Below are 72,089 nucleotides of genomic sequence, written 5' to 3'. Positions count from 1 at the left end.
TACTACAACATGTACTAGTATTACTACAACACATACTAGTATTACTACACCACGTACTAGTATTACTACAACACGTACTAGTATTACTACACCACGTACTAGTATTACTACAACATGTACTAGTATTACTACAACACATACTAGTATTACTACAACACGTCCTAGTATTACTACACCACGTACTAGTATTACTACAACACATACTAGTATTACTACACCACGTACTAGTATTACTACAACATGTACTAGTATTACTACAGCACATACTAGTATTACTACAGCACATACTAGTATTATTACAACACGTACTAGTATTACTACAACACGTACTAGTATTACTACAACACATACTAGTATTACTACACCACGTACTAGTATTACTACAACATGTACTAGTATTACTACAGCACGTACTAGTATTACTACAACATGTACTAGTATTACTACAGCACATACTAGTATTACTACAACATGTACTAGTATTACTACAACATGTACTAGTATTACTACAACACATACTAGTATTACTACACCACGTACTAGTATTACTACAACATGTACTAGTATTACTACAACACATACTAGTATTACTACAACATGTACTAGTATTATTACAACACGTACTAGTATTACTACAACATGTACTAGTATTACTACAACACATACTAGTATTACTACAACATGTACTAGTATTATTACAACACGTACTAGTATTACTACACCACGTACTAGTATTACTACAACATGTACTAGTATTACTACAACATGTACTAGTATTACTACAACATGTACTAGTATTACTACAACACATACTAGTATTACTACAACATGTACTAGTATTATTACAACACGTACTAGTATTACTACAACAAGTACACATAATAGTATTACTACACCACGTACTAGTATTACTACAACACATACTTGTATTACTACACCATGTACTAGTATTACTACAACACGTACTAGTATTACTACAAGACACACTAGTATTACAACACTTACTAGTATTATTACAACACGTACTAGTATTACTACACCACGTACTAGTATTACTACACCACGTACTAGTATTACTACAACACGTACTAGCATAACTACACCACGTACTAGTATTACTACAACACGTACTAGTATTACTACAACATGTACTAGTATTACTACAACACGTACATACTAGTATTACTACACCACGTACTAGTATTACTACAACACGTACAAGTATTACTACACCACGTACTAGTATTACTACAACATGTACTAGTATTACTACAACACATACTAGTATTACTACAACATGTACTAGTATTACTACAACACATACTAGTATTACTACAACATGTACTAGTATTACTACAACACATACTAGTATTACTACACCACATACTAGTATTACTACAACACGTACTAGTATTACTACACCACGTACTAGTATTACTACAACATGTACTAGTATTACTACAACACATACTAGTATTACTACACCACGTACTAGTATTACTACAACACGTACTAGTATTACTACAACACGTACTAGTATTACTACAACACGTACTAGTATTACTACAACACGTACTAATATTACTACAACACATACTGGTATTACTACAACATGTACTAGTATTACTACACCACATACTAGTATTAATACACCACATACTAGTATTACTACAACACGTACTAGTATTACTACACCACGTACTAGTATTACTACACCATGTACTAGTATTACTACAACACATACTAGTATTACTACACCACGTACTAGTATTACTACAACACATACTAGTATTACTACAACACGTACTAGTATTACTGCAACACATACTAGTATTACTACAACATGTACTAGTATTACTACAACACATACTAGTATTACTACAACACGTCCTAGTATTACTACACCACGTACTAGTATTACTACAACACATACTAGTATTACTACACCACGTACTAGTATTACTACAACATGTACTAGTATTACTACAGCACATACTAGTATTACTGCAACATGTACTAGTATTATTACAACACGTACTAGTATTACTACAACACGTACTAGTATTACTACAACACATACTAGTATTACTACACCACGTACTAGTATTACTACAACACGTACTAGTAGCACTACAACACGTACTAGTATTACTACAACACGTACTAGTATTACTACACCACATACTGGTATTACTACAACACGTACTAGTATTACTACAACACGTACTAGTATTACTACAACACGTACTAGTATTACTACAACACGTACTAGTATTACTACAACACATACTGGTATTACTACAACACGTACTAGTATTACTACAACACGTACTAGTATTACTACAACACGTACTAGTATTACTACAACACATACTGGTATTACTACAACACGTACTAGTATTACTACAACACGTACTAGTAGCACTACAACACGTACTAGTATTACTACAACACGTACTAGTATTACTACACCACATACTGGTATTACTACAACACGTACTAGTATTACTACAACACGTACTAGTATTACTACAACACGTACTAGTATTACTACAACACGTACTAGTATTACTACAACACGTACTAGTATTACTACAACACGTACTAGTATTACTGCAACACGTACTAGTATTACTACAACACATACTAGTATTACTACACCACGTACTAGTATTACTACAACACGTACTAGTATTACTACACCACATACTGGTATTACTACAACATGTACTAGTATTACTACACCACATACTAGTATTACTACAACAAGTACTAGTATTACTACACCACATACTAGTATTACTACACCACATACTGGTATTACTACAACACGTACTAGTATTACTACAACACGTACTAGTATTACTACAACACATACTGGTATTACTACAACACGTACTAGTATTACTACAACATGTACTAGTATTACTACAACAAGTACTAGTATTACTACAACATGTACTAGTATTACTACACCACGTACTAGTATTACTACACCACATACTAGTATTACTACAACAAGTACTAGTATTACTACACCACGTACTAGTATTACTACACCACATACTGGTATTACTACAACACGTACTAGTATTACTACAACACGTACTAGTATTACTACACCACATACTGGTATTACTACAACACGTACTAGTATTACTACAACACGTACTAGTATTACTACAACACATACTGGTATTACTACAACACATACTAGTATTACTACAACATGTACTAGTATTACTACAACAAGTACTAGTATTACTACAACATGTACTAGTATTACTACACCACATACTGGTATTACTACAACACGTACTAGTATTACTACAACACATACTAGTATTACTACAACAAGTACTAGTATTACTACACCACGTACTAGTATTACTACAACACGTACTAGTATTACTACAACACATACTAGTAGTACGACAACACGTACTAGTATTACTACAACACGTACTAGTATTACTACACCACATACTAGTATTACTACAACACATACTAGTAGTACGACAACACGTACTAGTATTACTACAACACGTACTAGTATTACTACACCACGTACTAGTATTACTACAACACGTACTAGTATTACTACAACACATACTAGCAGTACTACAACACGTACTAGTAGCACTACAACACGTACTAGTATTACTACACCACGTACTAGTATTACTACAACAAGTACTAGTATTACTACACCACGTACTAGTAGTACTACAACACGTACTAGTATTACTACAACACATACTAGTATTACTACAACACGTACTAGTATTACTACAACACGTACTAGTATTACTACAACACGTACTAGTATTACTACAGCACATACTAGTATTACTACAACACGTACTAGTATTACTACAACACGTACTAGTATTACTACAACACGTACTAGTATTACTACAACACGTACTAGTATTACTACAACAAGTACTAGTATTACTACACCACGTACTAGTGGTACTACAACACGTACTAGTATTACTACAACACGTACTAGTATTACTACAACACATACTAGTATTACTACAACACATACTAGTATTACTACAACACGTACTAGTATTTCTACACCATGTACTAGCGTAACTACAACACGTACTAGTATTACTACACCACGTACTAGTATTACTACAACACGTACTAGTATTACTACAACACGTACTGGCATTACTACACCACATACTAGTATTATTACACCACGTACTAGTATTACTACACCACGTACTAGTATTACTACACCACGTACTAGTATTACTACAACACGTACTAGTATTACTAAAACACATACTAGTATTACTACAACATGTACTAGTATTACTACAACACGTACTAGTATTACTACAACACGTATTAGTATTACTACAACACGTACTAGTATTACTACAACACGTACTAGTATTACTACAACACATACTGGTAATACTACAACATGTACTAGTATTATTACAACACGTACTAGTATTACTACAACACATACTAGTATTACTACACCACATACTAGTATTACTACAACATGTACTAGTATTACTACAACACGTACTAGTATTACTACAACACATACTAGTATTACTACACCACGTACTAGTATTACTACACCACATACTAGTATTACTACAACACATACTAGTATTACTACAACACGTACTAGTATTACTACAACACATACTAGTATTACTACAACATGTACTAGTATTACTACAACACATACTAGTAGCACTACAACACGTACTAGTATTACTACAACACATACTAGTATTACTACACCACGTACTAGTATTACTACAACACGTACTAGTATTACTACAACACGTACTAGTATTACTACAACACGTACTAGTATTACTACAACATGTACTAGTATTACTACAACACATACTAGTATTACTACAACATGTACTAGTATTATTACAACACGTACTAGTATTACTACAACAAGTACACATAATAGTATTACTACACCACGTACTAGTATTACTACAACACATACTTGTATTACTACACCATGTACTAGTATTACTACAACACGTACTAGTATTACTACAAGACACACTAGTATTACAACACTTACTAGTATTATTACAACACGTACTAGTATTACTACACCACGTACTAGTATTACTACACCACGTACTAGTATTACTACAACACGTACTAGCATAACTACACCACGTACTAGTATTACTACAACACGTACTAGTATTACTACAACATGTACTAGTATTACTACAACACGTACATACTAGTATTACTACACCACGTACTAGTATTACTACAACACGTACAAGTATTACTACACCACGTACTAGTATTACTACAACATGTACTAGTATTACTACAACACATACTAGTATTACTACAACATGTACTAGTATTACTACAACACATACTAGTATTACTACAACACGTACTAGTATTACTACACCACGTACTAGTATTACTACAACATGTACTAGTATTACTACAACACATACTAGTATTACTACACCACGTACTAGTATTACTACAACACGTACTAGTATTACTACAACACGTACTAGTATTACTACAACACGTACTAGTATTACTACAACACGTACTAATATTACTACAACACATACTGGTATTACTACAACATGTACTAGTATTACTACACCACATACTAGTATTAATACACCACATACTAGTATTACTACAACACGTACTAGTATTACTACACCACGTACTAGTATTACTACACCATGTACTAGTATTACTACAACACATACTAGTATTACTACACCACGTACTAGTATTACTACAACACATACTAGTATTACTACAACACGTACTAGTATTACTGCAACACATACTAGTATTACTACAACATGTACTAGTATTATTACAACACGTACTAGTATTACTACAACACATACTAGTATTACTACACCACATACTAGTATTACTACAACACGTACTAGTATTACTACAACACGTACTAGTATTACTACAACACATACTAGTATTACTACACCACGTACTAGTATTACTACACCACATACTAGTATTACTACAACACATACTAGTATTACTACAACACGTACTAGTATTACTACAACACGTACTAGTATTACTACAACATGTACTAGTATTACTACAACACATACTAGTAGCACTACAACACGTACTAGTATTACTACAACACATACTAGTATTACTACACCACGTACTAGTATTACTACAACACGTACTAGTATTACTACAACACGTACTAGTATTACTACAACACGTACTAGTATTACTACAACACGTACTAATATTACTACAACACATACTGGTATTACTACAACATGTACTAGTATTACTACACCACATACTAGTATTAATACACCACATACTAGTATTACTACAACACGTACTAGTATTACTACACCACGTACTAGTATTACTACACCATGTACTAGTATTACTACAACACATACTAGTATTACTACACCACGTACTAGTATTACTACAACACATACTAGTATTACTACAACACGTACTAGTATTACTACAACACATACTAGTATTACTACACCACATACTAGTATTACTACAACACATACTAGTATTACTACAACACGTACTAGTATTACTACAACACGTACTAGTATTACTACAACATGTACTAGTATTACTACAACACATACTAGTAGCACTACAACACGTACTAGTATTACTACAACACATACTAGTATTACTACACCACGTACTAGTATTACTACAACACGTACTAGTATTACTACAACACGTACTAGTATTACTACAACACGTACTAGTATTACTACACCACGTACTAGTATTACTAAAACATGTACTAGTATTACTACAACACATACTAGTATTACTACACAATGTACTAGTATTACTACAACACGTACTAGTATTACTACAACACATACTAGTATTACTACACCACGTACTAGTATTACTACAACACGTACTAGTAGCACTACAACACGTACTAGTATTACTACAACACGTACTAGTATTACTACACCACATACTAGTATTACTACAACAAGTACTAGTATTACTACACCACGTACTAGTAGTACGACAACACGTACTAGTATTACTACAACACGTACTAGTATTACTACACCACGTACTAGTATTACTACAACACGTACTAGTATTACTACAACACATACTAGCAGTACTACAACACGTACTAGTAGCACTACAACACGTACTAGTATTACTACACCACGTACTAGTATTACTACAACAAGTACTAGTATTACTACACCACGTACTAGTAGTACTACAACACGTACTAGTATTACTACAACACATACTAGTATTACTACAACACGTACTAGTATTACTACAACACGTACTAGTATTACTACAACACGTACTAGTATTACTACAGCACATACTAGTATTACTACAACACGTACTAGTATTACTACAACACGTACTAGTATTACTACAACATGTACTAGTATTACTACAACACGTACTAGTATTACTACAACACGTACTAGTATTACTACACCACGTACTAGTATTACTACAACACGTACTAGTATTACTACAACAAGTACTAGTATTACTACACCACGTACTAGTGGTACTACAACACGTACTAGTATTACTACAACACGTACTAGTATTACTACAACACATACTAGTATTACTACAACACATACTAGTATTACTACAACACGTACTAGTATTTCTACACCATGTACTAGCGTAACTACAACACGTACTAGTATTACTACACCACGTACTAGTATTACTACAACACGTACTAGTATTACTACAACACGTACTGGCATTACTACACCACATACTAGTATTATTACACCACGTACTAGTATTACTACACCACGTACTAGTATTACTACACCACGTACTAGTATTACTACAACACGTACTAGTATTACTACAACACATACTAGTATTACTACAACATGTACTAGTATTACTACAACACGTACTAGTATTACTACAACACATATTAGTATTACTACAACACGTACTAGTATTACTACAACACGTACTAGTATTACTACAACACATACTGGTAATACTACAACATGTACTAGTATTATTACAACACGTACTAGTATTACTACAACACATACTAGTATTACTACACCACGTACTAGTATTACTACAACACGTACTAGTATTACTACAACACGTACTAGTATTACTACAACACATACTAGTATTACTACACCACGTACTAGTATTACTACACCACATACTAGTATTACTACAACACATACTAGTATTACTACAACACGTACTAGTATTACTACAACACATACTAGTATTACTACAACATGTACTAGTATTACTACAACACATACTAGTAGCACTACAACACGTACTAGTATTACTACAACACATACTAGTATTACTACACCACGTACTAGTATTACTACAACACGTACTAGTATTACTACAACACGTACTAGTATTACTACAACACGTACTAGTATTACTACAACACGTACTAATATTACTACAACACATACTGGTATTACTACAACATGTACTAGTATTACTACACCACATACTAGTATTAATACACCACATACTAGTATTACTACAACACGTACTAGTATTACTACACCACGTACTAGTATTACTACACCATGTACTAGTATTACTACAACACATACTAGTATTACTACACCACGTACTAGTATTACTACAACACATACTAGTATTACTACAACACGTACTAGTATTACTACAACACATACTAGTATTACTACAACACGTACTAGTATTACTACAACACATACTAGTATTACTACAACACATATTAGTATTAATACACCACGTACTGGTATTACTACAACACGTACTAGTATTACTACAGAAGAAGATTTTGATTTTCACAGATACGTTTAATGCGACTACACAAAATTTACAAATTACATTAAAATTACATCATTTGCAAAGAAGAAGAAGAACAACAACAACAATGCTAAGCTTACATATCACCGATACATAAGTTGTATATAACATAAAATATCACTTTGGATTGGATATATATTACAGGGAGTGATGTGTATGAGGTGAGAGTCACCTGAGAGGCAGTAGTTTTTGTGAGTTGATATTTTTGATCACATATAGTCCAGCCATTGCCAGAAGTGGGGGAGGGTTGACAATTTCAGTGCAAGGCCTAGGGGAGGCACAATCTGTCTTACGCGCTTAACTTCTGAAAAACACTGCCTTGTAGTTTGTGTATAGTCGCATATTCAAAGATACTCACCCTTTCCAACAAGTGAGTGTTCACCACCGTGGTGTGTATAACAGTTTGCAGTTGAGTCATATATTATTTCACAGTGTTTGCCAGCTTCTTCGCAAACTATAAACCAAAGATTGAACAAATTAGACATGACGTCATATTATACACCCTTTCACCACGTGACGTTTGAAAGTGAACTACGTTGTACCTACGTATTACTACTGATATGTTCATCGATAAAACGTATACTGTAATTAGTTCTTGTGTAACACGACCAATTCAGGGTAGCTTTCGGCTTCACCGCTAGGTGGCGCACTATCACGTCATCGCCACTACTATCAGATTATTACTATGGTTAATGTATGTTTAAACACTTCTTATTTGTAATCACAGACAATATATTGTATTCCTCTTGCAATAAATGTGACCACTTTCAAGAGTGAAAGCAAATCGACGTTTACTAAAAAAGATACCATATATCAGACTGACCTTTACGAACCAGGTCAAAGGAGAATCCAACCATTTCACCATCGTCGTTGCTGAAGGGAAATATATTGTATCATGTATTCTATTGGCTACTGTAATAGATATGATGTTAAGTCACTCTTTGAAAGTAAGACGGTAGTTTACACACAGAACACCATAGCTAAAAGAACACATTGGTTAGTTTGTTGTTGTTAAATGGGATTGCTTACTTGCTGATAAATTTAATTTAATTTATTATAATTAGTAATGGTCTGAAGCACAGATTTTCAGAAACCATTCAAATTTGCAGTGCCTAAGCTTAAACACACACACACACACACACACACACACACACACACACATACATGCATACATACATACATACATACATACATACATACATACATACATACATACATACATACATACATATACACACATACATACATATATACATACATACATACATACATACATACATACATACATGCATACATACATACATACACACATATACATACATACACACACACAGATATACATACATACATACATACATACATACATACATACATACATACATACATACATACATGACATGTATAAAATCAGCATACATTATCCTTACACATATTCCAAGGCACAATCACAGAATAAGCTCACTGCAAAAGTATAGACTCTTGCATCTACCACTCGCTTCTCTAGTTCATCTACAATTTTTCTTCCCATTTTCTCTCCGAGTAAACGAAATAATACCAGTGAACGCAGAAGTTGATTTGGTTGATGTTGGGACGCCATCAACGATGGTACAAATGGAGGCACCCTGTCTTGCTGGTCGTACTACAAGAATTCGAAGAGAGTACAAACTGAGACTTTCTGTCTTACTGGTCGTAGTTTAAATCATGATATTACCAATCTTACACTGTTTTCAAAAGAAATGTTAAAATGGAACGCACATTAAGCTGGAGGTAAATGTAAAACATGTCATTATATAAAATGATCTACTCTGATCAAAATAAGTAAAAACATACAAATATTCACTTGCAACGTAACAAAAAGTGTAAAGTAATGGTGAAACAATAAAATGACGAAATGGTAAGTACCAAAAATTTCACAATTAACCTTTTTCGCTTATTCATAAGATGTTGCTATAGCTAATGTTTCACCTTTAAATGTAATCAATAATCTCGTCTGCCACAGTTTATACAGACAACTAACTTTATATTTACCAGGCGACGCATCATCATGGCGCGCATCATTGGTAGAGGAACGTGTTGTGACATCATAGCGCGTGCAATGGGACCTGGGCCACCAATGGGACCATTGTGAGCTGCAGCACCACCACCACCACCACCACCACCAAAGAGATTTCTCAGCAACATCATACGCAATAATTTATCTTCTAGTTGGTGATCTTCTGCAAGAGGACCTCCAAGTCCATGTTGCTCCTCGGAAGATGAAACAATGTCTTCTTCAGAAGAGTCCTTGGTGGCAATTGCCCCTATAACATAAATATATGGCGCTTAATTCACGCCAAAAGTCGAACTCGTCAATTGACAAGTCAGGGTCGTCAAATGATAAGTCAGGACCGCCAATTGACAAGTCAGGGTCGTCAAATGATAAGTCAGGACCGTCAATTGACAAGTCAGGACCGTCAAATGACAAGTCAGGACCGTCAATTGACAAGTCAGGACCGTCAATTGACAAGTCAGGACCGTCAAATTATAAGTCAGGACCGTCAAATTATTAGTCAGGACCGTCAATTGACAAGTCAGGGTCGTCAAATGATAAGTCAGGACCGTCAATTCACAAGTCAGGGTCGTCAAATGATAAGTCAGGACCGTCAAATTATTAGTCAGGACCATCAATTGACAAGTCAGGGTCGTCAAATGATAAGTCAGGACCGTCAATTCACAAGTCAGGGTCGTCAAATGATAAGTCAGGACCGTCAATTGACAAGTCAGGAACGTCAAGTGATAAGTCAGGGTCGTCAAATGATAAGTCAGGACCTTCAATTGACAAGTCAGGACCGTCAAATGATTAGTCAGGACTGTCAATTGACAAGTCAGGACCGTCAAATGATTAGTCAGGACTGTCAATTGACAAGTCAGGACCGTCAAATGATAAGTCAGGACCGTCAATTGACAAGTCAGGAACGTCAAGTGATAAGTCAGGGTCGTCAAATGATATATCAGGACCGTCAATTGACAAGTCAGGGTCGTCAAATGATAAGTCAGGACCTTCAATTGACAAGTCAGGACCGTCAAATGATTAGTCAGGACCGTCAAATGATAAGCCAGGACCGTCAATTGACAAGTAAGGAACGTCAAGTGATAAGTCAGGGTCGTCAAATGATAAGCCAGGACCGTCAATTGACAAGTCAGGGTCGTCAAATGATAAGTCAGGTCCGTCAAATGACAAGTCAGGGTCGTCAAATGATAAGTCAGGACCTTCAATTGACAAGTCAGGACCGTCAAATGATTAGTCAGGACCGTCAAATGATAAGTCAGGACCGCGTACCGTCAAGTGATAAGTCAGGGTCGTCAAATGATAAGTCAGGACCGTCATTTGACAAGTCAGGACCGTCAAATGATAAGTCAAGACCGTCAAATGATAAGTCAAGACCGTCAAATTATAAGTCAGGGTCGTCAAAAATGATAAGTCAGGGTCGTCAAATGATAAGTCAGGTCCGTCAATTGACAAGTCAGGGTCGTCAAATGATAAGTCAGGACCTTCAATTGACAAGTCAGGCCCGTCAATTGACAAGTCAGGACCGTCAATTGACAAGTCAGGACCGTCAAATGATAAGTCAGGACCGTCAATTGACAAGTCAGGAACGTCAAGTGATAAGTCAGGGTCGTCAAATGATAAGTCAGGACCGTCAATTGACAAGTCAGGGTCGTCGAATGATAAGTCAGGACCGTCAAATTATTAGTCAGGACCGTCAATTGACAAGTCAGGGTCGTCAAATGATAAGTCAAGACCGTCAATTCACAAGTCAGGGTCGTCAAATGATAAGTCAGGACCGTCAATTGACAAGTCAGGAGCGTCAAGTGATAAGTCAGGACCTTCAATTGACAAGCCAGGACCGTCAAATGATTAGTCAGGACCGTCAATTGACAAGTCAGGACCGTCAAATGATAAGTCAGGACCGTCAAATTATTAGTCAGGACCTTCAATTGACAAGTCAGGACCGTCAAATGATTAGTCAGGACCGTCAAATGACAAGTCAGGACCGTCAAATGATAAGTCAGGACCGTCAATTGACAAGTCAGGAACGTCAAGTGATAAGTCAGGGTCGTCAAATGATATATCAGGACCGTCAATTGACAAGTCAGGGTCGTCAAATGATAAGTCAGGACCTTCAATTGACAAGTCAGGACCGTCAAATGATTAGTCAGGACCGTCAAATGATAAGTCAGGACCGTCAATTGACAAGTAAGGAACGTCAAGTGATAAGTCAGGGTCGTCAAATGATAAGCCAGGACCGTCAATTGACAAGTCAGGGTCGTCAAATGATAAGTCAGGTCCGTCAAATGACAAGTCAGGGTAGTCAAATGATTAGTCTATCAGCTAACCCTCGGATGTTCTTCCGATAAAATACGACACACAGCCGAACAACGCTATCGAGGATGGAACATCCGAGGTCTAGCGAATGTCATCAGGATATAAATAACTGCCAATCAGAGAACCGTATTAGCGACAAGCACAAACAGAGGACAATAGCTAAATTTTCATGCATATTCATCTTAAGGAGGGGCTTGTATAAATAACCACCAATGCATTAACCGAAATGTGTGAATGACAACGTCTACACACTCATCAAACTCACAATTACCATAAACCGATAAGCCATAGTAATGACGTAAATGTGTTTGCATGCAGAGATTCCCCGAGGTCATAGGTTATTGAATATATTAAAGTATATATATGCATATATGGCCCAACCCACCGCTTATCGTAATCTCAATGGAATGTCCGGTCTGAAAATGACATTCGCTAGACTGTTCGGGCAGGCCCTCACATGCGAACTTCGTTCGCTTATAGTTATGGCATCGAAAGAAAGCCCGAACGTCTAGCAGCAAGACTATCAAATGATAAGTCAGGTCCGTCAAATGACAAGTCAGGTCCGTCAAATGACAAGTCAGGTCCGTCAAATGACAAGTCAGGTCCATCAAATGACAAGTCAGGTCCGTCAAATGACAAGTCAGGTACATCAAATGTCAATCTCCTCAATTGATAAGTCAATGTCCTCAATTGAAAAGTCAATGTCCTCATTTAATGTATAGAAATGCACGAATGATAGTCATCTCCTGATGATGAATCAATCTGTACTACTACCAAACTTGTGTCCATAGTTGAAGGTCTTGGTACCCCTTAGCGACCGGTCAGTTTCTCCAACCTGAGGTGGAGGTGGGGGGGGGGTGGGGGTGGAGGGGGGGTGGATTTTGCAATCGGGCTAACAAAAAGTTACTAACCCCCTATCTGTAAAACCGAAAACAGGCTGACCCCCATCACTTAATTCTAAAACATGATGACCCCCACATATATATCATATTTACATGACAGGCATTGTTTTGATCGCAACTCAATGTGGACTGCTTGACTGTCTTGCAAGTACTTTGTAAGATCCCGGGATAGCACTATATTCAAAAAGGAGTTTAATAGCGTCTTGTCTTGACAGTGAAAGATGGGGGAAAAGCTTGAGAAGGGAATATGTACACCTCCCATGGGGGGGGGGGGTCCCTAGGGAGTCTTCCCATAGAAGCTCTGCAGGTTTTTTTTTTTACACTTAAAAGCCAATTTTGAGACTACTAGTATTCAGAGACAATAATTTCCAAGCTACACAAGAGAGCACCAACCTCTTGTGGTGGTGGTGGTGGTGGTGGTGGTGGTGGCGGTGGTGGTGATCCTAGGGGTCCCCTCTAGAAGCTCTGGAGGTTTTTACTATTAAAAGTCAATTTTGAGACTATTCAGACCCTTTCAGGCAATAATTTCCAAGCTTTACAAGACAGCACCAACATGTAAAAAGCAACTACATAGGATTGAAATATTAAAAAAATAAAGTTTAATAGCATCTTGACAGTAAGATAGAGGTAGGGGAAGAGCTTGAGACTGGGATATGTCCAACTCTTGTTCGGGGTCCAAGGGGTCTCCCCTAGAAGGCCACTCTTAAAGCCATTTTTAGGCTATTCAGACCTTATCTGGCAATAATCTCCAAGCTTTACAAGACAGCACCATCAAATATCAGAAACTCTTCTTTATAACTTGCATAGGGTTGAAATATGTTCATAAAAAGTTAAATGGCATCATTGTAGTAAAGGTCAGCACATCTAATGGTAGTATCATTGGTAGGGGAGATTTGGCGTTTTAATGCAATTTTTAGACTATCTTGGCAAACATTTCACATCTTTAAAAGACAATATCATCTCAAATTAGCATATAATACCATTATGGCAGTAAAAGGGTTGGTGCATCTGATTGTTGGTCGAATGCACAAGTGACCTATGGGGGGGGGGGGGTGAGTGAGTCCTAGGCAGATCTGGTTTTTGTTTCTATTAAGGCAATTTTCAGGTTATTCATAGCTTTTGAGGTAATATTTCCAAGCTTCGAAAAGCTAAAGTAAATGTAAGTTTTTAAATGAGATTCCCATGCCACATAAAAATGCGCCCGTAACATTGGTATAGGGGCATTAATATTGCATGTATAGTAAAGTCACTGGTATGTTCAAAAGAGAACATTAGGTGGTCATACCTAGAGTATAACAGAAACTGGAATGTAGTGTCGATAACATGTAGTGTCCAAAATAGAAAGTGTATTAATCCCTTTTGACAAGTTCATACTGAAGAGTAGAACAATTTAGAGTATATGTATGGTTATGGTTGAACTCCTATGTGAAGTAATATTAAGGAATTCATGTAAGAAACAGGGACAAGAACAAATATTTACATGTACCACAGTTCAGACAAGGCTATATGCCATTGTAGGAAAGGGTTTTTTTCTTCCATCACAATCTAAAACACAATGACCCCCCCCCCCATCCACAATTTTCAAAACAGCATGACACCCATACTGCCAAATTCAAATACAGGGTGCCCCCCCACCAATCCATCGGAACCCCCCCCCCCCACCACCACCACCGAAGAAACTGACCAGTCCCTTAGGATGGTTGATCGTCAACCCAACTACGTCTAGTAAGCTGGTTAAAACAGAGGAAGTGGTTCCGCACGACGAATATTAAATTTTTGATTGGGCGATCGAGATGTGTTTTTGTTTTACTTATTTGTGTGTTGTTCTGTTTGGCTGATGATGTAATGATAGCCATGGCGATATGAAGACGGATCTTTAAATCTTTCAAATTTGACAACGGCGATCCTTTGTTGCTAAACACAAAGGAATAACACCCTGAGTTAGATTCAGAGACAAAATATATTCATGACAAATGATGGAAGAAAATACGAACTACATGATTTTATCTCAAAAATAAACCAAATGCATTCACATTCAAATTTTAGTTCGAATGTTCATAGCATGAAATTAACTTTAATACGATGAAGTGATACGGTAGTATTGCCCTACGTCGTCCCTGGGTAAAATGTATAAATTCTTGTTTCGACCGAGATTGACAGACGCAACATCTGCTCGAACATGTGTCGCCGAAATGGAGTGTTCCATTAAAGTTTGTTTGTTTATTAACCAATTTTCCCTGTTCCGTCGCGAAATCAGACTTCTCTTTCAAGAATTTACAATATTGACACCATACTCTGTAAATACTGCCATCTATTAGGTACTTGCTGTCTTCACTGGTATGGATGTTTATCCACGTAAATTGTTCAAGCCATCATGCCATTTACATCAATAAAAAATAAATTTTTTCCGGACTGTGACGATGGATTTTTTCAAGCCACCACATTTGAAAAGTCGCCTGTTGTCTTGTTGCGATTAGTGGGTTGTTCATTATTTCCACCACTTGTACCTGGCTTACTAGCTGGACAAAAGAAATAAATTTTATATCGTTTACTCATAATGGAACTGGTGGTTTTCCACTGTGTAGGTACTCAGTCAAACTGTCATAATTTGTGGAGAGACGTTGAACTAAAATCTTTAAAATCACCAATGTCAGGGGCAAACGGGAGTAGCCAATGAAAACCAGCAAATTGTGTCGAAATCGAAGGCTTCCCTCTGATTGTTATCTAAAGGAAGTGTCAATCAAAACTAACGTCAACAATTTTGTCTGTCTTTATATGTTTTGATACATTGGAGTCCAGAATATGTTAGTTAGGATATTTCGTCTACACTGCGACACATAGATAACTTGCAAGTGCGACCTTCAAAATTACCGGTAAAATGGCGGTAAATTTGAAATTTCACCATTTATATACCAGTTAATTTAGTATGTCACCTGCTGAATGCCGATATTTATAGAATTCACCGGCATTGGCACATTTTTCATCGGCAACTTCCTAGGCTAAGATTTTCAATTTTGAAATAATGACGAGATCGTATAAAGTTATGTAGGCGAATATTCCATGGTCCAGCATGATTGCCTGCAGATGCGATCTTACGGCCAACCACAACATGTAATAAGGGGTGGACCATTTGATATCCTGGGGGGGGGGGCTTGGAAGATTTCGGGGAAAAAAAGATGTCAAATGGATTTGCTTAGAAAAAAAATCCGGATATGAGTGGGTGATGGAAAAAAAAGATGGACCACTGCTGCTAGAAAAAAATTCTTGGCAGGGAAATGATGCACAGGTTCGAGTATACTGTTCAACCTGCTCGTACCTCTCAAACCAGAACACTTGTCAAATCATGACAAACAGTTTCAAACACATGTCAGGGACCAATACAGTTTCGTTAGCCTGTGGTATATATATATATATATATATATATATATATATATATATATATATATATATATATATATATATATATATATATATATATATATATATATATATATTTGTTCTTGTCTCTGTTTCTTTCATAAATGGTTTAAATATTACTTCATGTAAGGGTTCAAACATAACTATACATAAAATTATACATATAATACATGTATTACCTAGCTACCACACTAGTTACAGAACATGCCATTGTAAGTGTTTGGCTGTTTCACAATCAGTGCTTCACTTATCTTGCACTTTGGGGCAAAAGTGAACTTGAAGGTTTTGTAATGGTAATTTTCATACTATTGGATAGTTTATAAAAGAACTTAATCTAAATTGTTCTAGTCTCTTCAGTATGAATTTGTAAGAAATACTTCCTATTTCAGACACTACATGTATCGACACCACAACTCAAATTCAAGTTTCTATTGTACACTAGGTATGACCTCCTAAAGTGCTCTCACACATCAGTATCTTTACTATACATGCAATATCAATGCCCCTATACCAATGTTACAGGCCCACTTTTATAACATGGAAAACGTATTTAAAAAGTTATATTTACTTTAGCTTTTCGATGCTTGGCAATATATATCTCAGAGGCTATGAATAACCTAAAAATTGCACAAATAGAAACAAAAAACTGCAGATCTGGCGGGGGGAACCCCTTGGACTCCATCACCCCAGAGGCCACTCATTCGTTAAACCAACAATAAGATTCACCAAAATTGGTAAAAAAAACTTGAAAAGCTTCTAGGGGAGACCCCCTAGGACCCCCCCCCGTAAGAGGTAGACATGTCCAAGCCTCAAATCAAAGTTCTTCCCTCCACCTCTTACTGTCAAGATGCTATGAAACTTTATTTCAAAAATGTTTCAACCATGTGTAGTTGCTTTTTACAATTGTTAGCGTTGACTTGTAAAGCTTGCAAATTATTGTCTGAAAGTGTCTGTGAATAGCCTGAAAATTGGCTTTAAGAGTAAAAATCCTCCAGGGCTTCTAGGGGACACCCCTAGAACCTCCCCCCCATAAGAGGCAGACATGTTCCAGTTTCAAATCAAATTCTTTCCTCCACCTCTCACTGTCAAGATGCTATGGAACTTTATTTCAAAAATGTTTCAACCTTATGTAGTTGCTTTTTACATGTTGCAAATTATTGTCTGAAAGTGTCTGTGAATAGCCTAAACATTGCCTTTAGAAGTAAACACCTCCAGGGCTTCTAGGGGAGACCCCCTAGAACCCCGCGTAAGAGGTAGACATGTTCCAGTCTCAAATCAAAGTTCTTTCCTCCACCTCCTAGTGTCAAGATGCTATGAAACTTTATTTCAAAAATGTTTCAACCTCACGTAGTTGTTTTTTACGTGTTAGAGCTGTCTTGTAAAGCTTGCAAATTATTGTCTGAAAGTGTCTGTGAATAGCCTAAACATTGCCTTTAGAAGTAAAAATCCTCCAGGGCTTCTAGAGGGAGACCCCTAGAACCCCCCCCCCCCATTCACACACACTCACACAAGAGGTGGACATATCCCAATCTCAAAGCTCATCCCTCTACAGCTTACTGTCAGATGCTATGAAACTTTATTCACGGGGGGTCAGTGACTTCTTGTTGGCCCAATGGAAAAAAAACACTGACACCCCCCATCCCCCCAAGCTGGAGAAACTGATCGGTCTATCTGAATGTCTGAGCTCACCAATCAAGTTTCCGATTTGTATTTTCAGTGTGTCATCATACTATGGCATAAAAACTGTCAATGATGTTTATTTAATGAAAATCAAACATGTATGAAATATGTAGTTTTCAAAATAAAACCTGTGTGTGATAGAACAGCATCTTTTCACTCTCTGCATACGTATTACCCTGTGCCAAAACCAAACAGAAAATTGTGGCAACAGATGTAGGTGTTCAACATTGACGTAAAAAAAATCCGGATATCTCAAAGAAGCAAAGAAAAAAAAGTTGCCAGCATAGGCGAAGGAGAGAAAAAATAATTCTCAGGCAAGCAGGTGGGGAAAAAAATAACGACTCTCCACCAATCTTCCAAGCCCTCCCCAGGATATCAAATGGTCTACCCCTAATGTGAAGCTTGTATAGAATGTTGTAACATAGCTCTCACGGTAGGAGTGTTTAAGGCCAGGAAAAAAAATTGTTTCTGGTCAGTGTGCATCACTTAATTACCCCGCCGCTTCGATTTTTTCTCGTTTGTCCAGCCAATGCAGACTGCAGATCCAAGGGAAAACACAAAATAACTCTCAATTGCTCCTTCAGCGAAGACAACTGCAGAACTGATCATGAACAAGTAAAAGAAACTTCGCATCGTCACACCACTTTAGACAACGTTTTCTGACCTGAAACAACAACAACTTTCTTTTTTGTGGTCTAGACGTCTAATTAATAATAATAATAATAATAATAAAGGCGATTTGTAATGCGCCGAGCTCGAGCTCTAGGCGCAGAGGACAGAAGCAGAAAGAAAGCAAGTAATGATGACAAAGTGATTTACTGCTTGAAGAGATAAGATTTAAGTGTTGAGTGAAAAGATAATAAGGAGTTAGAGAAATGGAGGCTGGATGGGAGTTTGTTCCAAGCCAAGTGGCTGGACCGTTGAATGAGAATGATCTTTCACCAAAGCGTTTTGTGATTGTAACACGGGTTACTCTAAGACGACGAGTATCAGAAAAGGACCTGAGATTTCTTGAGGGGCGATATTGGTTAAGAAGTTCACTAAGGTATTTAGGTCTGGAACCAGTAATCGAATTATAACAGATTGTTGAAAGTTTGTAATGTATGCGAGATGTGATTGGTAGCCAGTGAAGTTGCATCAGGTGGGGTTCTGCAGGATCCGTTCTCTTAGCTTTGCATACGAGCCTAGCTGCAGCATTCTGTGCTCTTTGCAACATGTCAATTAAGTACTTAGGACAGCCCGATAGAGTCGAGCTGCAATAGTCTAAACGGGAAAGGACAAGTTAACAAATAAGAGTTTGTGTGGCTTTAAGAGTGAGTAAGTGGCGAATCGAACTGATCCACCTGAGCTGAATATAGATTGTTGTTTGAGTAGAGTTTTAAGTGGAGTTCCACAAGGGTCCGTGTTAGGTCCCGTACTGTTCCTCATCTATATAAATGACATTGAGGAAAATATTATTAGCAAAGTTCTTAAGTTTGCAGATGATACAAAGTTAATTCGCAAACTTGTATCTGAAGACGATGCGGAAGTGCTACAGAAAGACTTGGAAATCTTAATTGATTGGTCTAGTGACTGGCAAATGCTATTCAACGTGAGCAAGTGTAAGGTCATGCATGTGGGTTACAATAATCCCAACTATCCGTACACCATGAATGGTAGTAGATTGTCATCTGTAGAGTCTGAAACAGATCTAGGGGTTTTGATTCACAACTCACTGAAACCGAAACTGCATATCGCAGGGAAGGTAAATAAAGCAAATCGAGTACTTGGTATGGTAAAAAGAACATTCACCTGCAAATCGAAGGATATTCTATTGCCCCTCTATAAATCGCTAGTTCGTCCACACCTTGACTATGCTTCCCCAGTGTGGTCCCCTCATGCGAATAGGGATATTGTGTTTTTGGAAAAAGTGCAGCGTCGGTTCACCAGGATGATTCCGCAGCTTGGTGGATTGAATTATGAGGACAGGTTACGCGTATTGAAACTGACAACTTTAGAAACCAGACGGATCAGAGCAGATTTGCTGGAAGTGTATAAACTTTTCCATGGGCATACTCTCGTTGATCCAGTTGTGTTTTTCAACGTATCTACTTCGACAACAAGAGGACACAGTTTGAAATTATTTAAGGACAGATCCAGATTGGATATTCGTAAATATTTTTTCAGTCAACGTGTCGTAGACATTTGGAACAGTTTACCAGAAAGGGTTATTGCTAATTCATCAGTTAATCATTTTAAAGCGTGTATTGATAACCACCTCAGAACAGTAAGGGGTCTTTAAAAGCCTCAATGGCTTCCTACCCCACGTAAATTCACGGTAAATTCACGGTAAAATTCTACACACATTATGAATGTACATGTAGTGACATATTTAAATGACAATCGAGTGTAACACCTGGGTTTTTAACATGGTGAACAAACTCTATGTCAGAATTTCCGACACACAAATGAGTAGGGAGAGGTTGGATGGATGATTTGGGGGACACAACTATCACTGCTTCAGTTTTACTGTCATTTAGCTGGAGTTTATTGCGAGTCATCCAGGTTTTGATATCCGAAACACAGTTTTGCACGAAATCAATTACAGACTGGATTTGTATAGTTGATTGTCGTCAGCAAAAGCATGATGCTCAACTGAGTGCATCCTAACTATATCAAAGAGGGGTTCAGTATACATAACAAACAATGCAGGTCCGAGTACAGAGCCCTGAGGGACACCAAACGAGAGTGACGCTGGGTCTGATTTCAAACCTTTGACGACGACAATTTGGGTCCGGCCAGATAGATATGATTTGAACCAGGACAGGGTTGAATCAGTGATAACTGTGTTTTCACTCTGACAACTGCCCAGTGTAGACAGGAGTATGTGCTGTACCGACTGTTCTCTAGCTAGTTTATGTATCTTTAATTCGATCTATTTATCAATTAATTAATTAATTAATTAATTAATTAATTAATTGATTGATTGATTGATTGATTGATTAATTTGATTGATTGATTGATTGATTATAATTAATTAATCTATCTATCTATCTATCTATCTATCTATCTATCTATCTATCTATCTATCTATCTATCTATCTATCTATCTATCTATCTATCTATCTATCTATCTATCGTTTGTTCGAACTTGCTTGAAAATTAGACAATACAATCGGAACGTAACTCTAGCCATGATGGCGCCATATGATACTGGTCTAGAAAAATGATATTGAGTAACGCGTCCTAATGTAGGAGACATGTCTTAAGGTTCATAAAGTTAGACATTCAAGTTCAATCTCGCTCTTCTTAGGGATATGTTAGCTAGGGTATATAAAGTGAGATTTAGACGACGTTCGTGGTTGATTTGCTGTATGACGCCCTGGTCGCGGACACTTGAAGTCGTGATGCTTGAAGATCCATGCAATGCTGGCGTGCTGCAGAACTGTTCAACCCGATACTGTAACTTAGGTATGAATTAGGTTTCTAGTAACTTTAATATATCTAGATGTATCAAGGTGCTTTCTCATTAGGCATTAAATTCATGATCAACGGAACCTCAAACGCTGACCAAGTGTGAGATTATCCAGTGTGTGCCAACTTACGATTCTGTGTACCTCGAGCTGCCAAGTTGAGTGCTTCCCCCTATCACGAGCTATACCCCGAGAACGTCTATTCCCCCGACGACAACTTAGAACTTTTACACCTGCATCGGACGACATCTCAAGTTTATAGAGCTATAACTCACAGCGTAGACGTGGTCTGATGTACAATGGGGCGAGGCATTGTGTGGGGAAACAAATATGTTGGAACACCTACTGCTTTTTGTTGTCGTAGCCGGCCTCACCATTGTAAGGAACGTACCTTCACTAGTACAAGGGGAAAGGGCCGATGTGGAGTGGCAAATCAAGCCCGAATCAACCTGATTCCGTTCCCTAAAAAAGTACCCCTTTCTCTACACAAAGGTTAGAATGCTGAGTTAGACGTTAAAATGGACAGTGGTCTGGTGGGGACTCGATCCCATCACTGTCATCTCATTGATAGTTTTAAAGGCATACTTATTTACCACTACTACAACCACAGTGAATTTGTGAGAAGGCGCTGCATTGATTGATTCCCATATTTGGAAAGTTATTGGTAAAACTGAAGGCCAGAAATCCCACAGTACTGGATGGGGCGCACTATTACCACTTTCTGGACCTAGGTCAACATCAGTATTCCCCCTTCACAGTATTCCCAATATCTTACCACTGATTTTCCTCCTTCACTCATGTGAAACCCACTCCTCTCCTCACACCACACCACAACACAAGTCACAACTGATTCACGGTATAGCTGTCAAACTGATTCACGGTATAGCTGTCAAACTGATTCACGGTATAGCTGTCAAACTGATTCACGGTATAGCTGTCAAACTGATTCACGGTATAGCTGTCAAACTGATTCACGGTATAGCTGTCAAACTGATTCACGGTATAGCTGTCAAACTGATTCACGGTATAGCTGTCAAACTGATTCACGGTATAGCTGTCAAACTGATATGTTCTGATACCGGGACACCAGTACGGTGGCATACATGATAAAATTGTACATATAATGTAAAGTTAGATAAATTAAATGCAATCATAGAAAAATATTATCATTCCCTTGTCCCATTTTCTAAAATATGCCCCTTCCCTGAGAACATACTTGTAAAATATGACATCTCTGATTCTCCTGAACCCTCCCTCCCCCTCTCTCCTCCTTGCAATTACCGAAATCTCCCTAAGCTATTGTTTGATGAGGTTTGGGTCTGTAACAATATGTTAGTCTACAGAGTGGTTCGACTGGGTACTAAAGAACTATGTACCCTTGACGTCAACGAAACAGTTGTATAACGCTTTTGGTGTACATTGTGTTAATTTGTTTGGGATTATTTATTGATTCATTTTTCGGCTTTATATTTGTTTTGTTTTGCTGATTTGAATCATCTTAGTTATTAACAATGTTGATGTGTAAATATATATCTTATACTACTTACCTAATATAGTTATTAAATATATATCTTATACTACTTACCTAATATAGTTATTAAATATATATCTTATACTACTTACCTAATATAGTTGCAGAGAGGCAAACAACGAAGAAACATGGCAGCTTGTTCATTACGACTATATAAAGGAAGGGGATAAACTATAACGTGAATGTCCGAATGAAGATGTTAAACAGCTCTTAACAGGTACGTCAGTGCTGGTTATGATTCAGGTCAGGCTGTGCTTGAATTTAAAAAGGTGTGTTTCAGATAAATTTACATAGATACATTTTGCTGACGTAGGAGTGGTATGTACACACATTGATTAAGGACATATATAAGTTAGGGTATGTACGTGCATGTATGCGTACATACATCAATGCAAACAGCCAGCCAGACAGACAGACAGCCAGCCAGACAGACAGACAGACAGACAGACAGACAGACAGACAGACAGACAGACAGACAGACAGACAGACAGACAGACAGACAGACAGACAGACAGACAGAGATGGATGGAAGTAAGATAAATCGCTATTAATCTTGGGGGTGAATACTTATTTCTGTATGCAAATTGGAGTGGCCATTGTTTTAAAGTATGGGAAATGTGTATAAAAGAGTTGATTGACGTTGGAACACCGACATTCTGATATCAGCTTGTTCACACAGCAACACACAGCATATCTGGGCATATTCTTGCCTGTTCAAATACTCAGGGACGGTGGATGAGTTGACGACAGGTGTATACTTTGATTTGTCAAAGTGTGTTGCACTCAAATGTAGAATATATAAATTAATTGTAGAACAGGGAGGAATGATATGTCTTTGAGATGTCAGGTTTGATTTATTGCGAGACAATGATATCGTCAGTCATTCTGTGATCACTGTTATACGGTATTGGTGACTTGTGACGTCGTTTATTGTGGTGTGATGATGAATAGATCAGTGCATTATTATAGAGTACAGTGTACTGCGATATTGTAGAATTGTGTGTAGTGCCGTGGGATTCGATTGTGGTGTCATTCGATTGTGATGTGATGTGATGTGATGTGATGTGACGTGACGTGACGTGACGTGACGTGACGTGATGTCATGTCATGTCATGTGGTGTCTGTGTCGTGCGTGCATCAATTTGTGATGCTATGTTTAGGGAACAATGAAATTTACCGAAATTTTTCGAAAAGTTTTCAAAAGTTGAAGAACTGTGAAAAGGACATCGCACTTTACCTCCAGATAAGCCAAATTGGACACAATTCAAAGATTTTATCTCCCCGCAGACCTGATAACAAGTCAGACATGTACACGTAGCTGTACCGATAACTTAGCTGACATAAATAGTTCGCTATTAGTCCAAACTAATTGTGAATTATTTTAATATATCTCTTAATAACTGACGGAATCTGTTTAATACAACTTACAACTGAATACTAGTACAAAACACAATCTGGTAACACAGTCAGGTGAATCATCTTAAAATAGAACCATGCTTAGTATAATTTGAAATGGTGTTTTTCATCAGTAATCAAGATTTACTCAAATCTGATGACAATACGGTAACGAGATAGATCGTGACTTTTATACCATTGTGTTGTCGTTCATAAAGATAAGGAGTCCAATGGTGTGGACCTCTGAACAGGTCTATGAACCCCACCATACCGACACAACTATTAAACAAAGAGGGCCATTTCAAGGCGAGACAGCTCAATCAGACTTCTAACGTTTTGTCTTTTCTATAATGAAGTTTGGATTAAATCTTCGATAACTCCCAAAGAATAATCAATGTAACCAGACGAAAAAAACCCACAGGCACTCGAATCAATCTGTATGCTGTGCACAAACCCATACGATTAAAAGTCATAAATGCGAGCTAGGACAAAGAAGTCGAACGAAAAAGAAATATGTTGGCAGTGTAGTTTGTCATAAAAACCTCATAAATTCAATATCCTGTTTATCAAACAAATATTTTGAAGCGATGATGTCCTTGGCCTTATCGTTAGCCAATTTCATCAAGTCAATAACCTTGAACTTATTGGTGGTCATAAAATGTGTATGTATGTATGTATGTATGTATGTATGTATGTATGTATGTATGTATGTATGTATGTATGTATGTATGTCTGTCTGTCTGTCTGTCTGTCTGTCTGTCTGTCTGTCTGTCTGTGCATGTGTGCGTGCGTACGTACGTACGTACGTATGTATGTATGTACATTTCTGTATCTCGCCGATTTTTCCTTTGAAAAAGAATATTTATTCGAAACGTCGGATTTTATTTATTTATACGGGCTGATTTATAAGTTCCATATGCATTTCTATGTATGTATGTATGTATGTGTGTGTGTGTGTGTGTGTGTGTGTGTGTGTGTGCGTGCGTGCGTGCGTGCGTGCGTGCGTGCATGCATGCATGCATGCATGCATGCATGCATGTATGTATGTATGTATGTATGTATGTATGTATGTATGTATGTGCATGCATGCCAGTCTGTCTGTCTGTCTGTCTGTCTGTCTGTCTGTCCGTTTTATGTTCACCTGTGATGTGATGAGATATGATGTTACGTGACGTGAAATGATGTCATGTGGTGTGGTGTGGTGTGGTGTGGTGTGGTGTGGTATGGTGTGATGTCATGTGGTATGGTGTGGTGTGGTGTGGTGTGGTGTGGTGTGGTGTGGTATGGTGTGGTGTGGTGTGGTGTGGTGTGGTGTGGTATGGTGTGATGTCATGTGGTGTGGTGTGGTGTGGTGTGGTGTGGTATGGTGTGATGTCATGTGGTGTGGTATGGTGTGGTATGGTGTGGTGTGGTGTGGTGTGGTGTGGTGTGATGTGATGGGGTGTGGTGTGGTGTAGTGTGGTGTGGTGTGGTGTGGTGTGATATGATATGATATATGATATGATATGATATGATATGATATGATATGATATGATATGATATATGATATGATATGATATGATATGATATGATATGATATGATATATGATATGATATATGATATGATATGATATGATATATGATGTGAGGTAATGTAGTGTAAATGCTATATAATTTCGTGTGACGTACACATAAGTTGACAAGATGTGATTTAATGCGATGTAGTGTGAAGTTGTATACTATGACGTGGTGCCAAAGTATCCCTTACATTTCCGACATACATATTGTTGGCACAATGTACAGATCGTATCAATCAGACCGGATGACGGGTCAGATTTAGTTAAGAGTCTTTCAGATAACATCACCTCACAACGGTACAATTGTTTAAATCTATCCACAATGACTGAACTAGCTTTGCCCTGAACTGATTACACTTGACGAAAAGTAGCACCTATTTTGCTCATTGTCTATGCTTTACTTCCAGCCTCTTATATCAGTTAGTCATATCATACTTGGAGTTCAAAAACAAGTTCCAAAAAAAATTACAAATGAACTGGAAACATATGACCTAAATGTTTATCACATAGTTCCTCCAATAAGCAAAAAAGGGTTAACTTTTAAATTTTCTTCGTGATTATAAAATGTTCTTTTAGCCATAAATAGCATGGTATGAACACATATTCAATGATTACATCTGTAATAATTATTTCGTTGTAACATATACTGCACAAATGTAATTTCCCTCTATTAAACTTGAAACTATCCCCTTTCATATCTAACCATGTATATGGATGACACGACTCTACAGCCACATTTCAACATATAAACCATGCCATTGTCTGGTAGGTCTACTTTAATGAAGCAGTCAGTGACGGGTGAATAATGGCCCCTGGAAATGGTCGGTGTCCGGCGTAAAGAGAATGCCTAATCAGCGGTGGGGGTGGGGTGGGGGTGGGGTGGGGTGGGGCGGGGGAGGCGGTGACTGATCTGTATATTCACTAAATTTGATTACAACACACGATTCGTTGAAGTCACCTAATAAGACATTTTCGTCAACGAGAACGGTCTGGGGTCGATAGAACGTTCTCAGTAACATACCAACAGCTACATCGCAATTTGAATTGATGAAAACATCTTTAAAAAACAATGCTAATATTCATTTTCACCCTGGTATGTCCTTGATACTACCGGGAGACACAACCTTGAACTCGACAGGGTACTTATAATCTTGGCACCATTTTCATGGCATCATACTTTCTTGGCATCATATCATTATAAAATACTGTATTCATTTACAGAGTAAGACTCGGGAATGTGTTTACATCAATCTCAACAAAACGCATACATATTTTCGAAAATTATAATTCCATCATGGGTATTTTTTCACTATTTGACCGGTCATTTGACGTTCGACATAAATTTATGCACTATTGTCTCAATGTCTTATCTTTGACCAATAAACGTTGTTATCTCATGTCTCGTATGACATCCGGTCTGTGACAACCCTGTAAATTCACCTTCCAAACGCCTTTCGCACCATTCGCTCGACATCCACTCACCGATAAGCATGGATCACCTTAAACAACTCTTTCTCCTCAGCCTTCTGGTTGTAGGTAAGGCTACATTTATTTTACCATATATATAGAAATAGTTCAAGTCGTTGACGTCGACGTAACCAAATCATTATTATAAAGTTATTTCTTTGCTTTGTATCATCATTTAAATTTAAATGAAAAAATACAGAACTTAAGAAAAAATTATTGTCTTTAAAAGAAAAAATTAGACTCGATTTGGTTAAAGGGGATTAGATACAGTATACAGTATGAATGTTTTAACGCAGAATGAAATATCCATTTCACATGCTTGCGCTACTCGAAACCTTAGACCAGAGACAAGTTTTAGGGAAAAATTCGGCCTTTTCATCAGACTACATAACAATTCATCAACCATTGCGAGTAAGAAGAAAACAATGTTTTATTCTGGTAAATGGGTTAAACAATTTAAAACGGTCTGCAATGTTTTATTCTGGTAAATGGGTTAAACAATTTAAAACGGTCTGCAATGTTTTATTCTGGTAAATGGGTTAAACAAGACACTCTAAAACTGTTCTTCCAATCTGTAATGGCTGCACATCTGATCTGAGACCATTGGAAAACAATGGAAAGCCTGAACTAGACACTCACACATAAAAAAATAAATACAATAAGAAAAAAATCTACCTACCCCACCTATTCTAAAATTGAGCGTAACACAATTTTTTAAATTAGGCCTTACAGTGTAAATACTTACAAACTAAACATCACATCTCAATAAGACTACAACGAATTATGCATTGCAATTTATGTTGCGATAATATGTTACAGAGATACCTATTGAGTTGATCAACCCATCGTTATTTTAGCACGTTTACAACCGCAGATGGAATACATAGGTTTTCGTTCCTGAGTTTAGCTATCTCGAAATCAAAACTAATCCGACTGCTTTCCGAAGTATGGCTTTGACATTTTGCAACGATCGAAAAACCGACTATACATCGTAGATAGAATACATGTAAAGTATTGTTGTCTCTTTTCTCTCTTTCTGTGAAATACATACATACATACATACATACATACATACATACATACATACATACATACGTACGTACATACATACGTATATACATACATACATACATACATACATACATACATACATACATACATACATACATACGTACATACATACATACGTACGTACGTACGTACATACATACATACATACATACGTGCACACACATACATACATACATACATACATACATACATACATACATACGTACGTACGTACGTACATACATACATACATACATACATACATACATACATACATACGTACGTACGTACGTACATACATACATACATACGTATATACATACGTACGTACGTACGTACATACATACATACATACATACATACATACATACATACGTACGTACGTACGTACGTACGTACGTACGTAAGTACGTACATACATACATACATACATACATACATACATACATACATACATACATACATACAAGTTGGTGTACAATGAAACAGTAATACTATCCACTAATAAGATAACACTAATATGAGAACCTAGGAGTGAAACCCTGGCCTTTAACTGATAAGATAACACTAATGTGAGAACCTGGGATTGAAAGCCTGGCCTTTAACTGATAAGATAACACTAATGTGAGAACCTGGGATTGAAACCCTGGCCTTTAACTGATAAGATAACACGAATGTGAGAACCTAGGATTGAAACCCTGGCCTTTAAGATTGATCATTGTAAGTTAATTTAGAGTTACTCCATAACTAGTGCCTGTAAGTTAGACGGTAGACGGTAGATGAGAAATGTGTATGGTTAGACGAGTCTTTACTGAAGTTTCAAAGTCTACCTTATAGCACATGCTGACAATGCAATATGCAAATCAAGAATTAGATAAAAAAAAAAGTCGTAGTTACATTCCCTTCAACAAGTGTGATGACCCTCAAGATATTATCTCATTTTATTTCAAATGATCTACCCTGCCATGACTGGTCGGTACGAAACACAGGTACAGGCCAGGTACAGGCCAGGCCATGTATCGACTGAATGTTTGTTTTGGGGATTCAAATTCAGATCCATTCAGATCTTGTTTGGGTGTTTCAGAGTATTTAACATAATGTGAACATTATGTTAAATATTCGAGGACTTACATTGTTGAATTAGCATTTATAAAAGAGAAGGTGGAATTATATATTGCAAATGATAAAAGATAACGGATCTTTGGATCCAAAAGTGAATGTGAAACCAAAAAATATTCAGGCTTTTCCTGACCTGGCCTGGCCAGGCCTGTACCTGTGTTTTGTACCAACCGTGCCCTGACACGTTGTCAATGACCTACCCTACCCTGACACATTGGAAATGACCTACCCTACCCTGACACGTTGTAAATGACCTACCCTGCCCTGACACATTGTAAATGACCTACCCTACCCTGACACGTTGTCAATGACCTACCCTGCCCTGACACATTGGAAATGACCTACCCTACCCTGACACATTGTAAATGACCTACCCTACCCTGACACATTGTAAATGACCTACCCTACCCTGACACGTTGTAAATGACCTACCCTACCCTGACAAATTGTAAATGACCTACCCTACCCTGACAAATTGTAAATGACCTACTCTACCCTGACAAATTGTAAATGACCTACCCTACCCTGACACGTTGTAAATGACCTACCCTACCCTGACACATTGTAAATGACCTACCCTACCCTGACAAATTGTAAATGACCTACCCTACCCTGACAAATTGTAAATGACCTACCCTACCCTGACAAATTGTAAATGACCTACCCTACCCTGACACGTTGTTGTATTTGAAATGACCTACCCTATAACAGAAAATGCCACTAGTTCGAGATTTAGTGTTTTAAAGGACTTAATCCCACTGCTGCCACCATGTTGAAAGCTATAAAAGGTAAATGCAAACCCAATGATGGAAATCCACAATTACAAAGCATAGAATGTACCCATCACTTGACCTGCTTTTTTGCACCAATCTTCATTGACTTTTGATGCAATGTATATCTTAGTCTCATTTACCCAGACTTTTGCCATTGACGGCACCACCTCTGCTGGTGTGAACTCCTGAATGGTAAGAGTACAGATTTATCATAAGGCTAACTTTGAAATATTCTTATTATTAATATTACACACAATGTTTCATTTGTTAAATTCTAACGACTATTACTGTACATGATATATCTATGGGAAGCCGTTCAGGCCAAAAGTCTTTTTTCATTTTAGCTATAGTATTTTATATTTTTCGTACTTACAAACTAATTTTAACCGTTTATGTACTTTGATTCCATGGTTACATTATTTTAATTGAAATAAGTTTTCATTTATTTGAGAATATTGTTTTATTTTTCGTCAAACCAGAATTTTTTAAAGGATTATATGTAATTGAAAGTCAAAATATATTTTTTGTTAAAGTTATTTTATTTTATTTTTTTAATTTAAAAAAAAAATTTCCACCTTTTATTTTTTGTCTCAACTTTTTTTTTTGCCGAGTCTGCTGACAGCGCCGTTCACGAGTACGTCGTGCTCGTACCCGGTGCCTGTCACGAGCACGTCGTGCTCGTACCCGGTGCCTGTCATGAGTACGTCGTGCTCGTGACGGATGACGGAGGACATTAATTTTCATGATGTTTTTATAAATATTTTGCAAACTGCCAAAGGTTTATCCTCTGAGTTGGGGTTACAGATTTCCAGTCAACTGCTTTATTTATCTTCGGGGATGATGCACTTGGACTAATATCTCCAAGACATTTTGTTCTTGAAAGAGCAGTTGTCATTTCATTTAGCTAAGCCAAATTCATACATACTTGTACTAAACATATTGCAATGATATATTTCAGTTGTGCAAATCATCCTGTGTTATCAATAAATACTGAAACTGCACAAAATGCGACTACTTTCCAAGATGAGTCTTTTTTGTTTTTCAACATTCTAATAGTGCCTGCAGTTGGCAAAACAATTTTACCTCCCTTATTAAAAGGGGGATGTCTCTCTGTGTGTCTGTCATGCGTCCGTCTGTGTGTGTGTGTGTGTGTGTGTGTGTGTGTATGTGTGTGTGTGTTACCATTTTCTTAATAATGGCTGGCTCAATTATAATGAAATTTAGCACATATAATGTATGGGGTAATGGCTAGACCTGAGAAGTTTTTGAGCAAGATCTGTTCATGTTAATTGGGGAAATTTGCATATCAATGAAATCAACTAAATAAGCAATATCTTAAGACTGCATGCTTCAATTTCAATATAATTTAGTATATTCATTAAACATAACAACATACATTTGTCCTATAACATTTGTTGATGTACCTTACAGCGTTAATGAATAATTTGCATAATTAATTATTTTTTGTAATTAGGCTGTATCTTAAGAATGCATATTTCAAATTCAATATAACGCTTGTCCAAAAAAAGCCTGTTACCATAGTGTTTTTTTAGTTTAATGAAGTATTTGCATAATTAGTGATTCCCTTACGGGAGGCACTCAGTTTAAATCTGGTTACTCTTGAATGCACACAGTACGTACAAGAACAAGTATGAAATCTATGTGAAAACTGATTCCTAAAACTGGAGACACTAATTATGTAGTGATTTTGAAAACAAAGATAACTGATGGCGAATTGCTGACAAAGAATAACCTTACAACAATTGAAAATCTACACCAAATATATTGACGGATTCACATCTTTGAATCTGAATTTGAATCCCCCCCCCAAAAAAAAATATTCAGTCGATACCTGACCTGACCTGACCTAATCTGGCCTGTACCTGCGTTTTATACTGACTGTTTTAACTTAAGAGAGATGTCGTTCGAGCTGTTCGGAGTATCTATAGATGTTTTCAACAGAATGTGAACATATTCAAGAACTAACATTATTGAATTAGAATTGAAACGGAAGATGAAATTTACCATGGATCCGAATGTGAATGTGATTGTGAATCAAAAAAAATATTCGGTCGATACCTGGCCTGCAAACTGTTCCTGCAAACACTTCACACCTGACAATTAATTCAGTACATGTCAGCATGATCAGCAGCGATTTGACGTAGTATGATATTTTGTCTAATTTTGCATTTTTGGGGAAGTTTGGCATCGCACTGCTGCCACATCGACGGTTAGGCTAGGGTTAGGTACGTGTACCGTTATAATGAGTCAAAGTAAAATGTGACCCTCCCCTTGGCCTTATCTCATTTCGAAAATATGGTCTTCCCCAAAGAACCGATTTGTAAAAAGTTGCGCCTCCCCCCTCCTAATTCCCTGGCCCTCTCCCTTGTAATTGCCCACAAGTGATGCAATACTGTTCAGGGTGTACGATATTACGAGTAAGTTAGACAGTCATAAATTGGACCAAAGTCACCTGTAAATCAGTAACAAAACATCAGTAACATTAACAGTAGACTGCAAGATACGCCGTCTTCTCTCCCGAGGCGACAGGGGTTGATCGATGTGTTAGGAAGCTCCGTCACAGCGTACCTTACACAGACTACATTAACAGTACGAGTTACTTTCGGAGTCACTTGAGATGAAAGCACCCCTATACACCTAGCAATCGAGGTTTGAATTTAAACAGATTGATAATTAGCCATGATTGTACATTTTATTTTTCAGGTACTCTTTGCATGGGCTCATCTGATGAAAGTGACATTTCCTCTTCTGAAGAGGAGCGCATCGTGAAGGGCCCACTGAGTTTCCTGTTTTCAGGAGGTGCTTTAGAAGATAAACCATTACTGAAAATGATGTTGATGAGAAATATGTTCGGTGGCAGCGGACATGCTGGACCTTTGGGTGGTGGACCCCTCGCAAGTGCTTTGACATCTGGACATGCACCCGCGCCCATGTTGCGTGCAATGATGATGAACCGCATGGTAAGTGCACAAATAGTAAATACAGTAAAATTGGACAGCGCCATGGTTCACAACATCTATTGTTAGTATCTGATCTCCGCATCTAGCTGGCAGATCATGTAACTATACTCGAATCACTCTCATATCTCCTCTTGTACACGGGATCACTTGTGTTATCAGGAAATTGTGGTCTGTCATCCGTAACACTATTGTGAAAGATGCTTTATAAGTGCGTATTTTTATTATCTATTAGTGTGACGCTAATTCTTTTTTTCTGTTTCTCATTACCCAACCGGCCGAATTTTCAGCTCTGACATAAAAAAATGCGCCCGCTTCTAATATTTTGCGGAACAGCGCCCTCTCTAACGTCGTTTAGAGTTTCACAATGCTTGTTAAAAAACAAAGCATTTCTTCCATGACGGAAGTTATTTAAGTAGGGGGCTTGAGAATATGCCAGTGGTGTAGAGAAGCTGTGAAACGGCTGGTTACCAGGAATTCTATAAAAAAGAAGACAGAGAGGAGGAAACGGAGAGGCAGAGAAACATAAAGAAGATTAATTTTGTCATTACAAATATAAACAACGTCACACTCCTGCTGACAAGCTGGCACTGTATGTACACACACGTCACCAAAGGAACCGTGCAGGCAGACTTAATTTCTTGCTATCATCAATTTGTATTTGTAAAATCTGACCATGAGCCTGCAATGTGATGACATTGAATAGCTTCTTTGTTCCAAGGACGTTGTGTATGGCCTGTGCATCATTTCTTATCTATCTAAATTGATCTTGAGGAACACAAAATGACACGCAGTCTTTCGGAAACCCTTCGATATTTCTGCTGTAACTTTTTTTTAAACGACCAACCGGACCATAGTTACCATGGAAAAGTAATGAGAAACAAACAAAAAATCTCTGTTCATGTTAATGTACAGTGACTGTTATGGTTATATGACTAAAAATATCGATGGAGTTCTATGTAATACAGTGCATGAAAGAAAGTTGGAATTATTATTATTATTATTATTATTATTATTATTATTATTATTATTATTACAAGTGAAGGGGTTTAAATATTATATAATAATGAAAAATGTTGGGAGGACTTTAGAGGAATATCACTTATGGTTGGTGTGCATAAGTAGGAGGTGTAAAGGTTGACGTTTTACACCCACAACTAATTGTTCAACATTTCCCATTCAAGCTTCAAGTCGTAACGATTGGGAGCTTGGTACTTGCCATGTATATGAATAAAAGTATAACAATATTGTTTTATTTATGACTAAATTGGCACTAGCACTGCGGCCCAGCGAAGATCTCAATTGTCTAGTATTCCCCGAAGCATTTAGGCATTAATATTTGATTGACAGCTACGGTAGCGGTAGCGATGACTCAGATTATCACAAAACCCCTTTGGTCTCTACTTACGATTTTTCAGACAGATTGGTATGCATTTGAAAAAGTTGAACATGAGCTGAGCGAAGTTTAGTTGTCATAAAATAATGTCGCAAAGTTTAGTGAAAAGAATATCGATTTCAAGTTTTTCTGATATGAGCGCCGTAGTACTGTACTGACTGTGGTGAGTGTCCGTGGAACACATATCGCTGACCTGTTGATAGCATTATTTGCTGACGGGTATTAAACTAAAATATACGGAATAACTCGAAACTCTCGATTTTATTTGCCACACAGCTTTCATGAAGACTGATTTTTGTGAAAGCAAATGCTAGGTCAGTCTGTATGTATTACGTGTAATTTACTTACAGAAGTTAGAGGTCTGTATTTATGTAGGTGTACATGGTAAAATGTGCCGGTTTACACATTACAATGGTTTTCTTAATGACATAGTCAGCGATAGCACATTATTTTCCAGAAAAGAATTTAAAAAATGACACATCTAAAACCAAGAGATTTTTTACAAAACCCCTTTGGTCTCTATTTATGAATTTTCAGACCGATTGGTGCGCATTTGAAAAAGTTGAACGTGAGCAAAGTTCAGTTGTCATAAAAGAACACGGCCATTGTTTTTCTATGGGAAATATGACATAGTATTCGGAAGTAAATGTCAAATTCGCACTCCTACAATCGCTTGATTTAATTTGTACCTTCCGTAAGGAAGTTTATAATATACCGATGAAGTCTGTGTATCTGTGCGTGTGTGTGTGTGTGTGTGTGTGTGTGTGTGTGTGTGTGTGTGTGTGTGTCACATGATTTCCGAAAAAACAAAATTTCATGGACATGTTCCATAGGGTAATGGCTAGAACTGATTAGGTTTTGGTAATAAGCCGATGAATATTAATGACCAATTTGAGTAATTAATCGATCGAACGAGTATAAAGTTGGCATCAGATTCAGATTCAGATTCAGATTCAGGTAGCGTTATCTTATGAACGTTATATTGAGCGTCAGATGGCCTCAGGTCCGAATCTGAGAAAGACTCTGTTTTCAGGGGTTTCGTGCCAACCATATTTTGTGTTTCCCTTGGATCTGCGCTCTGCATTGGCTGCACAAACATGAGAAAAAAGAAGACCAAGGCAGGGTATTTAAGTGATTCAAACTCACCAGAAAACAATTTTTTTCTTGGCCTTAAAATAGGTTTACAATGAGCGCGGAGTTCACAAACAGGTGAAATATTTATCATCGTTTCAATTTCGTCAAATATGGACTTATCGTTTTCAAATTTCACACAGTAATGCGCAGATGAATAAAGGGAAATCGTGTCTTTTTAGATTTTCGATTAGAAGTTTAGGAAGTATTATATTGACTTCAAACCGTCTCCTTTTTACCGCGTTCTTTTCCGATTTCTCTCGATAACAAACTACCGCTGTTTGTTGCAAGGCTTGTACATAATCATTTATCTAGCTCTGTATCTCAGGATATAAATACACTCTCACATATTTATCAAGTGTAATAATCTATAATTTATACCCAAATGTGTGTGGTCAAAATATGGAAATTAGACCAAGCCTAGTCTAGCCTACGTAGAAAATTTCGCGACAATGTATCAATAATGGTGACTTATACATTGACCTCTATATAATTAGTGACAGTGAGGGCGCGCCACTCAACAAAATCTTGAGAATGTGTAAACTCGTGGTGGGACAGAAGGAAGTTCAACACCCACGTGCCATATCCCGGGTATGTAGGGGATCACAAAAGCCGAGTGAAGTCGAGGATGGCAAGCTTTCCTGTGCTGAGAATAGGAGGCATGGCGGGCATTTGAACAACAATTTTGACAACCAACTTTCATTGGCACTTGACGAATCACAGATATCATATAGAGCTAAATTGCTTGCATAAATCCTTACAGAAGGCATTCAGTTTAAATCTGGTGTTTTATCTCCGTGTTACTTGCCATACAATTTTGAGATTTTAAGTAATTTGAATCTCTTCTAAAATCGTATGGTTTTGATTTGAATTGATCGCAATCGAAAATGCGATGTCATTGTGCTGGCATGCCATAAAGCAATCTGATTAAAATCCTTGGCGATCACTCCGAACAAAACAAACGTCACAACACGATGAATAGAGGTAAATAAGGACATCTAGCCGCTTTCACCACATCGGATTTTAATCAGATTGGCCATAAAGTTGACTTGACCTGTGTCATAACTTCTGCTACTGTAAACCGTTGTAAGAATATTGTTTCATTTATTACAAATTGTACATTCATGAATAGCCAATAACATGTAATAATATGTTAATCCGAATGCAAAATGTCAAATTTTGGAAAAATCATCCACATATTATGGTGATTTTGGTTACCATGGCAACGGATGTTAATAAAATGACCCCATTTTTCGAACTCGGCATACAAAATTACCCCAGGTAGGGTGGTTAATATTCAAATAAACTCGATTATTATAAAAATTATTATTATTTAATATTATTTAATTATTTAATTATTTAATTATTATTATTATTATTATTATTATTATTATTATTATTATTATTATTATTATTATTATTATTATTATTATTATTATTACAAGTGAAGGGGTTTAAAAATTATATAATGATAACGCTTTGTCTGAGAGATGTCATGAGCCACAACCGGGGAACTCCTAAATTGGTCAGGGAACCCAGTTACATTTACATGCTTACTATTGGCCTTCAAAACGTTCAATGCAGCGATAAAGGTTATTATTGTGATGACCAAGTATAGTGTGTATATTTTTAGTGTTTTGTGTTTTTTGGTTCATTGTGCACGATAGAAATAGAAAGAGGTGAAATTCACATAAAATCATAAGTGCTAATTAGGATTGGGGTAGGAAACGTGGCCAAGGCATGGTACTAACCACAGTCTAACCATGGTCTAACGTATGCCTACTAACGCACATGTTGACACCTGTATTACATGTAAACAGACGTGTAGTTCTCAACTGTAATGTACGATGAAGCAAACTGAATCTTTACAACAAAAATAACGACGTCACAAAGAGATACAAAACAACATGTTTTAGGTCAAATACATGTATCGGCCATGGATATATGTTATGCAATTCCCTAGAAAGTAGACGTAAATAACCGTTCCCCACATCATCTCAGTTCTTGCTCGCGATTCAGACACTGTTAAAGTTCTGTGGATTCAGTGTATTTAGGTAACCATTTATCAAAGGTAACCAGTGCTTATTTTTCATAGAAATACTCCTCAAATTGATGTCATAAAAATCTCAGACATGTCACCAGCACAACATGCTGTTAACAGGTGCCGATCAGCAGACACTCCAAAAAAAAACACTGCATAACATTCGCCTATGAAATGTCGGAAACAAATATTTGCAATGTCCCTTGCTGTTTTAAGTCATCGATGATTTTAGCTACTTTGTTTAAATTAATGATGATTAATTCCTCGTCGTCGCAAAGTTATGTAAACAATAAGCTGGTGAGTTGGTTTCTATCATTGTCCATCTCACTGTACTTGTATGTGATGTGTGTACTGCATGTACACACACGAAAATGCAAAAGCTACATTGTATTACATTCTAGTGACGTCATTCGTCTCACGCGCACACAGTGTAACAGTCGCCATATATATCGCACCCAACGCCTCGCAAGCCTCATGATTGAGAATTTCTGGATAATTTATCAATATTCCTGTAACAATGGATGCTACCGTGATGCCACATGTCCCCAATGACATGAATGATATCAGTGTCTATTATCGCCTGAATTTGGGACCCAGAAATACATACATATACGCATGTATGCACATCAAGTTGTCACTATACTACAATGTCAGTTGGAGAGCAGCAGACGATCTTCGTAACTTTGTCGGATTTTAAAATTCTATCCATATACGAACGATATACAGTATCAAGTCACCTATGTCAACTTGTACCCAAATGCAGAATTGCATAAGTTTGATACAGATAATTTCAAAAATCATGAAACCTTGTTACAACAGATGTCACCAACCCATACATTCCGACAGCAATGATGTTTTTTCCTAAATTTTAATTTTTAAAAGTGTTTTATGTCTAATTTTTCAAAAATCCACACAATATGGTTATTTTGGTTACCATGGCAACTAATTTTCATTCAATGACCACTTTTTTGAACTCAGCACGACAAAGTACCCTTTGTATTATGGTCAATGGGCAAATAAAAAGATATTTATCAGATTTATAATGTTATTTGTGAGATGTATGTGTATATAACGAAGACATAATTTTCGCCTCTACCATACGTTTTCTTTGAAACAGCGATCCAAATTTATACAATTTATGTTACACCAGGTAGCACTAACTCGTACATGCCAAAAAGAAGGAAATTTCTTACTAAATTTGATTATTTTTCAATATATCAAATTTTAGAAAAATGATTAACATATTATGGCGATTTTGGTTACCATGGCAACATATGACCATAAAATGGCTCCCTTTTTTGAACTCAGCATAACGAAGTACCCTAGGTAGGGTGGTTAATTTTTAAATAAACGCGATTATTATTAAAATTATGATTACTAAATATTTATTTAATTACCTTCCGTAAGGGAAGGTTATATATTAGGGATGAAAAGTGCGCGCATGTGTCTGTCTGTCTATGTGACGCTGTGTATGTGTGTCTGTGTCATCGTTTTCTCAAACAGAGCTACCTCAAGTGAAATGAAATTTAATGCACATATTCTTTAGGGAAGGGTTAGAACTAATTAGGTGTTTGTAAACATTTCATGAATATAAATGAATAATTTGCATAATTAATGGTATTCAGTAATTAGGCTACATCTTAAGAACGCACACTTCAAATTTAATATAATTTGGTACATACATTGATGACAACGAAGTGCATGTGTCATATAAAATTTGATGATATAACTTGTAGTTTAGTGACATGGGCTGTCAATGCTGCTTATCAGAGGAAAATTGAAGCATTTGAGATGTGGTGTTGGAGGAAGCTTCTTTGCATCCCGTGGACAGCCAAAAGGACCAATACAAGTGTCCTGCTTGAAATTGGAGAAAAAACCAACCTCATCGATGCAGTTACGAGACAAAAATTGAAGTATTTTGGTCACATTGCAAGGCGTGTTGGAGACAATCTGGAGAAACTCATTATGTTTGGTAAAGTGGAGGGAAAAAGAAGCAGAGGTAGGCAGGAACTTCGCGGACAGATGGAATTGTGACTCTTACAGGAAGATCAATTTATAGCTGCTACACCAAGGCTCAAAATCGCCACGAATGGAGAAGCTTCATCACAGAGGTCACGAATACTCAGATATGAGTAGAACGATGACGACAAGTTTAACGACTCATTTGTATAATTAGTCATTTTCAGTATTATGGCTATAGATTAAAAATGCACGCTTCAAATTGAATATAATTTGATACATACATGATACCAGGATGCACAAGTCTCTTAAAGCTTATTGATGTAACTCTTAGTTTTAACGAGGCATTTGCATAATTAATGATTTTCAGTAGTTAGGCTCTATCTTAAGAATACATACTTCAACAAATTCAATATTATTTGGTACATACTTACAGACATAACTAATCGCACATGTTCTGGAAAGCCTGGGGATGCATACTTCTAAAAGGTTAACCTAGTGGGAATATATTTTGAGTCTGTTTATGAGTTGTGCATTGTACATCATTAACTCACTAGGCCTTAGCATGATCCGATTAGAACTAAATCAGCTGTATAGTATTAAATTTGTGTCAATCACTACTTTAGAATTGTTCTTATTTTCTAACTTGGTTGTGAATACATCTATGAAATAACGCATCGTCTCTTTAATTTGTTTTTCTGAGCCAATCACTCAAGGGCATAACAAATGTCGTAAAAATATTGATTTAATTTTTTGATAACTTCTGAATAAAACTACGCCAGCTTTACACACTTTCCAATGGCAAAACAGTGAATACTTGAAGATATGAACTACCAATTCATCCTATAGACACCATTTCTTTTTTATTATTTTCTGCCACATCGTAGCAAGCTGCTGGTCAAGGTTCACCCAATCTTATGCGTGCACTTGTATTGTTCCGTCTGATGGGAGAAAGAATGGGAAAGAAATTCATCGAAGCAGCAACCCAGGCCAGACATGAAGACACCGTTCACGTCTTCCAGACATCCCTTGCTTGTGATTGTGCCTTGGAATATGTGTAAGTGCTGCATTGTGGGTTATGTCATCAAATGTGTTGAAATAATATCGTCAATATATGTAAGCACAGCTAGTTATTCTGGTCTTGTGGGTTATAATTATGCCCTCAGATAAGTTGAAATAATCAACAATGCAAGGATCATATCTTGATCGAAAGTGTGCAAGGAAGTTAAGAATGTATCAGCCAGTCTCTTACCTAAATACTAGTGGATAAGAAGAGTTCAGGACACCAGGGACAAAGTAAAGAATCTTGCTTTAGTCATTTAATTATCATTTACCATGTGTGTTTTTTTTAAATAAAGTTTTGCTCTTTTCTTCTCAGAGATGAACATGGTGATATGAAAGGATTTGCTATCGACCTTGTACATGAAAGTACGTAGTTGTTCTACTTTTAATCAACACTAGGGCACTGCTCAAGGGGTGATCAGTATGTATGTATGTATGTATGTATGTATGTATGTATGTATGTATGTATGTATGTTATATATGTATGTATGTATGTATGTATGTATGTATGTATGTATGTATGTGTGTGTGTATGTATGTATGTATGTAATATGTATGTGTGTGTGTGTATGTATGTATGTATGTATGTATGTATGTGTGTGTGTGTATGTATGTATGTATGTATGTATGTATGTATGTATGTATGTATGTATGTATGCATGTGTGTATTTGTTTGTTTGTTTGTGTGTGTGTGTATGTATGTATGTATGTATGTATGTATGTATGTATGTGTGTGTATGTATGTGTGTGTGTGTGTGTGTGTGTGTGTGTGTGTACACATGTGTGTATGTGTATGTATGTATATCGTGGAATACATTCAATAATTGTATTTCTGTTGTCTTCAATTCAGTCTGTGAAGAAGCCGGAAAGCAATGCAAAGTAATCTACGATTTATCCAGTAACTGCTACACCCATCACGTTGGTGAACATTCCAGAGCTGGACCTGGTAAGTCTATTGGACACTGATCCACAGGTTACTTAATGGCCATCTGAGTCACTTAATGCCCCACTGAGTTACTTAATGGCCCACTGAGTTACTAAATAGCCTACCAGGTTACTTAATGTTCCAAAGAGTTACTTAATGGACCACCGAGTTACTTAATGGCCAATTGAGTTATAACTGGCCCACTGAGTTACTTAATGTTCCACCAAGATACTCAATGGCCCACCACTGAGTTACTTAATGACCCACTGAGTTACTTATTGATGTGTTAAGTTATTTAATGGCCCACTTAGTTTCTTAATGGCCCACTGAGTTTCTAAATGGCCCACTGAGTTACTCAATGTCCCACTTAGTTACTTAATGGCCCACTGAGTTTCTTAATGGCCCACTGAGTTACTCAATGGCCCACTGAGTTTCTTAATGGCCCACTGAGTTACTCAATGGCCCACTGAGTTACTTAAAGGCCCACTGATTTAATTAATGACCCATTAAGATACTTAATGGCCCACTTAGTTACTTAGTGACCCACTTAGTTTCTTAATGTCCCACTGAGTTACTCAATGGCACACTCAGTTATTTAATTGTCCACCAAGTTAGTTAATGATCCACCGAGTTAGTTAAACTTGAATATTTTATATTGTGCATTGAACACTTTGTGTGTATTCATGCAATTGTATAACTTTGATCCAATGGCCAAACACAAACCCAAACATACAAATTGACACTCAATTCATTATTGTCCAGTCATATTACTTCAAGTGTATCCTTTGTTGATCTATCATAATCCACATTGGTATACACAGACTTGTTGATCTATCATAATCTACATTGGTGTACACAGACTTGTTGATCTATCATAATCTACATTGGTGTACACAGCCTTGTTGATCTATCATAATCCACATTGGTGTACATAGACTTGTTGATCTATCATAATCTACATTGGTGTACATAGACTTGTTGATCTATCATAATCTACATTGGTGTACACAGACTTGTTGATCTATCATAATCTACATTGGTGTACATAGACTTGTTGATCTATCATAATCTACATTGGTGTACACAGCCTTGTTGATCTATCATAATCTACATTGGTGTACACATCCTTGTTGATCTATCATAATCTACATTGGTGTACATAGACTTGTTGATCTATCATAATCTACATTGGTGTACACAGACCTGTTGATCTATCATAATCTACATTGGTGTACACAGACCTGTTGATCTATCATAATCTACATTGGTATACACAGACTTGTTGATCTATCATAATCTACATTGGTGTACACAGACTTGTTGATCTATCATAATCTACATTGGTGTACATAGACTTGTTGATCTATCATAATCTACATTGGTGTACACAGACTTGTTGATCTATCATAATCTATATTGGTGTACACAGACTTGTTGATCTATCATAATCTACATTGGTGTACACAGACTTGTTGATCTATCATAATCTACATTGGTGTACATAGACTTGTTGATCTATCATAATCTACATTGGTGTACATAGACTTGTTGATCTATCATAATCCACATTGGTGTACACAGACTTGTTGATCTATCATAATCTACATTGGTGTACACAGACTTGTTGATCTATCATAATCTACATTGGTGTACACAGACTTGTTGATCTATCATAATCTACATTGGTGTACACAGACTTGTTGATCTATCATAATCCACATTGGTGTACATAGACTTGTTGATCTATCATAATCTACATTGGTGTACACAGACCTGTTGATCTATCATAATCTACATTGGTGTACACAGACCTGTTGATCTATCATAATCTACATTGGTGTACAGAGACTTGTTGATCTATCATAATCTATATTGGTGTACATAGACTTGTTGATCTATCATAATCCACATTGGTGTACACAGACTTGTTGATCTATCATAATCTACATTGGTGTACACAGACTTGTTGATCTATCATAATCTACATTGGTGTACACAGACTTGTTGATCTATCATAATCTACATTGGTGTACATAGACTTGTTGATCTATCATAATCTACATTGGTGTACACAGACTTGTTGATCTATCATAATCTACATTGGTGTACATAGACTTGTTGATCTATCATAATCTACATTGGTGTACATAGACTTGTTGATCTATCATAATCTACATTGGTGTACACAGACTTGTTGATCTATCATAATCTACATTGGTGTACACAGACTTGTTGATCTATCATAATCTATATTGGTGTACATAGACTTGTTGATCTATCATAATCTACATTGGTATACACAGACTTGTTGATCTATCATAATCCACATTGGTGTACACAGACTTGTTGATCTATCATAATCTACATTGGTATACACAGACTTGTTGATCTATCATAATCTACATTGGTGTACACAGACTTGTTGATCTATCATAATCTACATTGGTGTACACAGACTTGTTGATCTATCATAATCTACATTGGTGTACACAGACTTGTTGATCTATCATAATCTACATTGGTGTACACAGACTTGTTGATCTATCATAATCTACATTGGTGTACACAGACTTGTTGATCTATCATAATCTACATTGGTATACACAGACTTGTTGATCTATCATAATCTACATTGGTATACACAGACTTGTTGATCTATCATAATCTACATTGGTGTACACAGCCTTGTTGATCTATCATAATCTACATTGGTGTACACAGACTTGTTGATCTATCATAATCTACATTGGTGTACATAGACTTGTTGATCTATCATAATCTACATTGGTGTACACAGACTTGTTGATCTATCATAATCTACATTGGTGTACATAGACCTGTTGATCTATCATAATCTATATTGGTGTACACAGACTTGTTGATCTATCATAATCTACATTGGTGTACATAGACTTGTTGATCTATCATAATCTACATTGGTGTACACAGACTTGTTGATCTATCATAATCTACATTGGTGTACATAGACCTGTTGATCTATCATAATCTACATTGGTGTACACAGACTTGTTGATCTATCATAATCTACATTGGTATACACAGACTTGTTGATCTATCATAATCCACATTGGTGTACATAGACTTGTTGATCTATCATAATCTACATTGGTGTACAAAGATTTGGTGATCTATCATAATCTACATTGGTGTACATAGACTTGTTGATCTATCATAATCTACATTGGTGTACATAGACTTGTTGATCTATCATAATCTACATTGGTGTACACAGACTTGTTGATCTATCATAATCTACATTGGTGTACATAGACTTGTTGATCTATCATAATCTACATTGGTGTACACAGACTTGTTGATCTATCATAATCCACATTGGTGTACATAGACTTGTTGATCTATCATAATCTACATTGGTGTACATAGACTTGTTGATCTATCATAATCTACATTGGTGTACACAGACTTGTTGATCTATCATAATCTACATTGGTGTACACAGACCTGTTGATCTATCATAATCTACATTGGTGTACACAGACTTGTTGATCTATCATAATCTACATTGGTGTACACAGACTTGTTGATCTATCATAATCTACATTGGTGTACATAGACTTGTTGATCTATCATAATCTACATTGGTATACACAGACTTGTTGATCTATCATAATCTACATTGGTGTACATAGACTTGTTGATCTATCATAATCTACATTGGTGTACATAGACTTGTTGATCTATCATAATCTACATTGGTGTACATAGACTTGTTGATCTATCATAATCTACATTGGTATACACAGACTTGTTGATCTATCATAATCTACATTGGTGTACACAGACTTGTTGATCTATCATAATCTACATTGGTGTACACAGACTTGTTGATCTATCATAATCTACATTGGTATACATAGACTTGTTGATCTATCATAATCTACATTGGTATACATAGACTTGTTGATCTATCATAATCTACATTGGTGTACATAGACTTGTTGATCTATCATAATCTACATTGGTGTACACAGACTTGTTGATCTATCTTAATCTACATTGGTGTACATAGACTTGTTGATCTATCATAATCTACATTGGTGTACATAGACTTGTTGATCTATCATAATCTACATTGGTGTACACAGACTTGTTGATCTATCATAATCCACATTGGTGTACATAGACTTGTTGATCTATCATAATCTACATTGGTGTACACAGACTTGTTGATCTATCATAATCTACATTGGTATACACAGACTTGTTGATCTATCATAATCTACATTGGTGTACACAGACCTGTTGATCTATCATAATCTATATTGGTGTACACAGACTTGTTGATCTATCATAATCCACATTGGTGTACACAGCCTTGTTGATCTATCATAATCTACATTGGTGTACACAGACTTATTGATCTATCATAATCTACATTGGTGTACACAGACTTGTTGATCTATCATAATCTATATTGGTGTACACAGACTTGTTGATCTATCATAATCCACATTGGTGTACACAGCCTTGTTGATCTATCATAATCTACATTGGTGTACACAGACTTGTTGATCTATCATAATCTACATTGGTGTACATAGACTTGTTGATCTATCATAATCTACATTGGTGTACACAGACTTGTTGATCTATCATAATCTACATTGGTGTACACAGACTTGTTGATCTATCATAATCTACATTGGTGTACATAGACTTGTTGATCTATCATAATCTACATTGGTGTACACAGACTTGTTGATCTATCATAATCTACATTGGTGTACACAGACTTGTTGATCTATCATAATCCACATTGGTGTACATAGACTTGTTGATCTATCATAATCTACATTGGTGTACATAGACTTGTTGATCTATCATAATCTACATTGGTGTACACAGACTTGTTGATCTATCATAATCTACATTGGTGTACACAGACTTGTTGATCTATCATAATCTACATTGGTATACACAGACTTGTTGATCTATCATAATCTACATTGGTGTACACAGACTTGTTGATCTATCATAATTTACATTGGTATACACAGACTTGTTGATCTATCATAATCTACATTGGTATACACAGACTTGTTGATCTATCATAATCTACATTGGTGTACACAGACTTGTTGATCTATCATAATTTACATTGGTATACACAGACTTGTTGATCTATCATAATCTACATTGGTATACACAGACTTGTTGATCTATCATAATCTACATTGGTGTACACAGACTTGTTGATCTATCATAATTTACATTGGTGTACACAGACTTGTTGATCTATCATAATCTACATTGGTGTACACAGACTTGTTGATCTATCATAATCTACATTGATATACACAGACTTGTTGATCTATCATAATTTACATTGGTGTACACAGACTTGTTGATCTATCATAATCCACATTGGTGTACACAGACTTGTTGATCTATCATAATCTACATTGGTGTACATAGACTTGTTGATCTATCATAATCTACATTGGTGTACACAGACTTGTTGATCTATCATAATCTACATTGGTGTACACAGACTTGTTGATCTATCATAATTTACATTGGTGTACACAGACCTGTTGATCTATCATAATCTACATTGGTGTACATAGACTTGTTGATCTATCATAATCTACATTGGTGTACAAAGATTTGGTGATATGTATACAAATTCTAGTTTACCCTCATTGAGATATTCTAATGTATACAAAAAGTTCTGTCGTCCTTTTTTCTTTAAATTAAAAAATGTATAATTTTTATTTTGAAATATAACAGGACTTCTTGGCCACTACTATGAGGCTTGCTTGGGTTGGATGCAAACCAATGAACGTGAACACTCTGTCTCATTCACACGCCCATTCTGGCATGAAGGAAACTCCTCTCATTTTTTCGTCAAAAAGGGTAACCCCCATGGCTTTGACCCACACAACGTCGAAGGCAAAGCAATTGGTAAGTGTCATATTTTCTAAATGGTTGCTTATCTTAAACTTTACTCCACTCGAAATTCATTTCAATTTGAAAGTTTGGAATAAGAGATTGTGTTCAATATTTCCAGTAGCAAGGCTTGAAATAAAACGGATCATGCCCATGACACCGTCAAATAAGAGTTGATTTGTACTTTTTTGGTCGATTTCAGTTTATGGGAGGGACATTGAATGTGGCTGGTTTGCTTCATTTTATTAGCAATGTGACAAAACACGTCGTAACGAATTAGATACAATGTTAATATAATCACATGTATGCTCAATACACATTTGAATGCCACAATTTACTATTCACGTTACGGTTTTATGATAGGATATGCTGATGGCTGGGTAACTGATAAATTGTGTCTGAAACGTCACAACACCATCGCAGGAGTTGATTCATTACATCATGAAAAGACCCTTTATGCTGACGACTTTGAAGTATTGTTCCAAAACCTCGGTGATGACAAGGTATTTTTTACATAAGATGTTGTTTTGAAGAAATCCGTACATCAGTAGATAAACATTAACTATATCATTATGCATATGTTACTGCTAAGGGAGTCTTCAGTAATTATAAGGGGGAGGGCTGGGGTATGTTGCCAAATATCCTCGATCCTCTCTCCTTTCTCTAGATCATGGAATATGGGTAGGGTCACACCCCCCCCTTTCAAATACCAAAAGTAAACAGAGGGTTAAAATTGTGTCAGTCATGAAAGGGATACGAGTCTCAGTCAGAATAGTAAGGGACCGGTCAGTTTCTCCAGCCTGGGGGGGGGGCGGTCACTGACCCCCCCTATCTGTAAAACCAAAAACAGGCTGACCCCCCTATCACTTAATTCTAAAACATGATGACCCCCCCCCCCCTCATATATAATATTCGCATGACAGGTATTTTTTTATCGTGACTCAGTGTGGACTGCTTGACTGTCTTGCATTTACTTTATAAGATCCCAGGTTAGCACTATCATATTTATAATTATTGACTACACAGGGTAAATATATTTGAAAAGGAGTTTAATAGCATCTTGGCTGTGAAAGGTAGGAAAGCTTGAGAAGGGAATATGTACATCTCTTATGGGGGTCCTAGGGGGTCTCCCCCTAGAAGCCCAGGAGGTTTTTAACTCTGAAAAGTCAATTTTGAGACTATTCTGACATTTTCAGAAAATAATTTCCAAGCTTTACAAGACAGCAGCAACATGTAAAATGCAACTACATAAGGTTGAAATAATTTTGAAATATAGTTTGATAGGATCTTGACAGTAAGAGGTAGGGGGAAGATCTTGAGAGTAGGATGTGTACACCTCATGTGTGGGGGGGGGGCTCCTAGGGGGTCTCCCCCTAGAAGCCCTGGAGGTTTTTAACTCTGAAAAGTCAATTTTGAGACTATTCAGACCCTTTCAGACAATAATTTCCAAGCCTTACAAGACAACACCAACATGTTAAAAGCAACTACATAGGGTTGAAATACTTTTGAAATATACTTTAATAGCATCTCGACAGTAAGAGGGGAAGAGCTTGAGACTGGGATATGTCCACCTCATGTGGGGGGTCTGAGGGGGTCTCCCTCTAGAAACCCTGGAGGATTTTTACTCTTAAAGCCAATATTTAGGCTATTCAGACCCTTTCAAGCAATAACTTAATCCATGCTTTACAAGACAGCAAGTATTAGACACTATTCTTTATAACTTACACTAAGGGTTGAAATATGTTCTTAAAAAGTTTAAATGGCATCATTATATACATGTAGTAAAGGTCAGCACATCTATAATGGTAGTATCATTGGTAGGGGAGATTTGGAGTTTAAGGCAATTTTAGACTATCTTGGCAAACGTTTCAGATCTTGAAAAGACACTATCATATCAAATTAGAATAGGGTGAAAATATTTAAGAAAAGTTTAATACCATTATGACAGTAAAAAGGTTGTTGGTGCATCTGATTGTTGGTTGAATGTATGAGTGACCTCTGGGGGTGAGGGAGTCCTTGGGGTTTTCCCCCTGGCAGATCTGGAGTATTTTGCTTCAGATACTAAGGCAATGTTTAGGTTATTCATAACCTTTGAGGTATTATTTCCAAGCTTCGAAAAGCTAACGCAAAACGTTTTTAAATGAGTTTCTCATATCACATAAAATGGACACGTAACATTAGTATATAGGGGCATTAATATTGCATGTATAATAAAGTCACCGGTATGTTAGAGAACTTTAGGTGGTCATACCTAGTGTATAATAGTAACTGGAATCTGATGAGATGTGGTGATTTGTAGTGTCAATAGCATGACGAGTAGAACAATTTAGATTAACTTCATTTATAAACTATCTATGAAAATTACCATTACGAAACCTTCAAGTTCACTTTTGCCCCAAACTGCAATATAAGCGAAGCATTGATTGTGAAACAGCCAAGCATTTACATGACATGTTCTGTAACTAGTGTGGTAGGTAGGTAATACCGGTACATGTATATGAATATGTATAGTTAGGTTTGAACTAATAAGTAATGTTAAAGAATTCATGTAAGAAACAGGGACAAGAACAAATATTGACATGTACCACATTTCAGACAAGGCTATATGCCATTATAGAAAGGATTTTTTTCTTCCATCACAATCTAAAACACAATGACCCACCCCCCCCCTATCCACAATTTTCAAAACAGCATGACCCCCCTACTGCCAATTTCAAAAACAGAGTGACCCCCCCCTACCAATCCACCGCCCCCCCCCCCCAGGCCGAAGAAACTGACCGGTCCCTAAGGACATTATCTCATCACTGCCATTTCAATGAACGTTCTAATTGCATTTGTTGTCTCCCGCTAGTAACACGTTAAGGGACCGGTCAGTTTCTCCAGCCTGGGGGGGGTGGATTCTTAAATCGGGCCGACAAAAAGTCACTGACCCCCCTATCTGTAAAACCCAAAACAGGCTGACCCCCCCCCTAATACTTAATTCTAAAACATGATGACCCCTCCCCCCCCCCATATATGATATTTGCATGAGTGACAGGTATTTTTGGATCGTGACTCAGTGTGGACTGCTTGACTGTCTTGCATCTACTTTATAAGATCCCGAGTTAGCACTATCATAATCATAATTATTGACTACACAGGGTAAATATATTTGAAAAGGAGTTTAATAGCATCTTGACAGTGAAAGGTAGCGGGAAAGCTTGAGAAGGGAATATGTACAGCTGTCATGGGGGGGGGGGTCCTAAGGGGTCTCCCCCTAGAAGCCCAGGAGGTTTTTAACTCTGAAAAGTTAATTTTGAGACTATTCAGACATTTTTAGAAAATCATTTCCAAGCTTTACAAGATAGCACCAACATGTGAAAAGCAACTACATAAAGTTGAAATATTTTTGAAATATAGTTTGATAAGATCTTGACAGTAAGAGGTAGGGGAGAGATCTTGAGACTGGGATGTGTACACCTCATGGGGGGGGGGGGGGTCCTAGGGGGTCTCCCCCTAGAAGCCCTGGAGGTTTTTTCCCTAGAAAGTCAATTTTGAAACTAGTCAGACCCTTTCAGACAATAATTCCCAAGCCTTACAAGACAACACCAACATGTAAAAAACAACTACATAGGGTTGAAATACTTTTGAATATACTTTGATAGCATCTTGACAGTAAGAGGGGAAGAGCTTGAGACTGGTATATGTCCACCTCATGCGGGGGTCTGAGGGGGTCTCCCTCTAGAATCCCTAAAGGATTTTTACTCTTATGGCCAATATTTACGCTATTTAGACCCTTCAAGCAATAACTTAATCCATGCTTTACAAGACAGCAAGTATCAGAAACTATTCTTTATAACTTACACTAAGGGTTGAAATATGTTCTTAAAAAGTTTAAATGGCATCATTATATACATGTAGGTCAGCACATCTAATGGTAGTATCATTGGTAGGGGAGATTTGGAGATTAAGGCAATTTTAGACTATCTTGGCAAACATTTCACATCTTGAAAAGACAATATCATCTCAAATTAGAATAGGGTGAAAATATTTAAGAAAAGTTTAATACCATTATGACAGTAAAAAGGTTGTTGGTGCATCTGATTGTTGGTTGAATGCATGAGTGACCTCTGGGGGTGAGGAAGTCCTTGGGGTTTTCCCCCTGGCAGATATGGAGTTTTTTGCTTGAGATACTAAGGCAATGTTTAGGTTATTCATAACCTTTGAGGTAATATTTCCAAGCTTCGAAAAGCTAACCTAAATGTACGTTTTAAATGAGTTTCCTATATCACATAAAATAGACATGTAACATTAGTATAGGGGCATTAATATATGTCACCGGTATGTTAGAGAACTTTAGGTGGTCATACCTAGTGTATAATAGAAACTGGAATCTGATGAGATGTGGTGATTTTTAGATTAACTTAATTTATAAACTATCAATGAAAATTGCCATTACGAAACCTTCAAGTCACAAGTTCACTTTTGCCCCAAACTGCAATATAAGTGAAGCATTGATTGTGAAACAGCCAAGCATTTACATGACATGTTCTGTAACTAGTGTGGTAGCTAGGTAATACATGTATATGTATATGTATAGTTATGTTTGAACTAATAAGTAATATTAAAGAATTCATGTAAGAAACAGGGACAAGAACAAATATTGACATGTACCACATTTCAGACAAGGCTATATGCCATTGTAGAAAGGATTTTTTTCTTCCATCACAATTTAAAACACAATGACCCCCCTATCCACAATTTTCAAAACAGCATGACCCCCCCCCCCCTACTACCAATTTCAAAAACAGGGTGACCCCCCTACCAATCCCCCCCAGGCCGAAGAAACTGACCGGTCCCTAATACGTGTGAAGGCATTGCATTGCTATATTTGGATTAATTGACAGGGCTTTTAACCAGAACTCCCAAAGATTACTGGGTGTTCAAACCCCGCGTCAACGTATCAACGACACAATTCAACTCTTAATATCTTACAACATTGTTTCCCCTTCATTCCTGTGAGAATAATAGAATCCCACAGCCCAGTGGATTGAGATGACATATCTCACACGAGGTGGCGATTGAACTTTGTGGTTCGTATGGCACAAAATACTTCCCTAACGAGTGTGAGGTGAGGTAGTCCATCTTAGTAGTATTTTTATCACGTTATCTTTATTCTCAGCAGAAAGTGTGGGTTCCAATCAATCAATCAATCAATCAATCAATCAATCAATCAATCAATCAATCAATCAATCAATGTACAGTGAAGCACTTGCACATAATCTATGTTTTGTATAGATCGATGCTGTATTTCTACTTGACAACTATGCCCTTCTCCATGACGATGTGGAAGCTGTCGGTGATTCCATTGAGTGTGGAAGTGGAAACTTCCATGCTATGACTTCGGAGGATAGCCATCTGCCTGCCTGGTTTGATGAAACTCTTGGACACATGATGGAAAGTGGTAAATACTATGCCGTTTGCAAAAAAGCACAGCATGATCACAGTAAGTAGTATCACGCCCTCTGTCGATGAAATTCATAATGATATGACAGGCATTTTGTTTAACTTGGAACAGTTGATGTTGTCGACTACCACAACACAAGTCTGTTTTCATACCACTGACTACTTGATGATTACAATAATCAACACATGATAGATGCCGGATACATTTATGTGCATCCAGAGTTCCTGTCAATTCAAGGTGTCATATTTTCACTTCTCACATGATGTGAGCATCTCTGACAAGATCGACTGTAACCACCATCACAGATAAGTAACACGTGTTACTTATCTGTGCTATAACAAAGTTATGAACTTTTGGACATTTTCATCTGATTTAAATGATTTTTTTTATTTAACCATAATTGTCGAAGGAAGTAAGGAATCCAACGTTGACAGCACTGTAGAGATTTTCTCAACACTTATTTTATATGTACGAGTTATATCTTCATTGAATACCAGGTTTGAGTTCAGTCAATTGCTTTAGTATGCTTCAGTAAGTACAATGCATGATACACACTGTGTGAGAACTGGTTATATAGGCCACATAGTTCATGCTTATAATCGTACAAACTCAGTTATTGCCCATTCACATGATGTAAACTTAACTATTTATATTTTGTTCGATTTTCAGGTCACAAGGGCGACATCAAATGTATGGCACCCCACTAAAGTGTACCACATACAACAGTACAAATTTCTTTTTATGCAAACAAGATGAATTCTGGATGATGAACTATTAATAGCTGTCGATATTAATAAAAATGTGCATCTTTAAAAGTAGTATTTCTGGGTTTTTTTTATGATGCATGGATAGGCGTGTGGCATGTAAGATTCAGTACGCTGACATTACAATAAAAACAACAGACGATCTTGATTTTTACTAGCGACTGATTATACTTTCCCGTAGTTATTGTTTTGTCGGTTTCTAAACTGACATTATCTAAAGAGTAAACAAATACCAACAGTCATACCCATGAACATTGTAAACAAAGATGATTTAACGCCGGGTCCAAAGGATACAATTTTCCCTGTCCTTTTATTATAAATCAGTTAATGTTCACGAAGAATTGCGTAAGTAAAGAGTAAAACAGTCCCAATCAATAAATGCAACCCAAAGTTTCTAATTAATATTGTTTAACGAGGATAAAAGCAAGATATAAGTAGGTACACAGCCTGACTTACATCTGTGTAACTGAAAAGGAACGATACACCACAGGTTCTAGTAAACGGTAAAGTATGCATAGAATGATCCTTTATTTAATGACACTACAGGTTCTTCAAAATTTGCACAGGTGTAATTAAAGACTTGAAAAATCAAAATATGACAAACAAATTAGGGGGTCCCCGGACTAATTCGGAAGTAGAGTGCCCTCTAGTGACAGTAGTTTTGGTGTATTCTAGGATTTGCATACCTTTTTAAATTTATGGATGTTTATGGATGATTTTAAATGGATTAAATTTCAAAACAAATTTAGTATTTCAGCACATGATATACTGAATCATAAATTAATGCATTTAAACTGTGATAATACATGAAATAAACAAGTCATTGAGAATAGTCCTCGCTGTGATTGGGTTTTAAGGAACTGGCAGTTTATGTTGTCATTTTCAAACCTGGTTCATGTTGTTTGGCCTCATGTGGTTGTTTTTGGTATCACTACTCTGATCACGCAACAACACTTGTGAACCTAAATCAAACAGACTTAGATATGTTGTGTCCTCTCGTTGGACATGGAACATGCCTACACATAGTCCTCGCTGTGATTGGGTTTTAAAATTCGCAAACAAAATGGCTGCTAGGCTGCCATATTGGATCGTATCATGAAACAAATTGACATGCATATGTATGCCATAGTATGTTGCCCCTGTACCATGTTTGAAAAAAATTGGTCTGGGCATCTCCAAGAAATGGCTCCGGACGAATGGACGGATGGATGGACGGACAGACAGACGGACAGACGGACAGAACCCAATCCATAAGTCCCTGTCCAGGACTTCGTCCGGCGGGGACTAATGAAAGCAAGATATTTTGTCAACAGTTGATGAAAAATAGTAGATCCATGAATGTTGGTCAACTTTTCAACTTAAGCAACATACTTTAAATTAGTTGTGAATATTTTTTTGAATGATGTTTATTTGAAATTTGAAAAAGAATTGGGTTACCCATGCAAATACTTTTGCTAATGCTGTCGAAATTTGATTCTGACTATGCAAAAACCATTGATATCTTTGAACGAGAGTGGTTGCTATGGAAACGTGATGATTGCCATAGTAATCTCCATGGAAACTACACAACTGAAACCTATAGAATTGATGTTCGACATACATGCCAAAATACCATTTCTACTTTTCCTTCAATAACAAGCTTTCGGCTGCTGATCACAGCATACACAAATCAGAGCACTGAAATACTGCTGGGTATCGCATAATGAAATTGTTCAAATTAATTGCCAAGTCTGTATGTGTAACCACCCTAAAGTTGTTTAGCACGTGATAGACATGTATGTGGTATGAATGAAGGCAGTCACATTAAAAGTTGTCTTCCCTGAAGTAGCAATTGATGTAGGGAGAGTTATTTTGTGTTTCAGTTGGCTCTGCACCCTGCAGATCTGCAGACCGGGGCAGGGTATTTAAGTCATGCAAACTCACCAGAAAACATTTTTTTCCTTGGCCTTAAATACGTTTACAATGAGCGTGGAGTTCACAAACAGGTGAAATATTTATCATCCGTCAAATATGGACATATCATTTTCAAATTTCACACACTAATGCGCAGATGAATAAAGAGAAATCATGTCTTTTTAGATTTTCAATTAAAAGTATTATATTGACCTCGAACCATCTCCATTTGACCATGTTCTTTTTCGATTTCTCTCCATAACAAAATACCGCTGTTTGTTACAAGCCTTGTACATAATCATTTATCTAGCTCTGTATCTCAGGATATAAATACACTCTCACATATTTATCAAGTGTAATAATCTATAATTTATACCCAAATGTATGTCGTCAAAATATGGAAAATAGACCAAGCCTCGCCTAGCCTACGAAGAAAATTTCGCGACAATGTATCAATAATGGTGACCTATACATTGACCTCTATATAATTAAACTATTATAATTAGTGTACAGTAAGGGCGCGCCACTCAACAAAACCTTGACAATTTTCCCGTAGTGATTAAAATGAATGTGAAATAGTCAACGAGTAGACAGACCGACTTGTAAACCCGGCCGTGGTGGGACAGAAGGAAGTTCAACACGTACATGCCATATCCCGGGTATGTAGGGGATCAAGAAAGCCGAAAGCATTTCTGACAACTAACTTTCATTGGGACTTGAAAAATCACAGATATAGAGCTAAATTTCTTGCATAAATCATGTAATTGCAAGACTATACCCTTACGGAAGGCATTCAGTTTAAATCTGGTTTTACCCTATACTAAGCTTGTATCAAAGAAGCTAATGGCTGAGATACGTACTAAGGGACCGGTCAGTTTCTCCAGCTGGGGGGGGGGGGGCAGTGGATTCTTAAATCGGGCCGACAAAAAGTCACTGACCCCCCCCCCCATCTGTAAAACCAAAAACAGGCTGACCCCCCCCCCCATATGTAATATTCACATGACAGGTATTTTTGCTCGTGACTCGTGATGTTAGCTCTATCATGATAATTATTGACTACACAGGGTAAATATATACCAAAAGGAGTTTCATAGAAAGTAACTACATAGGGTTGAAATATTTTTGAAATATACTTTGATAGCATCTTGACAGTAAGAGGTAGGGGAACGAGCTTGAGACTGGGTATGTACACCTCAAGGGGGGGGTCCTAGGGGTCTCCCCCTTGAAGCCCTGGAGGATTTTTACTCTTAAAGCCAATATTTAGGCTATTCAGACCATTTCAAGCAATAACGTACTTCATGCTTTACAAGACAGCACCATCAAGTGTCAGAAACTATTCTTTATAACTTACATAGGGTTGAAATATGTTCTTAAAAAGTTAAATGGCATCATTATATACATGTAGGAAAAGGTCAGCACTTCTACTGGTAGTATCATTGGTAGGGGAGATTTGGAGTTTAAGGCAACTTTAGACTATCTTGGTAAACATTTCACATCTTTAAAAGACAATATCATCTCAAATTAGAATAGGGTGAAAATATTTAAGAAAAGTTTAATACCATTATGACAGTAAAAAGGTTGTTGTCTGATTGTTGGTTGAATGCATGAGTGACCTCTGGGGGTTATAGGGAGTCCTTGGGGTTTTCCCCCTGGCAGATCTGAAGTTTTTTTATGTTTAGGTTATTTATAGCCTTTGAGGTAATATTTCCAAGCTTCGAAACGCTAACGTAAGTGTAAGTTTTAAATGAGTTTCCCATGTCACACAAAAATGGGCCCGTAACATTGGTATAGGGGCATTAATATTGCATGTATAGTAAAGTCACCGGTATGTTAGTAGAACTTTAGGTGGCCGTACCTAGCGTATAATAGAAACTGGAATCTGATGAGATGTGGTGATTTGTAGTGTCGATAACATGTAGTGTCCAAAATAAAAAGTGTATTAATCCCTTCTGACAAGTTCATACTGAAGAGTAGAACAATTTAGATTAACTTCTTTTATAAACTATCTATGAAGATTACCATTATGAAACCTTCAAGTTCACTTTTGCCCCAAAGTGTAATATCAGTGAAGCATTGATTGTGAAACAGCCAAGCATTTACGTAACATGTTCTGTAATTAGTGTGGTAGCTAAGTAATACATGTATATGTATATGTATAGTTAATCTTGAACTAATAACTAATATTAAAGAAATCATGTAAGAAACAGGGACAAGAACAAATATTCACATGTACCACATTTCAGACAAGGCTATATGCCATTGTAGAAAAGGATTTTTTCTTCCATCACAATCCAAAACACAATGACCCCCCCCCCCCCATCCACAATTTTCAAAACAGCTGGACCCCCACCCCCGCTGCCAATTTCAAAAACAGGGTGACCCCCCTACAAATCCACCCCCAGGCCGAAGAAACTGATCGGTCCCTAATAGGTAATTTATTGTACTCATATCAAAATATTTATGCTGTCTACCTAGTAGACTGAATTTTGCCCTGTTCTTTGTATTATTGCCTCTAAAAATACTAATTCTCGTTCCAAAAATCACCACTAGACGCGTAGAAACATACATCTCGCAACAGTCACCGGTAACGGTATTTTTTGAATATCATAAATACCTATAATAATGTCATTATTTTGTATTATGATCATCCTAGACTAGAATATCACCATCCTGGAATGGAATATTAGTTCACAAGTGACTGTGTCCAGAACATAAATGGTTCGTGGTCTAAGATAAATGTAAAGAAGGCTACAAAGCGAACATTCCTACATATTGTTATTTCCCTCATATTTGAAAATCGCAGTATCGAACTTGAATAGGCACATTACATCGACCCATCTATTATTGTTTGTCAATCCTTACCCTGGGAATTCTTACGTGTTCAGCCTGGTGTTCATATGTTAATAAGGTGTGTGTATGGGTTTAACACGGTGAAAGTATTAGTGTTGACACAGTACTAAAGGTCCCTTGTAAAAACGAAGATGGCAGACAAAACAGAGGGTAAGGCGAGAAGTAATGGCTGTACTAGACACTTTAAGTGGTATATGATATCATGGATAGTGATAGTATTATATGTCCTCTTCGGTGGGGTTATTTTCAAGTTGACTGAATCACAGAGAGATCACCAACAACATAAAGATGGACAGAAATCTAAGACAACTGATAACACTACTCTAGTTATCAGCGACGGTTCTTCAACTAAACCACCAACGTTGGATGTCAGTCTGTTGAGATTAGAGTTATTGCAATCATTGCATGGCATCTGGTCAAACGATCCTGAAAACTGGACAACCCAAGCCACTAATATGCTGACTAGTCATGAACACCAAATGAATAAAATTGCCAAAAGAACACAAGACAGCCAGCAAGAAGAAAAGATCGCCAACTCTGACGAATGGGAGACAAAATATGACTTCGGTGACTGGTTTAATTCCTGCTTCTTTTGTTTGACTGTCATCACCACTATAGGTAAATATACGCGCGACGTTTTTTGTCCATTGGTCTCGCCATAGACGCCAAGGGTCTATGATGTAATAGTCGCGTAATACACACGCCCTTTATGTTGTATGTTTGGCATTCATGAAAAGCGCTTATTGAGAGTCAAATGGTACTTTTTATCATGCCAAACGACATACTCCTAATATTACCTCTTTTTCCAACTACTATGAATACCAACTGCTCATACTGTGTCGAATCTCAAACGAGTGCTTGGGTGACAACGCGCAGACTTTGTCCTGTAAAAAGAAAGAGATGCACATTTGATGTAATGGTAATTGCGGTGTTTAATTGAGATCCCAAAATACCTAAACGGTCAAGATGTTCTAGGGTGGTGCAAGTGGAACTGTTTTCGTCACCACTTTGTTCTTATTTTTGACTTTTTGTACTCTTTCATTTATTGTTGAAGTACACAATATATAATTGCCTGGTGATAGCACTTTAATATCCAACAAATTAACTATATTTGTCAATGCAACGTGGTAGAAGGAATTCACTCTATCTCCTCATTCTAAGTAGAAGGATTGAATTATGTTGTGTTATTCTCAACGGGACTAAAAGGTTTGTATAACACAAACACAAATACTATATGCAATAGTCAATATAACAGCATCATAGCAGTTTTATGAATTGGGGGTTGAGGAGTCCACAACTGACAACTAGTTATTTTAGCATGTGAGCCTTTTAAACTAGTGTCTTTCTAATATCGGGACATTTTTTAACAGTTTCAACAGTTTTATTTTCAAATAGTGTATTTTGTTGTCTTTTATGAGTTTTTGGTTTTGTTTTTCCAATCAGTTGTACAGCGCATTGTGATTATTTTTTAATGTAATGTGCTGTGAGATTATGATTAACTGACCCTTTTGCATGTTTCAACAATTCAATACTTGTATACTGCTTAGGTGAGTGAGTGGTATGTATTCTTCTATGGTCAATACACAATGTAAATCAAACAATTCAGGAATACATAGAAAACAAATGATGACGTCACGGTCGATAACAAAGGTAATTTCAATGTCCAAAGTGTGAAGTATTGATTTTTAAGTCACGCGAGATCCCCATAACGTTGTACAGAAGTGACGGTGAATTTGCATAGTTATATAGATATATTGTTTTTTTTAAGAGGCGAAAAATCTTAGTAACTTTGCAAAAACCATGACTGTACGTGTATGAACTAAAACTTACTTGTGAAGTGAACGTATCGAAATACTAACGCCGCCACTCTAACGAGATTACACACTATTGGTCATTTCTCTCAATGTTGTCTAATATTACAATTACCCATGGCTGCATGAAAGTGTGTGATATCTAAAGAACAGCGCAGTAAAAAGACGGGTTTCGGAGCAAAAATACAAAAAATGAACAAAAAATGACCAAATAAAGTAAAAATAAATACGCATATGATGATGATAAATAAATGTCCATATAAATGAAGAGATGAAACTATGACAACCACACAATCATCATGTAGACATAATGTGTGCTACACATGATATCCGTGCTATAGTAGTTTGTGTTTTTTAACAAAGCGACTTTATACAGTATTACAAACAGCAAAAAGTGTAGAGACGTTTATCCTTGAGAAGCGAGCAACATACGTCTCTGTGCTTGTACGATATGTTTGTGTGTGTAAGACCACGTACACCAGTATGGTAGTACATTGAAAACGTTACCATGGTGATCTAATCGACCCATATTACTAATAAATATTGTGATAATGATAACTAAATTAGGCCAAACACATGGCAATGGAAGGAATGAAACTAACTGCAATAATCGTAGCCTTATTCAGTTAGAAAATAACATATTTGCATCGCAACGTATATTTGCGATTGTAAACGTTGAACTGTAGCCTTGTTTTTGAATGCAATCAATAGAACTCACATTCAAAAACGACAACATTGCAACAAAATATTTAAATGTGTTCTGTAAAGTCATGGGCCATATGTATGTGTCACGGTTTGTGAACTTTTCTTCCAAACGTTGTAGGGGATGTTCAGTTTACATGTAATAGCTACACGCCACATCAAGTTCCATACCGGATTACACGAGTATACAGGAATGGCTCAACAGACATAGATTTATGGTTCGCTAATTACCTCTTCGAACGATCGAGATGGATACATTTTCTCATCTAAATCTTTTCTGGCCTTTTTATACAAACTGTTAATACTCAAGTTAAGAAAGTATTTACACTTCTATTATTAAACAATGATGTCATAATATATCTTGTACGCGATTGGATGTAAGTAAAGAATGGCGTCATCGATAACAATTAACTTTAATTAGTACAGTACAGTACAGTACAGTATAGTACAGTACAGTACAGTACAATATTTAAATCAACAAACGTATCAAAAACTCTATTTACATCTGTGAAAATAGTTAATCTGAGGTCATCATAAAACGAACATGTCATGACAAAGTGTTTTTCATCTTCAATTTTATCTACATTACAGAAGATACATATTCTATTTGCTAAAGTTTCATTTCTGAAACGACCAGTTTCTATTCGGAGTGGTAAAATCCCAAGTCTAATTTGTGCAAGGTATGAGCGGTGCAACCTAGATAGATTCATTTGTACATATGGTTTGACTTTATAGTGATGTTTAAATGTTATATATGTTATATATTTTGCTTTCTCTATAACCTTGTGATCCCATTCTCTTCCGTAGTTTGCTAACAATTTGATCCTACAATCAATGTATTGTCCATACCTAATCGATCGAAAATAGTTCTTACTTCTGATAATCCCAAATGACAACCTTCTTTGTTAACCTGTTATTGTCCATACCTAAAATACGGTTCCAAAATCTTATAATTAATTTTAATAAATTCAATCATCTATTCTAAATTTCAAAGCATACGAATTCAAACATACAATGAAAACAAGAACTCGCAAATTGCGTTTGCGTTGGTTGTTGTCCCCATGTACCACACGCGTTTATTCAGCCCCCCCCCCCTACATTTAATAAATAGTGCAATTCAGAGTTGTTTTCAGTTTATGGATGTACTACAGTCTTCTTGATGATGTTATTACAGTCGGAACAAAATAGGCTAGACAGAAAAAAACAAGCAAAAAGAATCATGAAACGGTGTCGACGTTAACAGTTGAAATGCTGAAGGATTGTCTGAAAAAGAACAGAACTACTTTAATTATTATAATAATTTAGATGTCTTACCGTGGGTGTTAGCAACCGAGATTGAACACACTGCGGCCTTTCAACACGCTTTATATACCTGTAACACTTGTTACACCTGTTAGCATACACTGACCAATCATGCATTAGCACCTGTCGCAACTGCACTTGACAAATTTATTCACATACCGAACAGATAGCAATTATCTGCTAATCTTTGAAACGCAGATAATTACTCATTATCGTATACTAAGACCTAGTCTAGTTCCTGACGACCGCATTCCGATTTTACACTACGTTATCTTCACACCAGGGCTTCATACATTACAATCCGTGACATTAAGTGGCCAAGTGATATACCGATTTGATTTGTCATATTCAAAATCAAGTTTTGCCCAAATTATCAAATTTATGTGTCGGAGATAACATTCGCGCATTAAAGATTCACCATATTTTTCAAATATTGGTAACATATATTTTAAACTCAAAATCGCTAACTTTAAAATCAAAGCCAATGGAGGTACACAAACTGGCCATCCAATATTTCATTTAAAATCACAATTTGGTTAGTACGATTCGTAAAACTAATTTGACTCGTGCAAATGCAGATTGAATTTGGTCAATAGGTTTTTCGGTATCACGTGTCCCGATATTACTTTGAGCGACAAGAGCACCAAACTCAAAGGAGGCGGCGTGGTTTATATTTTAGCGCTAAATTTCTCTTCGAGTGCTCTGTATATACATTGTAGCAGTTTACATCTGCACATAGGCACCTAACTGATCCTAACTTGTACAAATCACAATTTCTTAGAATTAGGTAAGTATGTTTTCGGCATCAAGTGACCAGATTCACCACACTCAACGGTGGCCGTGGGTCTTAGGATTTTTATCAATCTATATATTGTTTTCTGTTGTCGGTAAATACTAGTATATCTCTGTGAGTGTTCTCTGTATACATTGTAACAGTTTTCATTACATTTGCGCCTAACAGATCTTAACTTGTAACAAATCACAATTTAGTTGATTAACAGTTAATGTTGTTAACTCCAGACCCTTTTTAGACCCATTTTGACCATAATATATAATCACCGATATGAAACTGTCACCAGTGAATTAATTGGAGGAACTCCTAGTGAAATTTTCAGAAATTTCGAACTAGTCGAGAATTTATTGTGATTCCTTCCAATACCCTATTTTAGACTCATTATCTCTAAAACTGCAGTACCCATGTTAGACCAAAGGGCGAAACCCCCACCACAAAGGGTGGTACATATACGTATACCCAACGAGCGGGACTCGTCCCCCGGGGGTAAATGAAGAGAACTATTTTGCAAAGTACAAGGTAAACGACTCCTGAGGAATGTTCAAAAAGTCTCCGGGGCTGGAGAGAGAGAGAGAGAGAGAGAGAGAGAGAGAGAGAGAGAGAGAGAGAGAGAGAGACAGACGGACAGACAGACAGACAGACAGACAGACAGATTAGAGACAGACAGACAGACAGACAGACAGACAGACAGATTAGAGACAGACAGACAGACAGACAGACAGACAGACAGACAGACAGAGACTGACTATCGCTTGACTGCCACCCAGTGTATTACTGAATATAGGTTTTAGAAGTAGTTCTTTAATTTACATTATTTAATTTACTCTGTAACCGACCACTCCTGAGGTTTCATTTGTTTCAATCCATGAGTAAACTATTTCGGGGGACATCCCTTTCATGGCCCTCGCCTTGAACCCTCAATTCTTTTCATGCCTCCCCTATTTTCCCCCCGTAAATTTTGCTCACAGCCTTATCAGTTGCATCATTTTATTCCAGAATGTACAGATAGGAAAGTAAGTTGACGAGGTTGACAATACTGAGAATCCTGAAAGCCACGCCTACATTGCGTTGAGTGGCTGGAGGTTCATAGGTCATTAAGCGATATTGCAAAAATCGATTGAGCGAATAGCCTAATGACCGATTTATTGTTTACAATACAATAACGCCCGTTCATTTGTAATCCGTAATTGGTAGCACCATATGACAGATCACATAGCGATGAATAAATGGCCACTAAAAGAAGGGCTGAGAGGGTTTTATGTTTTCAAAAATTGAATGGTCTTGTGTACATTCATGTCCGATTTTTGAAAAAATCGCAATTGGGTGAAACTTATCCAGATATTAAGAAAACAGATAATATGGAGATTTTGCCTAAATATCTATATTCTATTTGACATTTTCAATAGGTATATCACTTGGCCACTTAATGTCACGGATTATTACTGTGAAGAAAACGTAGTGTAAAATCGGAATACGGTCGTCAGGAACTAGACTAACTATTAGACCACTTGTTCTCATTAATCTTTTCTCTTACACTTTACATTCAACTGATCACAATATGTCATGTCTATAGTTCTCTCGTCATTCAACCGATAAGAGACAGGGTTAAAACTATGTGTCTGGTAATTCTATTTGAGAAATGAATTTAATATTTTTAGACAAGTGGACGAATCTACCGAAATAGTTAATTATTCAAATATTGGTCCTTGCACGTGACGATATGACTATTATGTTTACTTTTCTCTCTTTACAGGCTATGGTCACATGACACCTCAAACTGTGTATGGAATAATAGCATTTGTGATTTACAGCGTTGTCGGTATTCCATTATTCTTCATGTATATTTTCAAACTGGGCGAACATCTTTCCCAGCCTGTGAAGAGAGTCTATTGGTATGTGCGTTGTCTGATTGTACGTCTTTGGTCTTCTGTGTTCGGAGGTCGGTCGTACGAGACCAATGAACAATTCCGAGAGCTGCAAAACCCGGATAACGATAACATTCAGAGAATTGACCTTGAAAACATCGCAGAAGAAGACGAGGAAGGGGAAGAACCATCCGTATCACAGGGACAGAGAGTCAAAGCGGTGGACAGACAAACTCCTGACACACATACCATCGTCATCACAGACCGCACCTCTCTTGGTTACGTTGAAGTTCCTATCTTTGTACTACTAATAGTAGTCATCGTCTACATTTTGATATTTTCCGCCATTTTTCAAGAAATGGAAGACTGGAACTATGGCCCAGCTTTCTATTTTTCACTTGTTACCCTGACAACCATCGGTTTTGGTGATCTACTCCCGGCTACAGATCCAGCTTCCAAACATTTAGTTGTGTCACTATATATCATATTTGGGTTCGTGATCATATCTATTTGCATCAATCTGGTGTGGGAAAGGGCTGCTAGATTCGCTAACTGGCTGTTTCATTGGAATTGCTTTAGTCTCAGCCCACACTACAGTTAGTGGTCTGACGAGCTTTAGTAAAGTAGACTGGATCGGATGACCAGTCTGTAACATGGTTATACCTAGCAAATTATGTAATGGTATAAACAATGGAGATGAAATACATGTAGTGATTGGACTTGTTTCACTGAATCACATCATGACGACCATTATAACACACTCACATTTTCTGATCTAGTAATCACGGACATCCACAACATTGTTAACTATGACTTTTATGTCTGTCCCATAATTTACAGTTGGCGAAATGTTAGGCCGGAATTGAAGGTGAAAGGCGACCATACGACTGGACTTTAGGCCACAACATTGTATACTTTCTATGCAGTGGTCAAAAGTCATAATCCCAGTGAGATCACGGTTCTGATCTTATTATTAGTCCATTTTCACGGTATAATCAATTCCCTCGTGAAGTCAGAAATATATGTAATTACATCGATGATTTTTTTCAGTATAAATACATTTATTTTTGTTAAAATTAGAAACTGGGATCTCTATGTGATGTGATTACACGATGTGTATATATGACGATGTAGATATGTATTTCCCTAGATAGAATCATGGTAAATTAGTATTACCAACTCCGTTTGCTATGTCATATGGCGTTACTAGTAGCCACCACTATATTCACAGTATACATAAGTTGTATTTTTATTGGCAAATCTTATTAGCTTGTTTTAGATGTAGAAATACACAAAACTTTTTTTTATCTTTCATGTTCTTTATTGAAAACCCATTGAAATTATACAGTATACAATAATATATGCATGTTGTCATGAATTAGGTTTTCTTTTTAGGATGAATTGACATAGAAACAAGATGTACATGTACAGAACAAAACAAAAACAAGAAACAGAAGCAGGCAAAAAAATGATATCCCACTTTGTCATGTACTACAAAATCAAAGAAATTCTACAATTGTATAATGACTGTTGAAAAAAAGAAAGAAACAGATTACTACCGTCAGGATGAAAATATATACATTACATCTACTAGAATACTTCTATGCCTCGAAATCTTTCCATTTTTCTAGGAATATTGGCAATGTACCCTTACGACGTGAAATAAACAATTCTAAGTTTTGATTATGTTTAACTTCTATTCTTAGTAAATTAAAGCTTGGCAGCTGTTTTTTTAATTTACAACTGTAGATATTTTTCTTATACATGAGAACAATATAATTCAGTAATTTAGACCAGCATTTATCACCTAAAATAATCTGTTGAGATGACGGGTACCTAGGGCAATTCAAAGCCTCACCCCAAGTTGTGTACATATCTTGCCAGATGGCTTTCACATATTCGCAATCTACAAACAGGTGTACTAACGTCTCAGATGTTCTGTGACAAAAAGTACACGCATCTGTATCCACTAAAGGAGAACGCATGTTATATAACATGGAATTAGTATACAGAATATTGTGGCTTATTTTCCATTGAAATTCTCGAGCGACACTACTGATTGTAACTTTAAAAGGCATACTATAAATGAAGTTCCAATCAAGATCACCTTCAAAAAGGTTACTAAAGAAAATTTGACTTTTTGGTTTAATGAAGTAACTGCCTGAAATTAATTTACGTAGCTGTTTTTGTTCCGACTTTAACAATGCAATCAGTCCACCTTCACTGTGAAAGAGGAAGGTGTTTTCAGGTCGTACACAAAAAGCTTTGTTTTTCCTCCAATTCACAGGCAGTGCCGATATCAATCCCTGCCACTGCAGAAAATCTATTAGATTAACCCCCAAATTACGAAAATACTCCCATCCTTTAATGTTACCATCAGTAGTGAAGATATCCGAGACATATCGAACTCCTACATTATAAAAGGTTTTAAGAAAAATACTTTTCCCTTGAATGAGGATATTTTTGTTATTCCAAATAATTTCAGAAGAAGATGAAGTAGACTTATCATGGCTATAGTTGCTCCAAACACTTAACATGTCATGATAAAAAGGAGGAATCTCGAAATTAAGTACATTCAAAGAAAAATTACATTTAAAGATAAGCTGTCCACCAACTGGTTTAAGATAGTAGTCTAAAACAACTTTCCAAGGGTCGAAGTATGGGAGCAGATAGTACTTAACCCACGTTACTTTGAAAGCCTTTTGCATTGCACAAATGTCTAGCATACCTAAACCCCCTTGGCCTATGTCACCAATCATTGTGTCACGTGCTACTCTATCGTGTCCCTTCCATAAAAAAAAAATACACAAAACTTTATTTTTCGAAATTGATCATGGTCAACGTTTTAGCGTCACGTTTTTGTCATGTTGTTGTGAATTAATAAGATATTCATTGTCCACTAAACATGGAAAACTGCCTTGACACCAGGTGATAAAAACAACGAAACCACTTCCAAAGACAATGAATAAACAAACAAAGAAACAAACAATACAAACAAACAAACAAACAAACAAACAAATAAACAAACAAACAAACAATCTTCCAACGTATAAGCACATAACAATTAGAAAGTGGCTAACGATTTCTACTGGAAGAGATAGGAGCTTGGCCCCCTGTCAGTGATTTAGATAATATGCTCATGTTTATAACGGCAACGGGATAAATGACCTCTTGAACCGTTGGTACACGCAATCGGCGACCAAAAGTTAGAGATTCAAACTGGATCATTTAGCATTGACAGATATTTCCCATGGAAAGCTTGTTTGTGCAATTCTCCGAGTCGAGCTCAGTAAGTCTTATTCCTACAAGTCTACTACATATATTTACGATTCTCGATAGTCTTGTCTTAGGGAGCCTTCAGTTTTTACAGGGGGGCGGCGTAAGATACAGAGGTGTTAATTTATGAAAGACTTTAAAATAAACTCACGCCTTCTGAAAAGCAAAACGCTCATTACACGACAACCAATTTAAACTATCTAACATAGTAAAAGAGTGGGTCCTAGGCCCACACTGAAGGATTATCCTGGCTGTTCTATTTTGGAGCCTCTGAAGTCTGGTCAGCAAAGTCGTACCACTGTTTGATAACACTACTCCACTGTAGTCAAACAGTGGCAGTACCATCGCATTATAAAGCGTCTTTGTAGTATCAAATGTAAGATATGGCCTTACCCTCCTTAGCACACCCAGCCTTTGTGATATTTTACTACAGATCTTAGTTATGTGCGTTTCCCAATTTAAGAGGGAGTCAATCCAGACACCAAGGTATTTAAAAGCCTGGACATGCTCCACCATTTGGCCTGCTATCTGTACTGTATTTAAAAGCCTGGACATGCTCCACCATTTTGCCTGCTATCTGTACTGTATTTAAAGTGTACATGCAAAGGTACATACTTTTTTTCGTAATTATGTTTATTTTGCCATAAAAATAAATGAAATTGCATTCATACCTCTAAATATTGCGCGCATTGGCAAGAAAGTCGCAAAAATACTTGCCCCCTTAATCCCCTGTGCTTCGACTAACTTCGGCACCGCAACCAGCTCACGAAAGGTGTCGAGGTCCCACGTGTTACAAAAGCCTTCTAAGCCTTTGTGTAATGTTTACTTATGAATTACTAATTACGCTTGCATTATAGTATTATCTGTAACTGTACATATTGTGGTGTACCAGTTTAGTCTTCCGACAACAATGGTTCCTTGGTGTTTTGTCGGCAGCACCCGCAGTGAAACATCACCCTACACACATTTCCGAGTGATATAACTGAGTAGGTAATAATGGGTGAAGGCAGTTGAAATCACGTAAAAACTGGACAGTGACGCCATACAGTGAAAGTCGGTAAATGTTACCGGGGCCGGGGTTCTCCACGCCACCGGTGTAGCCATGATCAAAGCGAAAAAAGGAAGACAAATAAAATAATTTGAAATGATGTTTTCAAGAAAGCAAGTTAGCTTCATAAAATATTTTCATTACGATAGCATTTGTTTTTAAACAATGCGTAGTCCGATTGTATGTTTTGATTTCCATGTTGCTGGGAGTCGATCGTTTTCATTGTGATACATCACATACATCGTCGGAATCATATCAAAGTAAAAAGACGCAACGCTCATTATAATGTTGCTATTTTTGTTTCCATTGTTTTGTCTACATGAACAATTACTGTGTCATGCCAATCACATGTCAAAAGTGGATGGACACAGCAAAGTACAGTCAGCACTAAGCATCACGCTCCCAGGTCAAATAACTTCAACAACGTAAGACATGTCTATCCATAAAAAACTCAAACAAAAATGGTCGGAGACAATACACAATACACCACAGTACGGTCGGCTTCAGTGAACATGGGCCGTGCTTTGAAAGAAGATGAAACCACTTCATGTCACTGTGTGGATGGTAATGAACGCAGTAAAAAATGAAATAAAGTACGTGTACACATAGCTTTCAAGAGGGACGGTTATCCAACAAAACGTTCTGCTCTAACGAATTTGTGGGTCTACTTTCGCGAAGATTTTGAATGGTCATAGATTGAATGTACTGTTACAACACGCTACATTTGAACAACTTGAGAGAATATTATGGGGAACTCTTGAAGCCATTCTCATTCTCTGTATGTTTGATGGGAATGGAAATATTACATAATTTTCGTTTCGATTACATTGTCTGCAGGAGCTGTTTTCCACCCATTGAATAGTTATGTCAACAAAGGACGCTGAACAGCATTCACTTTATGTAAACAACACGGACATACTCATTCACTGCCAGAGGAACTATCGTTACTGCTAGCGGTCGGTTCGAATGAATTTGGCTAAATCACACCATCAGATGTTAATGCTGGAGTGTATTGCTCTACGCTTGAGGAATCTGATCAATATTCAACGTCGGGTTCTGGCGAAAACGGGTTTTGAAGTTGACCTTCTGGTTCGACCATAATGGCTTTGCATGTAAAGATACACTAACGAATGCGTTTGTGTTCCCGAAGTGACGTCATAAAGTTCCAAATCCTGTCCTATCCATATGCAAATGAGAGGTACTTACCTGAAGGTGCTCTGTGGCTGAGCCAAGAGTGCCTCATTTTTCGCGCAATTTCTCGTGTTAGAATTATATTGTACTATTACAAACCCGATTTCCTTTATTTT

General features: G+C 36.8%; 2 protein-coding genes across 2 annotated transcripts; both read left to right on the top strand.

The window, feature by feature from the left end:
* Positions 1-28,677: 28,677 nt before the first annotated feature.
* Positions 28,678-55,284, top strand: LOC144432964 (putative ABC transporter arginine-binding protein 2). The gene is made up of 9 exons (XM_078121278.1): positions 28,678-28,736; positions 34,334-34,590; positions 42,002-42,171; positions 42,493-42,542; positions 43,027-43,122; positions 48,874-49,047; positions 49,396-49,535; positions 54,310-54,517; positions 55,148-55,284. The coding sequence occupies exons 1-9, from the start codon at positions 28,691-28,693 to the stop codon at positions 55,183-55,185; spliced, it is 1,179 nt and encodes a 392-aa protein (XP_077977404.1). The 5' UTR covers positions 28,678-28,690; the 3' UTR covers positions 55,186-55,284.
* Positions 55,285-60,116: 4,832 nt separating this feature from the next.
* LOC144432653 (potassium channel subfamily K member 18-like) lies at positions 60,117-67,356 on the top strand. The gene is made up of 3 exons (XM_078120919.1): positions 60,117-60,603; positions 66,347-66,950; positions 67,299-67,356. The coding sequence occupies exons 1-3, from the start codon at positions 60,117-60,119 to the stop codon at positions 67,354-67,356; spliced, it is 1,149 nt and encodes a 382-aa protein (XP_077977045.1).
* Positions 67,357-72,089: the final 4,733 nt, after the last annotated feature.

This window comes from Glandiceps talaboti, chromosome 3, assembly GCF_964340395.1.
Source record: "Glandiceps talaboti chromosome 3, keGlaTala1.1, whole genome shotgun sequence".
NCBI classification, from domain to species: Eukaryota; Metazoa; Hemichordata; class Enteropneusta; family Spengelidae; genus Glandiceps; species Glandiceps talaboti.
Note: the sequence above shows the minus strand (reverse complement) of the source record. Positions and strands in the feature narration are given on the sequence as shown.

What these genes read in the sequence shown, in the direction of transcription:
- LOC144432964 (XM_078121278.1), top strand. Translation starts at nt 28,691, where the DNA reads ATGGATCACCTTAAACAACTCTTTCTCCTCAGCCTTCTGGTTGTAG. An exon ending in AAAACCTCGGTGATGACAAG is followed by an intron (nt 49,536 to 54,309) that starts GTATTTTTTACA and finishes TGTTTTGTATAG; the next exon opens with ATCGATGCTGTATTTCTACT. An exon ending in AAAAGCACAGCATGATCACA is followed by an intron (nt 54,518 to 55,147) that starts GTAAGTAGTATC and finishes TTCGATTTTCAG; the next exon opens with GTCACAAGGGCGACATCAAA.
- LOC144432653 (XM_078120919.1), top strand. Translation starts at nt 60,117, where the DNA reads ATGGCAGACAAAACAGAGGGTAAGGCGAGAAGTAATGGCTGTACTAGA. An exon ending in GACTGTCATCACCACTATAG is followed by an intron (nt 60,604 to 66,346) that starts GTAAATATACGC and finishes CTCTCTTTACAG; the next exon opens with GCTATGGTCACATGACACCT. An exon ending in TCACTATATATCATATTTGG is followed by an intron (nt 66,951 to 67,298) that starts GTTCGTGATCAT and finishes CATAATTTACAG; the next exon opens with TTGGCGAAATGTTAGGCCGG.